Source organism: Ascaphus truei, chromosome 13, assembly GCF_040206685.1.
Source record: "Ascaphus truei isolate aAscTru1 chromosome 13, aAscTru1.hap1, whole genome shotgun sequence".
In the NCBI taxonomy this organism is placed as follows: Eukaryota; Metazoa; Chordata; class Amphibia; order Anura; family Ascaphidae; genus Ascaphus; species Ascaphus truei.
In genome coordinates this window covers 44,897,317-44,969,405 of record NC_134495.1, presented here as the reverse complement: position 1 = coordinate 44,969,405, position 72,089 = coordinate 44,897,317, and the positions used below count along the sequence as shown (strand labels likewise).

General features: G+C 47.1%; 1 protein-coding gene across 8 annotated transcripts; it reads left to right on the top strand.

Moving 5' to 3' along the window:
• The first annotated feature begins 26,646 nt into the window (after nt 1–26,646).
• LOC142465293 (uncharacterized) lies at nt 26,647–66,794 on the top strand. Of its 8 annotated transcripts, none has more exons than XM_075569318.1 (7): nt 26,670–26,782; nt 29,069–29,120; nt 31,123–31,336; nt 37,920–38,153; nt 38,807–38,977; nt 39,207–39,285; nt 64,991–66,794. In XM_075569318.1, exons 4-7 carry the CDS (start codon nt 38,076–38,078, stop codon nt 65,974–65,976), a joined length of 1,314 nt encoding a protein of 437 aa, XP_075425433.1. In that variant the 5' UTR covers nt 26,670–26,782; nt 29,069–29,120; nt 31,123–31,336; nt 37,920–38,075; the 3' UTR covers nt 65,977–66,794. The 8 variants fall into 8 exon arrangements, with proteins under 8 accessions (XP_075425434.1, XP_075425438.1, XP_075425433.1 ...); XM_075569320.1 differs by having other exon boundaries at nt 26,693–26,879; XM_075569319.1 differs by lacking the exon at nt 29,069–29,120 and having other exon boundaries at nt 26,647–26,782.
• Nucleotides 66,795–72,089: the final 5,295 nt, after the last annotated feature.

Genomic DNA, 72,089 nt, shown 5'->3' with positions numbered 1-72,089 from the left:
GATTCCCTGCCGCAGTACTCCTCGTGGACCTGTGTGGGTGCACAGAAAAATCAAGTTCAGGCCCAGATCTGGTAAGAACTAGAAAAGTCCATGAAGCAAGCTGGTATAAAACCCACCCAGTCTGATAGTTCTTTGCTTGTCAACTTTCTGTTTACAGGTTAGGAATCAGGTTGTTCTTTGTTCCCTAATGCTGCTCCTTTCCTATTAATTTTCATCCTGCTTCTAGTTCTGCAGATCTTGTTTGTTGTCTTGTATTCCCTTTGCACTATTTTCCCCCTGTTTATTATTTGCTGCTTGCTACTATTGCTTTTTGCATGTAGCACTGCAAGGGGCCAATGTTATCTTCCTCCAGGAAACACACTTTAGCAACAAATCAAAGCCCAAATTCCTAGATAAACAATTTTACAACTTCTTTCTTGCTTGAGCCCAGACCAAAAACCATCATACTCCATAATAACACCACCTTCAAACTAGATATAATAGCTGACAGGGAAGGGTGCTTTTTGATCCTTTTTGGCAAAATAGGAGGCACCACCTTCACCCTACCAAGTGTTTATGCTCGTAATACGGAAAGGGTACATTGAATAAAAAAAACTTTTTCAATAAGCTAGGGAAGGTCAGGTAGGGTTGAGTGATCATGGGGGAGACTTTAACGCACTGTAGCTCTTGACCGTAATCTCAACTGAACAAACTCAGTGTCCAGAGCTAAACAGGGCCAAATGATCCCAGGGGATGTCAGAGAATTTATAGAGGAATATAGCCAGGACAGATTATTAGACACAAGAAGAAACAAACAACCCCAGGAGCATGCTTATATCTTGTTCTGTGCAGCCCACGGCTCCTATTCATGTATAGGCTACCTATTCGTAGATACAGATACTATCAGCATGATTGCAGATGCACAGATTCACCCCATTACATGGTCAGATCAAGGCATGATCACACTAGATCTCGTAAAGATATTATCACAAGGCAGATCCCCTCATCTGAATTTTGTATGTATTGGGGGTGTGGGTGTATTTTTTATATGTATTGGGGGGCTGGTTGTATTTTTTTATATATGTATCGGGGGAGGTTGCATCTTTTACTATTGTGTACAGTATTTTTGGAGAAGCCACCAGGCAACCCTACCACTGAGATATCACTGACCACCTTATGGGAGGCACACAAGGCACTAATAAGTATACAGTAGCTACAGTAGCCACAGAAAAAAGACCAGACTTCAGAAGATACGCGGTCTCACAAACAGGAAATGTAAGAATAACATATTTACAGGAAAATAAACACAAATTAGGGAATGGTGATGCATTTAGGGCAGCAATTGACCAGGTCAGGGGGGAGTTCAACTTGTGCCTAATGAACAGAGTGGAAAAGATGATGTGATGGACAGACCAGAAATGTTATCAGATGAGAAATAAAGCGGACGTCCTTAAAGAAAAAAAAGTTCTAACCAGTCCCAGAGTGCCATCCAGTGATTTTCAACCAGGGTTCCTGGGAACGCTTGGGTTCCCCGGGTGTAACGGGGACTTATGACTGTCGGAGAGAAAGTGCCTATAAAGCCAGCAGTGTGCTGGTTAATTGCACACAGGAAATCAACCAGACTCCACCTGACTAATTAGGACTTTTATAAAAAGCCTGGTCTGAGAAACAGGAAGAAGATTCCTTAGCTCACAAGAGAGCTGACATAAGGAAAAGGAGGGCTGTGTTCTGCGAGCAAGACAAAAGGGGACCAGACCTCTATGCCTGGACCCTCAAGCAGACAAGTACCTGGACACCACTGACCTGAAGGGCCACCTGCGTGAAGGTACCCCTGAGACTTTGGGGTGATACGTAGGTAAAGGGCTTTCCCTCCTTCCCCTCCCCTCCCCCCCCCCCCCCAGCCTTGCAGAGAGGGACTGGGGAAGTAAGTTAGCCCTTACACAGGGATAGGTGTTTACCTCTGCACGTGTCTCTTACATATGGTGTCAGAAGTTGGGATGAGAGGTGGCCCCTGAAGTTAAAAGGGACCCCGGAGACTGCCTGTGAAATTTTTGCACTTTTGCTGCATAGTTCCTGCAACAGTCTGAGCAACAAAACATGTGCAGCAGTGACCAGAATTAAAGGGCTGCACAATCAGGCAGGAAAACTACACTGTACTGGAGAAAGCCACAATGCCACAGTTTGACTGGGAGGACTGTGACAGACAGTGACCAACACAAGGTACTGATGCTGTGACCAGAGTCTACCCCACCACTTGTGAAGAAAAAAAACCCATGAGATTTTAAAATGGACGCCAGCTGAAGTCAAATACAGATACTGCAAGAATGGGGAAGAAATGTGTTCCTGGTGTAAAGAGCCCAGCCACACAGGGCAGTATCCCTTCAGGCCTTATTCAGATGATGAGGATGGCCCCTACGTGGCCCAGAAAAAGGCATCAGCCAGAGGAATGTTTTTTTCAACGAGCCAAGGAACTGCAGCAGTAAGCAATGTGCTGTGGTCACAAGAGGTTTTACTTAGCAAGTGCACATCCTGTATCACTGATGAGAAAGAATGTGTGCAAAGCACTGCTGATGTTTCAAAATATACCAAAGTAAAGAAGAAAAATATAAAGTCTACAGAGACGCCTGTGAGAGCTACAAACTCTGCAAGCAAAGTCTGCCCACCTGTGGGACAACCAGCTGGGGTTCTAGCGAATATAGTGAAAACAGCAGCAATAGCGCCTCCCGAGGTCAGGAAGAAAAATACACCTGATAGCCCCAAAATGGAGGACTAGATGTGGCGTCCCTGTAATGAACCCCACCTAACGGAAGAGTGGCCCTTCCGGTGCTATGAGGATACGAATAAGGATGAAGATATCTCTTATGGGGAACCCGAAATGAGTCACAACCACAAAACACCCCAAAAATGGTGGCGGTGCCTAAACTCGGTACGCACCAAACAAACAGGTCTCTATGACCCCGAATATTCCTGACAGCTAACACAACTGCAAGAAAAGCCTGTCAGATACAGTGAAGCTGCTGAAGTTTCAAATAAAGACGGAGACCCCAGTATCCCTGATGGGACGGAGTCGTACAAAACAAAAAGGTGGAAAAAGAAAAGCGGTTCTTCACTTACCGTGGAAGGAACAGACACGTCCTCAGGTCCCGCGGCGAAAAAGGGGGGCTAGATGCCCTACAGCCTAGAGAAAATGGAGTATTGATCACGCGGATGACAGAATATCCAGAGGGCCCAAGGCAGTAATCGTGTAACCCAAAGAAGTGTCTGTCCGGTGCTAACAGTGAGGAACCCTCAACAAACCATATCAGGGAAGGGGAGCCAGAACCAGTGAGTGACGTCCCTTGACCAGCCCCGAAGATGCACTTCAAGCTGCCAGGCATAACCGTGATCTGCTCCATGAAGAATTGAATATGGAGAGAGAAAATAATGCTGAGCTACAGAAGATCTGCTCGCAATTTACTCTGCGGCCAAGACCGAATTGGAGGATCTAAGGACAGATCTAGATACTGCGAACACTATTATTACTGCCATGGATAAAAAGCAGAGCAAGTCTGACCAAATGATTGTTAGTCTGAAACAGAAGTACAGCTGAACCCCGTTTAGCCCTCTTTCCTACTGCTCTAGAGTGACTACTGGTACTGCACACACCTGTTGGCTCAGGGAGATCTGGGCCTCCGCTAACTGGGAGCCAGGGGTAGCAATTTAATATATGCAGCGCCTCCACTTACCCAGGATCCCCAATGAGTGAGATTCCCCTAGGCAAGAAACATAGCAACACACATCAGATTGTAACTGTTTACTACTAAACCTTGATAGCACCTTATATTAGGGGTATAGGCATAACACACTTATAACACATGATATATCATTAACCAACGACTTGTCTTATAATGCCTGTGGCTCGGCCACTATCATAAGGAGAAATGTCACTGTCCCGTCACCGCGTGCCCCCACACGTGTCCAAATAACTAAGGATATGTATATAGTCTCAGTCCTTTGGCCACTCCACATAGTGTCCCCAAAGAGTGTTCCCTAAGGCAGGATCAGCGCCTGTTGACTGGTGTTGGTGCACTTAGTAAATACCTTCCGGTCACTGGGGTGACCGGCAACAACTTCAAAAAGGATCCGCCGATCCAGCGCAGCCTCTCACGATTGAACGATGCACAGCAACCTGGTCCCAGATGACTGGCATTAATCTTGCTCCGCAACACTTAGTCCCTACCTTCTATATAGTAAGGGCAATCGTCGCTATCAATACAGGGCGTACCTGCAGCACCACAAGCTATGGTGACTCAGGGAATACACTTGGGCCTGAGGGGTATATCTAGCCTGCGCAGGTGTGTCACGGACCCCCTGCGCCCACACTATCTCTCCCCTTGCTCCTCCAGTGCCCTCTGCCTAGCGTGGTCTCTCCCCCACGCTTCCCTTTCCTGCCTCCCGCGAATCCTGCACTCCTATTCGCTCCCTGGCATCAGCTGACTTCGCTAAGGCTCCTGGGGGTTGTAGTTACTGGCTGAGCCTCTTCCTTATTGGCCAGCCTTTCGCGCGCTTTGCACTGCGCATGCGCGACCTCTTTCCGCTCTGACAGTCGCTCCTGACTATTGCGCAACAACATGGCGGCGCCCTATGCTGTCGGGCCACTGCGCACCTTCCAAACACTCCCTCTAGAGACACGCTGCAGCGAAGGTGAAGCAACTAAGACATCCCTACATTCTCCCCCTCGCAGAATCCAACGTCCCCTCTTGGAAATGTAAGAATAACATATTTACACAATACATTTTCATACCTGTGAACTACACCTTATCCTGTATACTCTACATGAGGTTATACATTTCACTGTACATGCCAATTACAGATCTCACTTTCTGGTGAGCCCACTGCTGAGCCAATAATGGGGTGCCCCAAATTGATCGTATGCCATCCTCATTGGAGGTTGACCAGTTCTTTGGCTTCTGCGAAGGTGCTCTTCTGTTACTCCCTCTGGAGAGTAACAAGTCTCACTTGGCAAGTCAAACTCTGCCCTTGAGGGGCTCAAAATGTCTATACAGTCTTTTTGGGGCACAAAGCATGGGCTCTGCGGATCTAATGGCTGGCTCACTGGAGTCAGCGTGTCTGGCATTGGACCAAGGGGCCCTTTACCCGTAGCTCCTTCGGGAGATGCCAGGCCCCTTTGAGAGGTTCCTTCCATAGGATCCTCAGAGGTGGCATTTATTACAGTCTCTGGGCCATCCTCTGTACTATCTAGCTCTCCATCGAGCGACACAACGAGTATTTCCAATTCATTGTCCCCTACTTGAGCTATTGGGAGGAGATGGTTTCTATGCCATACCTTTACCCGGCCTTCGGAATCTTTGATGCGGTATACCGGGAGGCCAGGCATATGTGATTCCACTTCATACACACCATCTCTCCATCGGTCGGCCAATTTGTGCTTTCCGGGGACACCCAAATTGCGAAGGAGAACCGCATCCCCTGGGCGGATTTCTTTATGTCGTACTTTATGATCATAACGCCTTTTGTTACTCGCATTCAGCTGCGACGCTGCCTTCTCGGCCAGTTTGTTGCCTGCTGCAAGCTGTCTTGTAATCTCTGCACATACCAAAAATGCGTCCTATTGGATACCCCATCGGTAGATATCCGCAGTCGCACATCCACGGGCAGCCGAGCTTCTTGTCCAAACATTAGGAAGTACGGAGTATAACCTGTAGACTCATGTCGCGTACAGTTGTAAGCATGCACTAACGTTTCTACGTGCTTACTCCACTCTGTCTTCTGTAGGCCCTTCAGGGTGCCCAACATGTCGAGTAGGGTGCGATTGAAACGTTCGGGCATAGCGTCCCCTTCCGGATGGTACGGGGTAGTTCGGGACTTGGTAATGTTCAGCAACTTCAGCAGTTCTCGAATGAGGTTACTCTTGAAGTCCCTTCCTTGGTCAGAATGCAATCGATTCGGCAGTCCATAATGAATTAAGTATTTCTCCCACAGCACTTTGGCCACGGTCACCGCCCGTTGGTATTTGGTAGGGAAAGCTTGAGCGTATCTTGTATAGTGGTCTGTAATAACCAGTACGTTCCCGATGCCCCGAGTGTCGGGTTCGATACACAAGAAATCCATACACACCAGATCCATGGGGCCTGAGCTTTGCAGATGGGCCATGGGCGCCGCCCGAGTGGGGAGTGTCTTCCTTTGTATACAACGAGTGCACTGTCTGCAATGTATCTCCACAGATTCTCTCATTTTTGGCCAATAGAATCGATCACGGAGTAGACCGAACGTTTTATCAATGACAAGACCATGATCGTCATGTAATGCCCGGAGTACCATGTTTTGTAGAATCTTGGGCAGGAACAACTGTCGCCTGTCGGGATGATTGTGGTACGGTATAACCCGGTACAATAAACAGTTGTCCAGTTCAAATTTCCCGAGCTCTTTCATTAATAGGGCCACTAGTTCTCGGGGAGCTCGTTTAAGTATGGAGGGATTCTGTTGTTGCAAGGCTTGACGAACTAGTTCACCACTGGATCTTGAATCTGATACTGCACCATCTCCTTCCAGGCAATAATCTTATCCTCAGTGATATTCATCCCCTCTGGATGTCGGTACGCTCTGGGAACTGCTCGGGACTGACACCCTAGTGAATCTGCTATTCTTAACTCCGAGAATGCTACTTGATCATCAACCACGGCAGCTAGAGAACACAGTGCACGTACACCAGGCCCCAGGATTTCCTCCCACACTTCCTCGTCGGTAGTAGGGTGGAGCCCAGGTCTTCGAGACAGAGCATCTGCCCCTATGTTGGTAGGCCCTGGTTTGTACCTGAGATTGAACCGATAGTTTGCCAGTGCCGCTAGCCAACAGTGACCGGTCGCATCAAATTTAGCAGAAGTATTGATGTAGGTCATCGGATTGTTATCAGTCCTGACTTCGAACTGAACGCCATACAGGTAGTCATGTAGCTTATCCACTACAGCCCACTTGAGGGCTAGGAACTCCAATTTGTGGACTGGGTAGTTCTGTTAACTTGGGGTCAAACTTCGACTAGCATACGCCACCGGTCGGAGTCCGGTGTCATGTTTCTGATGCAACACTGCCCCCAAGCCATTGAAGCTTGCATCCACGTGCAGGACATATTCTCGGTCAGGACCTGCATAGGCCAACACCGGGGCTTGTGTTAGATTGGTCTTCAATCCTAAGAACGTCTGTTCAAATGCAGGGGTCCATTTGTCCCCAAAGGGTGCTTGAGCGGAGGTAGCTTTCCTCCCGGTGTCTTCAGGGTAAATTTTTAAAAGATTGTTAAGGACTTTGGCTTTACTTGAGTAACCTTCCACGAATCTTCGGTAGTACCCGCAAAACCTCAGAAAGGACCGTAATTCCTGGACGTTATTGGGTCTTGGCCAATTCACCACAGCCTCTATCTTCCCTGGATCCATAGATATCCCCTCCGCCAATACAATATGGCCCACATACATCACGGACGGGTGGCAGAACCTGCATTTGTCCATAGACAGCTTAAGTCCCTCATTGCGGAGTCAAACCAGTACCTTTAACAGCCGTTCCTCATGCTCCTCCAGTGTCTTCCTGAACACTATGATGTCGCCCAGGTACACCAGACATTCCCACGGATTCATATCCCCCAGGGTCTTCTCCATCAACCGCTGGAAGGTGGCTGGCGCACCACATATCCCTTGGGGCATACGCGTGAACTGGTAGAAACCTAACGGGCAGATGAAAGCTATTTTCTCTTGATCTTCCAAGTCCATGGGTACCTGGTAGTACCCAGACCTCAAGTCCAGTACGCTGAAACACTTACTCCCGGACAGGGCGTTCAGGAGGTCCTCGATTCGCAGAAGGGTGTACTGATCAGGTACAGTACGATTGTTCAATGTCCTATAGTCCATGCATAGATGTACAGTTCCATTCTTCTTGCGTACTACTATGATTGGCGAGGCGTACGGACTTCGTGATCCTTGAACAATACCGGCCTCCTCCATTTCGGTTAACAGCCTCCTCACATCTTCCACATCTCAGGGTGCGATGCGTCGGGACCGTTCGCGGAACGGCGTTGTGTCATTCAGTCGGGTGGTATGGCGGGTACTGCGACTGCACCCCACATCCATATCACTTATGGAAAACACTTCCTGTCGGGTTTCCAGCTTGGTCTGCAGTCTTCCCTTCCATTCCTCCGTCAAAGGTGAATCTCCGAAATCAAACACCAACTTCGGGGTCGCTGCATGAACGGTGGCAACCAGGTGTCTACCTTTTGCCTTCCTCTCAGGGGTCACCGGATAGATTCGGCCTAACTGCTGCCGGTGATCAATGAGCATGGGGTAAGGGGAAAGATTTCTCACGTATACCCGAGTTCGGTGCGGAATTTTACCTGCCCACTTCTTTACCGAGGCCAACACCTTGTAGCCGAATCCCTGGTCATCAAGTACCGTGCTTTCCAAAGAAAATAGTCGATCCTCCTGATGTCTTGCAGGATAGTGACACGCTGCGGCCTTCATTCTTCCTTCTCCTCGAGGAATCTCTGTCAGCCCACGCTCCAGATTATACAGCATCCCATGCTCTTCTTCGGTCGCAATCCTACCGCAAGCCTCTTGTAATGCTGGGCATGCAGCTAGAGCCAGCAACGGTAGCTCACCCGCTTCCTGCAAGTACATACGAATCACCGCTTGTACAATGTCCGTATTGGTCCCCATGATTATAGGGGCGATGGGATGGTCCTGAGGTTCCGGGCACACTAGCGCTTCCACCTCCATGGGGTGATGCTTTCCGGTGTTCAACTGTGGAATATCCAGGTGTACTCTCACCACTCCATCAATAGGGTAGTCTTCATGGCTTAGCCCTCTCAACCTCAGGGAGTCTGCGGGCAGTAGCGGCAGCCGATGCAGGTGATGATTGTAGAAGGGTCGATACACTATGGTTACTTGGGACCCAGTATCCATTAGAGCGGAGGCATAGATACCTTCAATAACCACCTTGAAGATGGCCGCCGGCCCAATGCAGCTACTCATCGGGGATTGGCCCGGTGCTTCACTGGCTTGAGGAGTACACAACATGGACTTGGCCGATCGGGGCGCCGTTCTGCATTTGCCAGGGCATTGCGACGAGATATGACCCATCCTGCCGCAGCCGTAGCACTGGATGTTACTTCTTAGGGGGCTACTCCGGAAGGCCGGAGAAGATCGTCCAGAGGTGGGGCTACCACCGACGGCTTCGGGTTCCTCTGGCTCTTCTTTGTCTGGGATCCCATCCCCAGCTATGGCCTCGGAATTCTTGGCTTCCTTGGAAGACACCCCCATCTTTTTGCCCGGTCAGGTCTCGGCCAAGCAACACAATCTCATGTGCCTGTACTCGATCCATCAGGTCATCAAACGACAGGGCTTGTCCCGGCACCAGGCACCCGCTGACTCTTACGGACACCGGATGTAGCGGAAGGAGTCCCCTCATTAGTTGCGTTGTTCGCAGTCCATCTGCGTCCGCCTTTTGTACCACCTTCCTCCTCACCAGGGTCCATAGATCCAAGTGTAGACGTCTAAGAAAATAAGACACCATCTCCCCTTCTTTCTGAGTCAGGGCGTGGAACTTGGCCATCAGTGCAAACGCATCCACCGGGATCCCATAGGCTTTGGTGAGGGCGTAAACGATGCCGTGTGTGTCTGCATCAGGGTGGTCATCCCGGTAACAGTGCACCATGTGGGAAGCTGGTGGTCGCAGGCATTCGATTATGCACTGCCTCCATACAGCATCAGTGCAGGACCATTCAGGGAGTACTTGTTCAGCATGATCCAACCATTCTTCAAAGCCGACATCTCCCAGAGGGGTTGGTTTGTCTCCAGAAAACACCTTTAGCTTCCGATACTGATGCGACTGTGTGGATTGATGTATGGCCTCTGCTAGCACAGGGAGGGACACATTATCAGGCGTGATGTTCCCGGCAGGGGCATATGCATCAAGTCGAGACATACTGCTTATACTTAGTGCAGGCCGAATGGTGGAGGGGGTGAAAGATGCGCCTAGGCCCATTGCTGCGGGCCACCAGGGGTTCAGACTGCTCTCAGGGGTACCGAAGGGATTGGCCGTTGCAGTGCTAGCTGGGCCAGGGAACTCCATTTGTGGCGTGGACGCAGCCAGGGGTTTGGCTACACCCACTTGTACAAGCGAGCAATGGATGCCTGGAGCTTCAGGTAGGATTAGTATGGAGGGAATGGCTTCGGGGCATATGTCCCGGTCTGTGGCGAATAATATTTTACGCCAGTTCAGTTCCCTGTCATAATAATGGTCTACCACTCGGGCAGTGGCCAGGAATGGAAGCTTCCTTACTTGATTAGTCACAGTGCCCATGGAAGTGGCGGCAGGGACATCTCCAATGGCAATGGCGCAGGCCAGTGGGATCTGGTGTCGTTGGGCCCACTTACGCACCTCGGGCTGTGATGGCACAAACATGGCGGAACTGAGAAGAACAATTGAGAAAAAAAATATAAAGGGCACCCCAGGTCTGAATCTCAGCAGCGCCTCCAAATGTAGCCCTCTTTCCTACTTCTCTAGAGTGACTACTGGTACTGCACGCACCTGTTGGCTCAGGGAGATCTGGGCCTCCGCTAACTGGGAGACTGGGGTAGCAATATAATATTGGCAGCGCCTCCACTTACCCAGGATCCCCAATGAGTGAGATTCCCCTAGGCAAGAAACATAGCAACACACATCAGATTGTAACTGTTTACTACTAAACCTTGATAGCACCTTATCTTAGGGGTATAGGCATAACACACTTATAACACATGATATATCATTAACCAACGACTTGTCTTATAATGCCTATGGCTTGGCCACTATCATAAGGAGAAATGTCACTGTCCCGTCACTGCGTGCCCCCACACCGTGTCCATATAACTAAGGATATGTATATAGGCTCAGTCCTTTGGCCACTCCACTTAGTGTCCCCAAAGAGTGTTCCCTAAGGCAGGATCAGCGCCTGTTGACTGGTGTTGGTGCACTTAGTAAATACCTTCCGGTCACTGGGGTGACCGGCAACAACTTCAAAAAGGATCCGCCGATCCAGCGCAGCCTCTCACGATTGAACGATGCACAGCAACCTGGTCCCAGATGACTGGCATTAATCTTGCTCCGCAACACTTAGTCCCTACCTTCTATATAGTAAGGGCAATCGTCGCTATCAATACAGGGCGTACCTGCAGCACCACAAGCTATGGTGACTCAGGGAATACACTTGGGCCTGAGGGGTATATCTAGCCTGCGCAGGTGTGTCACGGACCCCCTGCGCCCACACTACCTCTCCCCTTGCTCCTCCGGTGCCCTCTGCCTAGCGTGGTCTCTCCCCCATGCTTCCCTTTCCTGCCTCCCACGAATCCTGCACTCCTATTTGCTCCCTGGCGTCAGGTGACTTCGCTAAGGCTCCTGGGGATTGTAGTTACTGGCTGAGCCTCTTCCTTATTGGCCAGCCGTTCGCGCGCTTTGTACTGCGCATGCGTGACCACTCTCCACTCTGAAAGTCGCTCCTGACTATTGCGCAACAACATGGCGGTGCCCTATGCTATCGGGCCACTGCGGCACCTTCCAAACACTCCCTCTAGAGACATGCTGCAGCGAAGGTGAAGCAACTAAGACATCCCTACACCCGTTATAATGCGGTGCTCGGAGGCCACAGAATGAGACCGTGTTATAACCGGGATCGCAATTAAAAAAAAGAAATGGCTGCCGTGATCAGGGGTTCCCTGTCCGCCGGAGGGGGATGCTGGATAACTCTCCCAGCTCTCCCTGCACCCCCATGCAGGACTTTCAGGAGAGCAGCAGCTGATCTGTGTGCTGTGCAGGAGAAGCTGGTGAGTCTGCGAGGGGGGTGGGAGAGGGGCTTGTATCTCACGCAGTCTGGAGAAGCCGGAATGTCAGCTGTCTATGTGCATCCCCCGGCCCGTAACCAGCTCCCCTGTCTCCTCCCCCCCGGCGGAGGTACGGTGTGTGTGTGTGTGTGTGTTAACATTACTTGGCCAATTGAAAGGAACTAAAGGGACCCACACAGAGGAGCACAATTTGACATCATCATCATTTGTGCAACAGGTAACTCCTCCCTAACTCCTTTTGGCATTCTCCAAAAAACAAGCTGATGCACATGCCACAAAAACTGGAGCAAAGCCCTTAACATTGGTGCTTCCAGCATTTCTATGTTGTATAAATGAAAACACACTGTAAATGATTGCCCACCAACTTCAAAATGGGCTCTATTTTATTTCATGTGATCAGAGCTTTTTTCATTATCCTGTGTTTCTTAGCTGGTTCTGAAACACTGTTTGATAGAATAGGTGTCAATCAAATCCAAACCATACAGTGTAGAGTCCAATTAAAGTCCTTAGATGAACAGATGATGAAGAGATATACTGACGACTCTCATCATAGACCGTGCAATATGTAAAAGAGAGAGAAAAAGAAACAAATTATGGTCAACAAATGCTGTTGACATAAAAACAGGACCAATTAACAACACATAACAGACAAGACAAACAAACACAACCACACTAGCAAGGCTAAAAATTAATACAAAGCTATTTATTAACACAACTAATGCTGGGTTCTGGAGGATGACTCATAGACACCAAAATCCAGAGGGGTAAAAATGAAACCCTACTCACAAGACCCTGGATGGGCAAAAGCAGTTCAGACTGAAATCGCACTGATGTTCTCCAAAGATGGCGACTGGAGCTCTCTCACAGGCGTCCCCACGTGATAGGGGTGAAAGGTGAATCACACGAACTGCGGGACTTCCGGCGGATATGATGTCACGCCCCGCGATGCTCCCAATGCGATGTGATGCGATGCTCCCAATGCGAGTGTTCCTCTCTCACATGTAAAGCATGAGGAACTGAAGGCTAACCTGAACAACACCAGAGCTTAGCTGGAGGCCAAGCTTAGAGGCCAGGTGACTCGGTACAAGAGGGAGCACAAGAAGGTCCAGAAACTGAGGCAAGCAGCTGTGACCCTAGCGAAGAAATTCATAGTGGTCCACAATTTAATGAAGGAGACGTGGATGCAAGCTCAGAGAAAGCACAGTGAAGAGATAAAGACCCTGAAAGGAAAATTGCAGGATGCACTCAAGAAACAGGGATCTCTCGCTGATGAGTTGAACTTGCAGCAAAGCCTAAAAGTGGAGGAGCTAAAGCTGGCAGCTAAACACACTTTCCAGCAACTTGCAGCTCTGCAGACACAGATTGCTGAGCTCAAGATGCAGCTCGCCAAAAAGGAAGAGAGTGAAGGTGTCCGTTCATCAAGGGGCCAACCTGGCACTGCGCTCTGAGGCCAAGATGGCCGAGGCCCGTAAATTGCTAGACCACATGGACAATGAGAGGGCCCGGCAGCAGCTGGAGCTGGACAATGTCCGGGAGGAGCAACAGCAGCTGCAGATCAGATATAGAGAAAAGGAAACATATTTAAGCCTTGCTCTGAGTCAACTGGGAGATGTGGAATCGCAACTCAATTCCAAAGAAGCTGAACTGGACTGGCAACTACATTGAGTGGAAAAAGAGGTGCAGAAGGGCAGCTTCAGGAGCTGAAAATTCAAATAGCTATTCTTGAATGCTCTTTAAGTGATACCATGAAATGGCACAAGTCTAGGATAGTAGAAATAGATTACGGACATCAGACATAATTCAAAAGTAGGTAGAATAGATGTCCCAAAGGGTCCAAAAAACGGAGTACAGAAGTAGCAAAAAGTGGGGCCACAAACCAGAAAAATGTTAAAAAAAAAATGTATTTACTGACAAGTGAGGGGTACAGGGTAACTCTGACGTGTTTCGGGAACAAGTCTCTTTGACAAAGGGACTTGTTCCCGAAACGCATCAGAGTTACCCTGTACCCCTCACTTGTCAGTAAATAAACTATTATTTAACATTTTTCTGGTTTGTGGCCCCACTTTTTGCTACTGCTGTGCTCCGTTTTTTGGACCCTTTGGGACATCTATTCTACCTACTTTGCTGGCGTGAGGCACGCACCACCCAGGGACAAGCTGCTGTATTGTGAGTACTTACCTGTTCACTCCATAATGTCATGTTATTCGTGCAGGTTGTTTTATTGGGAGGGTAGGCATGACCATTATGGTATATATATAGGTCTGTCACCACCTCATAGACACTATTGCATTGCTTTACTGACTGGAGTTTAAGATACACAGGTTTCAAGCAAGTCTCACATAGCTCTTATTATAGCTGATCCCTAATGGGTGATTTAAAAGTGAACATTCACACACTGATGTTATGGTGTAATTGAGCCCTGATTCTGGGACTGGTTCCCTCAAACCCTACATAATTCAAAAGTAAGCTGACAGAGGCTTTGCAAGACCTGAGCAAGAGTTACAAGGAATGGACATTTAGTGCTAAATTGGAGTCCACGGAAAAGATGACGAGCGAAAGCTATTTGCATAAAAGCTCTGCAACCATCCTCATACTGTTTGCCTACAGAGACACAATTGCCTGAAGCAGAGGAAATATCATGACCACGTGGTCAGTAGAAAGACTGTACTTGGAAAAAGTTCTCCTCGAGAAGCTGAGGAGTGCTGATCTCAAGCACCTTCTTGAGGAGACACTAATAACCTGGAGAAAGGACTCTAATCAAAGCACGACTGAGGGTTCTCGTACTCCATCCACTCTCATTCGAGCCGCAGAGATATCTCGAGGGAGAGTGGGAGGATGGGATTTGACCGTGGTAAGCCCGAGCTTCCCACAAACAGGGGAGGTATGTAACAGGGACTTATCACTGTTGGAGAGAAACTACCTCTAAATCCAGCAGTGTCTTAGTTACAGTGGCAGCCGAGCTGAGTCTAAAGCGTCCGCCACCGCAATGTGGGGAAATGTGCGGGAAAAACGTTGGCTTGTTTGGGGTTTTCCCTGGCGCGTGCCACGCGTCACTGTGGCGCTGGTCACACGTGCCAGGGTTCCCCGGCATCCCCAAAAGCTGCTGAGGAAGCAGGGGGAAGGGGGAAGGGGGAAGCTGTGCAAAGCTGCACGAAGCAGGAGCAGCCAGGGGGAGCAGCCAGGGGTTCGGGGAAGGGGAAGGGAAGCATTTTAATTTTGCACGTGGGGAGGGGAAGATGCGGCTGGCGCTCAGCCAAGTTTGGCGCTAGCCGGGCGCCAGCCGAAGAAAGCCCCCGCTATTACGGGCAAATGTAAGACTCAGCTCGGTCGCAGCAGTAATTGCACACAGGCAATCAACCAGACTCCATCTGGCTGATTAAGACTTTTAGAAAAAGCCTGGTCTGAGAAAGAGGAAGGAGATTCCTTAGCTCACAAGCTCACTTAGCTGACATAAGGAAATGGAGGGCTGTGTTCTGAGTGCAAAACAAAAGGGGACCCGACCTCTATGCCTAGACCCTCAAGCAGGTAGTTACCTGGACACCACTGACCTGAAGGGCCACCTGAGTTAAGATACCACTGAGACTTTGGGGTGACAAGTGGGTAAGGGGCTTTCTTTCCCCCAGCCTTGCAGAGAGGGAAAGGGGAAGTAAGTTAGTCCTTACACAGGGATAGGTGTTTATTGTTTTATGTATATTTTTGTTTGCGCTATTGTTTGAGGGAACAGGCAATAAACTCATATTAATTTCACCTTAAAAGGTCTCCACGAAGCCGCAGCTCCTGATGCGTCTAGTCCACCTCGGAGAGGGCTCCAGCCGAAGTGTGTCCCTGTAATAGTCTATTGAGGTACTGTTGGTCTTATCACACACTGCAGGCTGCGAACAACGCACGGCTCCTTTCACCAACGCAGCAACACTCCCTATCTAATACTGAGGGAAGCATCCCTATCTGGGATCTTCCCTAGAGCAGCCACAAACTTAGAAGGGCTAAGAGCCTCTGGGGCCTGGGGGAATATCTGTCCTTGTCTGAGAGCCACTGGCACCCGGACACTATCTTCCCACAGTCAGACACTCCAATACCACTACCACTCCACTACCTTCCTCCAACAGTCAGACATTCCAACTGCCAGTCACTCTAACTGCCAGAACTCTAACTGCCTCCACGTGCGCTCCTTCTCAGAAAACTGTGTCTATGTCCTGCAGTAGATTTGGGGAGCCTGTTGGCTCTGGCTTCCCATGTGATCTGCAGCCCCTAAAGCTGCTGGAAACTGTAGTCCCCTTGCAGAGCTTCTCTAATGGCCTCTGCATCTTGGCTGTATTGTGCATGCGCAGGGCCCCCACTGCGCATGCACGAAAGGCAAGATGGCCACCATCTGTGTTCCCGGATCTGCGGCAGACCCTAACAGGCCTGCAACCCGCCCGCAGTGCACCGGAGCGGCTCCCGTTGCGGCCACAGCCCCCCCAGCAGCGCTACCGGCACTTGGGAAGCTTCTACAGCGGTCCCCTGCCCCCTCGGGACCCAGAGGTGAGTGGACATGACTATATTCTCCCCCTGGTGGAGACTCCAACGGTCCCCGCTTGGGAAAAACTTATACACATAGAGTTATGTAATGAAAATACATTATATATCATACAACTTAAAACCACACCAATGACTCTAAACAATATTGTAGTGCTCATTGAACATTGCTATTATCGAAGCCAGCTTGCTCTGAGCAAGCTGCTGAGACTCATAATGGGGTGCCCCAAACGAATCATATGCCACTCTAGTGGGAGGGTGTCTCACTCGATGACTCCCGCGAGTCTCTTCTTCCGCATCTCACTCTTGAGGCCCTTACCTTTCATTGCATCAGTCTCTGAAATGTCTTTTAGAGGAATGAAGCTCTGCCTTCGTGGGTCAAGGGGACCGCTTGTTGAAGCCATTGGAGCGGGTACATGCAGCACAGACCCATTACCCAGTGCTCCTTCAGGAGGTGCCCACCAGTCTCCATTTGAACTAGTGGACGTTCCTTCTGCAGGATCCTGAAAGGGTTCAACTATTGGATCTGAGTGCTCCTCAGACCCTTCTGACTCACTGGCCGATACTACTGTCTCTGGTTCAGGGTCACTTTCTCCCACTTGTGGGATGGGCAGCAAGTGATTTCTGTGCCAAACCTTTACTGTGCCATCCGCGTCTCGTATGCTGTAGACAGGGAGGCCTGGCACATGGGATTGTACTTCGAAAGGCCCGTCGCTTCAGCGGTCGGCCATCTTGTGTTTGCCGGGGATCCCTAGGTTGCGTAGGAGTACAGCGTCTCTGGGCCGAATTTCCCGATAGCGGACCTTGTGGTCACATCTTTGCTTATTGCACGTATTCAGCTGGCCTGAGGCCTTTTCCGCCAACTGATATGCGCGGTGCAGGCTGTCCTGGAGACGCTTCACATGTCTGTAGTCAGCCATATTGACCCTATAGCACTCTTCTTTGAGCACTGGATGGATCCGGAGAGAGGAAAAGGGTAGTTCGCCCGCCTCTTGTAGATAAGCCAGAATCACTGCACCACATCGGCATTGATCCCCAATATGATTGGAGAACTTGGATGTTCCCGGGGCTCGGGACATATCAGAGCCTCCACTGCCATGGGGTGGGTCTTGTTGGTGTTCAATTGCGCTATGTTCAACCATACTTGCACTTCACCGTCAATGGGATAGTCTTCATTGCTATGACCCCACAACTTCATCTTCTCCGCCGACTGCCTGGGCAGATGTTTCATATGCTGGTCATAGAATGGTCGGTAGATAATAGTCACTTATGATCCATTGTCCAGCAAGGCTGAGGATTATATACCTTCCACTAGGACTCTTATAATCGCTGCTGTTCCCACTCGACTGTAGGTGTCTGGCTGGGGTGCTTCATCAGGGCTGGGCGCTTGGGCGCTCTCCAATGATGTGGAGGGTGTTTCTGGTGGCTGCACCGTGGAGGCCACGGCCCTTGAAGTGGATGTCCTTTGCTTCAGAGTCCTTAGAGAAATGACCATGTTGGCCACAGATGTAGCAGTAGTTATTTCGGTTCGCACCGGCGCTTGTGGTAGGGGTCACTCCCCGGGGCATCCTGGATGAGGCAGGCACCCTTAAGGGGGGATTGTCCTCTGCACTTTCTGCCTCTGGGGTTGATGCCACTTTGTTCTCTTCTTTGCGGAACTCGTTTGAAGAACTAGGAGCGTACTCCACTGGATATTTGTATCCCATTTTCATCTATAATACAGGCTTTAGTAAACCCCAGTATCTGTTGCAGTGTGTCGCGCAGGTCAGGCAAGGACAGGGACACTGGCACCTGGCTTACAGAAAACACGTGGCGGGGAGAAGCTCAACGTCGTGGGGCCCACGCGTGGCGCTCTTGTGGGATGGTAGGGACATGTTTCTTTCTGGATCTGACTTATCTTAATTTAGATTGGGCACCCCAGGTCTGAATCTCAGCAGCGCCCCCAAATGTAGCCCCCTTTACCCATGACGAAGGGAACTAGGCATTATGAATACCTCTCTGGTGTACAGGAGATCAAATACTCCACCACTGGGAGCCTGGGGTGATCACGTTCTATCAGTATACAGCGCCTCCACCTGAGAAGGATCCTAGCACTGCAGGATAACCCCTCTTCAGGAACTAAAGTAGTCAATGAATAAAGATACACACACACAGATATGACTACTTATCTTTACTAACACATATCAATAGAAAAATAACAATACAGTCCCACATACAGTATAATAATAATAACCACATAGGGTGAGTGTCCCCCAAAGTACATAGGGTGCTTGGCACCAATACCCCTTGTGTTCTCCCCTAATGAGAGTCAGTCCAACCCAAGTGTAGGGAGTAGCGCTACACCTGTGGACAGGTGGTGCACTTTACCTCCCCGGGCACTCCAGTACACAGGTACCACTGAATAACACAAGAGACCCGTCTGATCCCACGACGAAGGTCTCCATGAGGCTGCAGCTCCTGATGCATCCAGTCAACCTCTGAGGGTCTCCAGCTGGAGTGTGTCCCTGTTATAGTCTATTGAGGTACCGTTGGTCTTATCCCAAACTGCAGGCTGCGCACAAACACCTGCTCCTTTCACCAGCGCAGCAACACTCTTTATCTAATACTGAGGGAAGCATCCCAATCTGGGGTCTTCCCTAGAGCAGCCACAAACTTAGAAGGGCTAGGAGCCTATCTGGGGCCTGGGGGAATATCTGTCCTATTCCGGGAGCCACTGGCACCCGGACACTACCTTCCCCTTCTGTCACCTGGCTCCAACTGTCAGACACTCCAACTGACAGTCATTCTAACTGCCAGAACTCTAACTGCCTCTGCACACTCCTTCGTGACAAGCTGTGTCTATCTCCTGCAGTAGATTCGGGGATCCCTATTGGCTCTGGCTTCCCGTGTGATCTACAGCCCCTAAAGCTGCTGGGAACTGTAGTCCCCTTGCAGAGCTTCTCCAATGGCCCCTTCAACTTGGCTGTATAACGCATGCACAGGGACCCCACTGCGCAGGCGTGAAAGGCAAAATGGCTGCCTCCTGTGTTCCTGGATCAAGACAGAGCTTTATCGGCACCCGACGGCCCTGCAACCCACCCTTTGACAAAGAGCACTCATGCTTGGAACACGTCAGAGGTTCCTCTCAAGACTCCTGTTTGTTACCATGTTGCAGATCAACCAATAAATCAGCATTTTTACCAAACGATCGCTGTGCACCACCTCAACCTTCCCCCTGGGATTCCATTTCCTGTGATTCACTTCAGGCTGAGAGCATGCAGAATTCAGGCTTCCAGACCAACGAGGTCATGAGTACATCATTCATTACAATTTTTATTGACTGTTATTCATTACTACAAGTCGAGCTATAGAGGGTTATGATCGTTAGCTATCAAGGAGGTCTGGGTTCCCTGATCGCACGGGCCCCGCAGACAACCCTCAAGTAATGATCCTATGTGCATACACCCCTAACATTGGAGCAATCATGAGTCTTTGACTTATACTCACACGTGAACCCGAACTAAACCATCAATATATTATCAATATTTTTCTGCATACACATAAGTGTCTTTTGTGCATCCTATATATACATTACAGAGAGAACAGGAACAGGGGGACGGTGCACAGCCGAAAGAAACTTTCCCAGGCAAGGTAAGTGCAGTAAAAATTTCTATTTATTGGCACATAAGGGTTAAAAAACACTCTAATGCGTTTCACGCAGGAGGCGCTTTAGTCTAGAGACTATAGTCTCTTTGATAAAGCGCCTCCTGCGTGAAACGCGTTAGTGTTTTTTAACCCTTATGTGCCCCCTGAGGATTAAAATGCAATTAGCTAGGGAACACCATAGTTTCCTTATTTATAAATTATTCTCTCTCTCTCTCTCTCTTTCTCTCTCTCTCTCTCTCTCTCTCTCTTTCCCTCTCTCTCGCTCTCTCGCTCTCTCTTTCCCTCTCTCTCTCTCCTTCCCTCCCTCTCTCTCTCTTTCCCTCCCTCTCTCTCATACCCCCTCACAACAAAATTTGATATACAATGTATCTACACCCACACCTGTTTTATTCCCATGCCTCCCCAATCCTGTATTGCTCCCAATGTTACACATTGCAATTAGCACTCAGACAGCTGCTGTATCAGATCGCAACAAGTAAAGTATGTCAGTATGTGACAGTTTCCCCCCATATTTCCCCCCCACTCTGTCCTCCCCTCACCGTAAAATGTACCAGGACGGGAAAATATTTGCACCAAAATCATTGTTGTACTAGCTGATACACCCGGCGTTGCCAGAGATGTAATGTTCTGGCTCCCCCATCCTCCTTCTCAACTCCCTTCCCACCCTCTTCACAGCTGTTCAGAGCTGCGCCCCCCTCCCCCAACTGTTCACAGATCCGATTCCCCCCCCCATTCAATGCTTTGTTTCCCCCCTCCCCCGTTCACAGCTCTGTCTCCCCCCCCCCTCCCCTGTTCACAGCTCCGTGCCCCCGTGTGTTTGGCAGCTGAGCTGACTGAGGGGGGAAGTGTGTGTCAGTCAGTGAGTGTGTGTCAGTCAGTCAGTGAGTTTGTGTCAGTCAGTGAGTGTGTGTCAGTCAGTCAGTGAGAGTGTGTCAGTCAGTCAGTGAGTGTGTCAGTCAGTCAGTGAGTGTGTCAGTCAGTCAGTGAGTGTGTCAGTCAGTCAGTGAGTGTGTGTCAGTCAGTCAGTGAGTGTGTCAGTCAGTCAGTGAGTGTGTGTCAGTCAGTCAGTGAGTGTGTCAGTCAGACAGTGAGTGTGTGTCAGTCAGTCAGTGAGTGTGTGTCAGTCAGTGAGTGTGTGTCAGTCAGTGAGTGTGTGTCAGTCAGTCAGTGAGTGTGTCAGTCAGTCAGTGAGTGTGTGTCAGTCAGTCAGTGAGTGTCTCAGTCAGTCAGTGAGTGTGTGTCAGTCAGTCAGTGAGTGTGTGTCAGTCAGTCAGTGAGTGTGTCAGTCAGTCAGTGAGTGTGTGTCAGTCAGTCAGTGAGTGTGTCAGTCAGTCAGTGAGTGTGTGTCAGTCAGTCAGTGTGTGTCAGTCAGTGAGTGTATGTCAGTCAGTCAGTCAGTGTGTCAGTCAGTATGTATTTATGTGTGGGCTTCCCCCCCTTCTCGCCTGACTCCCTCCCCACCCCCCTTTTCCTGATTTCCTCTCCCCCCCTCTCTCCTGACTCCCTCTCTTCCCCCCTCTCTCCTGACTCCCTCTCCCCCCCCTCTTTTCTGACTCCCTCCTCCCCCCCCCCCCTGCTGACTGGCGGTGGCGCGCTAGTGTCGGCGGCGAGTGGACAGGTGAGGCGCTGCTGAGAGGGGGGGGGGTGGTGGTGGGGCAGAGGCGGCTGCAGTGGTGTTGTCCTTCCCACTCCCCCCGCATCTGTGTCAGCAGCGGGTGGGGAGGAGGTGAGGCGCTGCTGAGAGAGGATGGGGGGTGGTGGGGCAGAGATGGCTGTCGGCGGCGGTGTTGTCCTTCCCCCCTGCACGGAGCTGCCCCCCACAGGATCTATGTCGGCAGCAGGTGGGGAGGAGGTGAGGCACTACTGAGAGAGGGTGGGGGGTGGTGTGGGGTGGGGCAGAGGCAGCTGTCGGTGGAAGTGGTGTTGTCCTTCCCCCCCGCGAGGAGCTGTGTCGGCGGCGGGTGGGGAGGTGATGCACTGCTGACAGAGGGGGGGAGGGGGTGGTGGGGATGGTGGCTGTGGTGTGTTTGTTGGCGGGTGTGAGCGGAGGAGGCTGCTCACGGTGTGCGGTGATGGTCAGAGGCGCACGTGGTCACGGTGTGAGGAGGCTGTGAGTGTGCGTGTGTGTCTCTTCTCCCTGCCTGGCTCCTCCCTGCCTGGCCCCTCCCTGGCTGGCCTGCAGGCCAATGAGCTGTCGAGCAGAAATACACACACAAACATTATTTCAGTCTTATAGATATAGATATGAGGATAAAAGCAGCAATCCGACTGCATCCGAGGCTGCGCTGGTTTGGACCCCGCCCTCATCCCCCCCGTCCCCCCGTGCCCTGTCTTCACTGCCGAGTCAATGGACATTGATTGGCTGCTGAAATTGACGTCACGCTGCTGCAGCCGTAGATCACAGATTGAAAAGACTCCCGCGACCGCAGCAGTGTCGACGCTGTACTTTGCAGCCAATGGTAGTTTCAATACTGAACACTACCATTGGCCGCCAGGCATCTGTGACGACTGCTCGCGCATGTCGTGTAGTGTGCTGTGAGAGCGGGGCCTAAGCGGCCTATTCTAGTAGCTTCGATAAGTGAGTTACCAACAGTTTTGGGCACTTGTCCAGAGAGAGTTTGCATGTGTAGCTATTCAGAAAGCTCACATAACATGCCAAACTTTCTCGGGACCTGCTTCCCCGATCGCTAGCTCTCCCACTCAGACAAACCATCAGGAGCTCAAAAAATGCTCAAACTCAAATTTTTTTAGAAATTGAACTATTCAGGTAGCTCCGAGATTCACATCGCGGCTGCAGCTCGCACAGATGGGATCCGCGATGTGACTGAAGAAAAATGTTTTTTTTCACTACATCGGATTGAAGCCGGGGGTCTCCGGAGCTGAGACGCATTAATATCAGCCCGGAGACCCCCTGCTTCCATCCTATGTAATAAAAATACATTTACAGGCAGCTTCAACTCCTTAGCGGCTAACCGCTAAGGCAATGAAGGGGTTAAATACCAGTGCCCGGTTTGTTGAGGGTAGAGGTGGTATTTGGCCCGGGTTGGGTTTTTAGGCGCTTCCGGGAGGGTTGTGGGAGGGGTTAACCCCTTCATTACTAGCGCTAAGGTAATGAAGTGACAATCAATGGGTTTATTGGCAAATGCTTGTTTTTCTTGAATTGTAATGTATTTTATTTGGCGTTTTGTTTGTTTTTTCAGTTGCCCATTCATTGCCATTGTGGCATTCCATATTGTGGGCATGATTTACCACAGTCACAATCATTGGATTTATTGGCACGTGTAATGTACAGTATTGTACTGTTATGTCAATGTTATTTGATTGTGTATTTCTTTTGTAACATGCTGTTCACCATTCTTGGATACGAGTGCGTTAACAACAAGATTAATTCGACATAATACTTTTAACCCTTACAAATCCTCGTTGGTCAGTGCTGTATATTGTATACACTCCCCCCACCTATCCAGATAGCTACCTCCCCGCCAGGGTTTTTAGATCTCACATTATTCATTGTAAATAGTCCTTTTCACATAGTTATTGATGCGATTGATTATGAGGTAATTAAAGTATCTTTTTAATATAAGGAGGGACCCATGTAGGGATTTTTAATATAGGGAGGGACCTCCACTTTTCTTATGACCTATCAGGAAGGCCCAATGAGGGAATATTAGTATCCCTGGATGAATACAAATCCACTATACAGGTTTCAATGAGTGCATGCAACGAGGGGTTCTTTTTGTTGACCCCGTTCTGTGGATCAATTTTCTGCATATTAATCATTCATACACCTTTTTTTTCAACTTAATTTTATTTGCAGTTTTCAATGGGACACAGAAAATAAAAAGGGAACATTCAGGACCACGACCTGCAGTTTTCACATACATTTACATTTGAACAGTGATGATGGGTCCAATTAACTACTAATAACATGTTTAAATAATTAATAGACCAGACATATACATAGGAAAGGAGGGGAGTGGAGGAGCACCTTCCTTATCAGCTTTTTAGGTTGGTAACTTGTCAATTTTCCTGTACCTATTATCTATGTAGCCATGCATAATAATGGACTGCAGACATCTTCCCTGTTGGCAGTAAATCCTGGTCAGTACAGGAATGCCAGCAGTAGTTATGGAGGTTTTCCCTCACACCCTGGTGAGGTGCCCTATGTATGGACGGGGAGTGGCTGCATGCTCTGAGTCCCTGGATAGTGACATCAGAGATGTGCCTGCCCCCTGAGGTATATAGGGCACAACACTGTCATAGTTAGGTTGCTAAAAGTTGTTGCTAAAGTGTTTGGCTCCTGTGAAAGGGATTGCAGGATAGCTTTGTGACACTAGTGCTGTAACTAGCGTGCACGAATATCTCAATCAAGCCTGTGTAAAGGCCACACTGTGTCCAGGGACCTCGCACAGGGGTGATCATCCCACGGGGAGAGGGGATCCCACTCCAATTAGGAGGGCAGTACCTGGCAAAGGGACAGCACGGAGAAATGTGCGGCTAGAGCTGACAGCTGCATGGGGCAGTCTACTTCATCGAGTACATCAATAAAGATGCCCTGTTCAAAGATACCCCCACTGTGTGAGTGTGAGATTACTCTACAGTGGCAGTCACCACCCAGAAGGAGTTCCTCACCAGGACCATCTCCCTGCGGAAGCATAGATCCTGATGAGGTGGAGGCGCTGCACATGATATAGGTAGGACTCGAACCCACTACCTCAGATACCTGTCCTGATGATATCCCCTACTACCATCCAGCGGGAGACTCAGGAGTCCTGTTACCTTCAGGTGCACCACCATACACCATCACGTAATGGGGACCGGTTAGACCACACAGGCCAATGTGAGATTGGGTGGGTCGAGCAGGAGGGAGCACCCGTTACATCTATAAGAAATATTCCTTGTTCCAGGCCTTGCCCGAACAACCTCAGCGGGAACTATTTAATCCCTCCTATATAAAGGCCAGTTCTCTGTTGTCTCTCTGCCCCCCTTTCTCCGGCGAACCAGGGATCCCAGATCTGGGAAAGCTGATGGCAGTTCTCTCTCGGGAATGCAGTGAGCTTTTCCATAGCAGAAATAAGCCATATCCTACGTTTTAGCCACAGCTAGAGAGGGAGTGTCCTGTTTTTTCCAGGACACCTTTTTTGATCACAAAAAGCCCATTTAAAAATATTTTATCATTTTAATTACACACCAGGTGTATCACCATGTTGTCCTTAGTTCCTTGGTATATAATTAATGGACGTTTTCATCTTTTGTGCCACAAATAATTTTTTGCTGGTCCCCTAAATAATCTATATATAGATGTTTTATATATTGCTTTTCCATTGTATTATGTTCTTTATGTTAACATTTATATAGTTGTTTTTGATTCCATTCATTGGTAACTGTTCTTTGTCTGTTTGTTGTTAGTCACTATGACAACGGATTGGGCTAGTGTGTATATAAGTATGGACACGTGTTACCACCGTCATAGCCCCTAAACATGTCGGGTCATGTCTTTGGGATAATCCATTTAGCTCCAACTGCTGCATTTAACGTCTCCCCCATGTTCATGGAGCTGCAGGGTGCCTGTGCCTCACTCTGCTCATCTTACAGGCTGCCTGCTGAGGTTATCTAGCCATGCCATGCCTCCCTCCTGTGCTGAGTGCCTCCCCCATATTCCTGGAGCTGCGCTGGCTCGCTGTCAGTGTGCCTCACTCTGCTCAGGCTGCCTGCTGGGGTTATTGTATCCAGCCATGTCAGCCCTCCCTGCTGTGCTGAGCGCCTCCCCCATGCTCCTGGAGCTGCGCTGGCTCGCTGTCAGTGTGCCTCACTCTGCTCAGACTGCCTGCTGGGGTTATTGTATCCAGCCATGTCAGCCCTCCCTGCTGTGCTGAGCGCCTCCCCTAAGTTCATGGAGCTGAGCTGACCTGCCATGTGTCTGTGTGTCTCACTCTGCTCAGGTCCTGTTCTGTTCTGACTGACAGATTAAATCTGTCAGTGGTGATATTGGATACCGAGGCTTGAGCCTCATTACTCCAAGTTCTCTTGTTGAGTGTATTGTCGCACGCTTTAGAAAGCTTCTTGATCTGTGTTACTTGCCACAGTTGAGTTGGTTTCACAGGGTCAGCGCTGTGTTGGGTACTCTGCTCAGGCTGCCTGCTGGGGTTATTTAGCCATGCCTGCCCTCCCTGCTGTGCTGAGCGCCTCCCCCATGTTCCTGGGGCTGGCTTGCTGTCAGTGTGCCTCACTCTGCTCAGGCTGCCTGCTGGGGTTATTTAGCCATGCCTGCCCTCCCTGCTGTGCTGAGCGCCTCCCCCATGTTACTGGGGCTGGCTTGCTGTCAGTGTGCCTCACTCTGCTCAGGCTGCCTGCTGGGGTTATTTAGAATTGCCAGCCCTCCCTGCTGTGCTGAGCGCCTCCCCCATGTTACTGGGGCTGGCTTGCTGTCAGTGTGCCTCACTCTGCTCAGGCTGCCTGCTGGGGTTATTTAGAATTGCCAGCCCTCCCTGCTGTGCTGAGCGCCTCCCCCATGTTACTGGGGCTGGCTTGCTGTCAGTGTGCCTCACTCTGCTCAGGCTGCCTGCTGGGGTTATTTAGCCATGCCTGCCCTCCCTGCTGTGCTGAGCGCCTCCCCCATGTTCCTGGGGCTGGCTTGCTGCCAGCGTGTTTGTCCTGTGTGTGCCTGGACTTTGGTCCATCACACAGGCTGGTTTGTGGCTGCAGCTAGTGCTGCGCAGCGCCCAGTGCCCTGCCCTTGTTGCTGCCATACTGGCTGTCCTTGGATAAGGACCTTTTTGGACAAGGTGAAGTATATCACTCTCCTCCCCAGCTGGGGTCCAGCTGTGAGCGCACCTCCTCACACCAGTGTGATGCTGATTGTATTTACTGCGATTGACACTTGTGAGTGAGATTGTGACCTCTATCTCCAGCCATAGCGTGTGAATGGGGGGGGGGGGGGCTGAGACTCCGGGGGTGTCTCCCATCTATGGGATATACTTTGTTAAACACCTCTTAGACGTTTTATTTCATGGACTTTTATTTTGTTTATGTTTTGATGTTTGTGATTTTTTTTTTGATGTATGTCAGTCAACTGATGTAATCAATCTTTGGAGCCAGGCAATGAGGGTTACATATACTGTAAATAACATATTCCACTTAATATAAATAAAAACACTTGTGTAATATGGATCTTAACAGCCATGTATTGTATGTCTTTATTTATTTAGCGCCAAAAGTGTACTCAGCGCTTCACAAAGAATACAGTACAGGGAATTATAATAATACAATAAGTGCAGCAAAATCAGACAATAGGAAAGGAAATCCCTGCCCCGAAGAGCTTACAATCTAAGAGGTTTAGTGGGAAACTTACAGAGACAGCATGTGGGGGAATAAGTGCTGTATATGGCAGTGCTTGGCCACAATGGGTGGTAGGAGTGACTGAGTGTGGGACAATAGCCATGAGTGCAGGCTATTGGGATGCTTGATTTGTGGGGCAAGTTTTAAGGTGTCAGTATTAGGCAGGCTGCATGGGTGATATCAGGTACACCTGTCTGTGTCACCCTGCAGTGGGAGGGACAGATGTGAGGGGCTGGGGGTCCTGTCTGTGTCACCCTGCAGTGGGAGGGACAGATTTGAGGGGCTAGGGGACCTGTCTGTGTCACCCTGCAGTGGGAGGGACAGATTTGAGGGGCTGGGGGAGCTGTCTGTGTCACCCTGCAGTGGGAGGGATTGTGTGTCCTGTCTGTGTCACCCTGCAGTGGGAGGGACAGATGTGAAGGGCTGGGGGTCCTGTCTGTGTCACCCTGCAGTGGGAGGGACAGGGGTTGGGGGTCCTGTCTGTGTCACCCTGCAGTGGGAGGGACAGATGTGAGGGGCTGGGGGTCCTGTCTGTGTCACCCTGCAGTGTGAGGGGCTGGGGGCCCTGTCTGTGTCACCCTGCAGTGGGAGGGACAGGGGTTGGGGGTCCTGTCTGTGTCACCCTGCAGTGGGAGGGACAGATGTGAGGGGCTGGGGGTCCTGTCTGTGTCACCCTGCAGTGGGAGGGACAGATGTGAGGGGCTGGGGGCCCTGTCTGTGTCACCCTGCAGTGTGAGGGGCTGGGGGCCCTGTCTGTCACCCTGCAGTGGGAGGGACAGATGTGAGGGGCTGGGGGCCCTGTCTGTGTCACCCTGCAGTGTGAGGGGCTGGGGGCCCTGTCTGTGTCACCCTGCAGTGGGAGGGACAGGGGTTGGGGGTCCTGTCTGTGTCACCCTGCAGTGGGAGGGACAGATGTGAGGGGCTGGGGGTCCTGTCTGTGTCACCCTGCAGTGGGAGGGACAGATGTGAGGGGCTGGGGGTCCTGTCTGTGTCACCCTGCAGTGGGAGGGACACATGTAAGGGGCTGGGGAACCCGTCTGTGTCACCCTGCAGTGGGAGGGACACATGTGAGGGGCTGGGGGTCCTGTCTGTGTCAACCCTGCAGTGGGAGGGATTGTGTGTCCTGTCTGTGTCACCCTGTAGTGGGAGGGACAGATGTGAGGGGCTGGGGTCCTGTCTGTGTCACCCTGCAGTGGGAGGGACAGATGTGAGGGGCCGGGGACCTGTCTGTGTCACCCTGCAGTGGGAGGGACAGCTGTGAGGGAATGTGGGGCCCTGTCTGTGTCACCCTGCAGTGGGAGGGACAGATGTGCGGGGCTGGGGGTCCTGTCTGTGTCACCCTGCAGTGGGAAGGAAAGATGTGAGGGGCCGGGGGTCCTGTCTGTGTCACCCTGCAGTGGGAGGGACAGATGTGAGGGGCCGGGGGTCCTGTCTGTGTCACCCTGCAGTGGGAGGGACAGATGTGAGGGGCCGGGGGTCCTGTCTGTGTCACCCTGCAGTGGGAGGGACAGATGTGAGGGGCTGGGGGACCTGTCTGTGTCACCCTGCAGTGGGAGGGACAGATGTGAGGGGCTGGGGGACCTGTCTGTGTCACCCTGCAGTGGGAGGGACAAATGTGAGGGGCCGGGGGACCCGACTTTGCAAAATACCTGAGAAACTTTGAAATAGAAAAAGTAAACAAATAAAAAAAAAGTGTAAAAGAGGTGATCACTGTAATATTTTTTTTATCTCAGAGACACTGGATAGAGAATTACTGGGAATATGAATGAGAAACTGATTATGAATGTGAGTAATATCTGTGATTAGAAATATATTCATTATATTGTACTTATTTTTTTTTTTTTTACACATTTTTCACTTTATATATTTTTTTTAGAAATATATTTACTTTATATTATTTCATTGTTTTCAAAATCACTGATATAAATCTGCAGGATAAATATGTGTGAAAATCACGTGACTGCAGCCAGAGCCCCCCCCCCCAGCTTCTTCCTTCCCTGCTATCCCCCCCACCTCCTCCTCTGCACACACGGGGATTGGCTGCTGCCGGTCATGTGATCGCTCCCTTCCTGGTCGGGCAGCTGTACGCCTGCTTTGCCAACATTATATTTTCACATAGATAAACTACAAGTCCCAGAATCCACTGCGTAAAAGCCACGACATCAAGATGGAATAAGCCAATCAGTGCACAGCTTTGGTAAACACACCCATTCCCGTCCCACAAATGGCTGCTGCAAGGATGTGATGTTCTTTGTCATCTTTCACATTATATACAGACACAGGTAATGTAATACACAGGCACACTGTAACACTGACACACACAGCTATTGTAATACACAGACACACTGTAACACTGACACACACAGCTATTGTAATACACAGGCACACTGTAACACTGACACACACAGCTATTGTAATACACAGTCACACTGTAACACTGACACACACAGCTATTGTAATACACAGTCACACTGTAACACTGACACACACAGCTATTGTAATACACAGGCACACTGACACACACAGCTATTGTAATACACAGGCACACTGTAACACTGACACACACAGCTATTGTAATACACAGGCACACTGACACACACAGCTATTGTAATACACAGGCACACTGACACACACAGCTATTGTAATACACAGGCACACTGTAACACTGACATACACAGCTATTGTAATACACAGACACACTGTAACACTGACATACACAGCTATTGTAATACACAGACACTGTAACACTGACACACACAGCTATTGTAATACACAGGCACACTAACACTGACACACACAGCTATTGTAATACACAGGCATACTGTAACACTGACACACAGCTATTGCAATACACACACACACACTGTAACACTGACACACAGCTATTGTAATACACAGACACAGTGTAACATTGACACACACAGCTATTGTAATACACAGACACACTGTAACATTGACACACACAGCTATTGTAATACACAGACACACACTGTAACATTGACACACACAGCTATTGTAATACACAGACACACACTGTAACACTGCCACACAGCTATTGTAATACACAGACACACTGTAACACTGACACACAGCTATTGTAATACACACACTGTAACACTGACACACACAGCTATTGTAATTCACAGACACACAGTAACACTGACACACACAGCTATTGTAATACACAGGCACATTGTAAAACTGACACACACAGCTATTGTAATACACAGACACTGTAACACTGACACACAGCTATTGTAATACACAGACACACTGTAACACTGATATACAGCAGCTATTGTAATACACACAGCTATTATAATACATATTTTAACGTGAAAACTAATAACAATTGGGTCAGAGACATCCCTTTTGTTCTAGACATTAGATGATGATGAGCAAGCAAATACATTGAAAGCTAAATGTATTTGAAAAAATATGATGAATAATTAATTGGTAATGCAATTGTAGAAGCAAAACTTATAAATAACCATGCTCTGGTTAATCAGAATTTAACAATTCCAAAAAATAATCATTTCTATCAAGACTATTGTATTCCTCTTGTCACTGAATATAATACAGCAGGACCACTTCTTAATACAATGTTAAAGAAATACTGGGGAAACTACAACGAGATCCTATTTTAAAATCTATTTTATCCAAACATCCAGCAGTTGTTTTCACTCGGGGAAATCTGCTGATCAAACCAAATGGCTTTTTCTAAATGCTGAAAATGTAAAGATGTGGATTTGGGTCAGAAAATAAACTGGATACTTTGACTCTGCAGCCCGAGAGGTACAGAGGAGAAAATAGCGCGCCAGATGCTCTAGGCGAAAGCGAGACTGGAGTAGGGGAGAAGCGGCAGAAAATATAAGCTGAAGCAGACACCACCTACGGTCCACGACGCCACCCACGGAGACTCTCCAGACTCCCCACAAGCTCAGACTCGCTACCTCGTGGACTACACAAATTGATGAACATCTGTGGGAAGCTGAAACATTGTAAGTGCCTCTAATTACTCTGTTTCTACCACTTTAGCTTCAAAGTAGATTACACAAGGAGGCTCCTGTCCCTTGAAATATCGTCTTGCTTCTTCCAAATGTGCTCCACCGCATCTTCATTCAAAAGGTTCCCATCCATCTACCGGCCAAGGTGGACATAGTCTGTGACTTCTTCTAGTTCCATTTATTTTAATCTTTGCAGACTTGACACATTTGTTGAACACCACTTTGGTCTGGCTGAGATTCGTACGGAGGCCACCTTCTTGCTTCCCTCAGCGAGTTCTCCAATTTATTGCTCTAGGTCTTCTGAATTTGTGATCAGAACATAGAAGTCGATAGGAACCGGGGCTTGAAAGGTTAATTGTATCCTTGTAATCAATTAAAGCATCCCATGCGGCAACTTCAGTGAGTGCTAAGGAGTTAATCAGCATCCCATAGCCATGGTTAAGGAACTAGAACCTAGTGCTAACTAGCACATATTTATAGGACACGCTGTGTCCCATTCAAAGCTAATGTAAAGCATGTATTGCAATAACTCACTCAGTAGGGTCCATGGTTTCCTCCATGAAGTACAGGATGCAGGTTTCCAGCAGCGTGCTGATTCTGCCCATGAAATGGACAAGCAAAAAATAGAAACGGGGCAGAGCACTGCCAACAAAATACGAAACGCGTAGGTGCGTTGTGTTGCTATTTAGATGTCTGTATGATCCGTTTAATAATTTATTTAATATTTTTCTATATTGGCCTCCTCCAATTTTGTTGGCAGTGCTCTGCCCCCGTTTCTATCTTTTTAATTTGTGGCAAAACAACGTTACCTGATAATCATAGGGGACTCAAATATTTACCGTTGATTTTGATTCCTTTTTCTTCCCAATCTAATGTTTTGAACAATTCTACAAGTGTTGCAGAGAAAAGCTTGGGCGACCTCGTGTCTCCCTGTCGCACTCCGTTGCTGCTCCTTATGTTTTGTGTATCTTCATGTAGGCTGCGGCCAGGCAGGGAACGGGCTCGCTGGCGCTTGTGTGCTGGGCCAGGCGATTCGTGGCCGGCTAGATGCGCGCTCGCCTGGGGGCAAGGCCACGACGTCACGGAGCTGGTCCGTCCTTATTGGGCGAACCGCTCACGCTGGACACACACATTGCTTCAATGTGTTTCATTGTGGCCAGCGTGAGCCCGCCCGCCCAGCTCCACCCTGGCCGAGGCCTAATGGTTGATGTGGCATTCTCGTACCTGTTCTTTATGATATCATTGTACCCTTCAACATTTTGTCATTGAATCTAGGACGGCTGCGGCGTAGTCAGAATCAAATGCTTTTCTTGTACGACTTGGATGTGGTCCATTGTGTTGTATCTACTGTGACGCTTGGCGCTTCGAGAGACAAACAAAATTGACTTTGAAGCGCGCTCAGCAGCAGTCAATGCACACACAGTCACACAAACACACACACAAATACCCCCGATCCATGCCGCCCCTGTGCTCATGCTTGGAGAGTTGGTGATGTCACCGCTCTCAGCGGTAGCGTGGAGGCAGCTTAATTTTGCAAGTGCAAGCTGTTGAAATAAGTACAGCAAGAACCCGGGCATACGGCGGGTTCCGTTCTATCAGCGATAGCTACAAAACGCGTAGGATAATACGTTTCTAGTATTACGATTTTTAGCCCATTATTCTTGGTGACTGAACCATTGAGCCTGCGACCTTAGCTGTGCTAATATCACTTTAACGAGATCGAGACTCTGTTCCTGTTGGATTGACCCACACATCACGTGTGCGGAAGAGACTTTCATCTTTGGCGCTGTGACGTCATCCGACGGCGACACGACCCTGCAGTGTGCGCGCACGCATGCCGGTTCCCGGAGAGGAGTACTCCCTTGATGAGATCGAGACCACCGGACGGATGGGGTTCCAGTAGTACCTTCCACAGAGAACGTGAGGCTGATCTTACGAGTCAATTCAACTGTGATTGCCAGTGACCCCTGTTACATTCTGCAGTGTGGTAACCTGTTGTGCTATATGCACTCAATGCGTTTGTTCTCTTAACCTGATGTACGCCTAAAACTCACCTTTTATACAAATCAAATTATAATTTTGGTATACTTCACTATGCGGTTTTGCGCTGTTTTTTGTCTCCATTCTGTTCTAGTGTTGTTGGCGTGCTAAGCCACCCTGACCCATTACAGCTGCAGCCGTTATATTGTTTGCACGGTCATTGTATGTATAATCACTTCAAGGTTGAGGGTATTATGGTTCCAATTCACTACTCACTGTTAGTAGATACATATTGTATATTGGTTTAATTAGCTGCGCACTTTTTTCCCTTTCTATGTCCCGTGTGCGCAGTGTGAGTGCACTCTTTGGTGTTTTTAGTTATGCCAGTTTATAAAAGTTAGGACTGTCTACACTATTGTCGGCATTTTCCATGAGATCTACTGGTGCTCACTGATCCACATAGATTTCCTTGAGCCGGAGAGGCGATCCCTAGCTTCATTCGATTGCCGCACTAAAACTACTTTGATACCACGCTGTTTTGAAAGTGGGGAAATGTGAGTATATAAGACTACCTGCATTTGAAAAGTCTGATGGGAACGTATCGCACTGTTTGTCTCTTTATTCTTCCTTTTCTGGCCGTGAAACTGCGCTCCCCTCATTGCAAAGAATCACCCACATTGTAAGATCTCTTGGAGCAGTTATATAATAGGGGTTTGAGCTGCTTTACAATTTAAATTCCCACACTTTATTTTGTTTGTCACTTTTTTTATTTTATTTATCACCGTGCGTTTTTTGACAAGTCACATGACGAAGCCTGTGATTATAGTGGGCGAGCGGTGGAACGCATGACGTCACGCGCGCCTGTCGCTCACGCAAAACCTGCACCGAGGTCCGGGGAGGCGTGGCCGTGACGTCACGTGAGCGGTTCGCCCTCATTGGCTGAACCAAGCAGCCAATGAGGGCGATTGGCTGAACCGACCCAGCCGTCGCGAGACAAACACAAAATTGTTTGTCTTCTCGATAATCGTGGTCACGCTTCATCGCTAGTGCAGTTGTGCCATGCTTTCCAGAACATTAAGGGCTGAGTAAGAGATACTGTCCATTGACAATAGATTAGGATAGGCATAGAGGAGATAGTTACTCATAAGGGAGACCGAGAGATAATTATATACGGGGACACAGACGGTACGGTCCCTCTGATCATTCTATAAAGCCAGCCACAGAAATGTGCACACAGGTAGACACATGTAACATATGCATTATTTGGATTATACTAGGGGGTAATTGTCACGGGGGACCAGGTACTTACACATTTAAAACCGGGATCATATCACTGAGGAAAGCCAATAAGTAAAATAAATTGTAATTTATTCCATATGTAACGATGTTTCTGAACCGGCCTGACCCACCCAATCTCACATTGGCCCCTGTGGTCTAACCGGTCCCCATTACAGTGTGGTAGTGTCTGGTGGTGCACCTGTTGGCAACAGGACTCCTGATTCTCCCGCATGATGGTGTGTGGGGAGGACCCGTCCAGACAGGCAGCTGAGGTAGTGTGCTGAGTCCTACCTAGTTCCAGTGCAGCCCCTCCACCTCATCAGGGTCCCTGCGTCCGCATGGGGATGGTCCTGTTGAGGAACTCCTTCGTGGTGCTCCTCTCTGTACATTCACTCCACACATGTACACGAGAGGGTTTGTGAGTGAGAACATCTTTATTGCCTGAGTGGGCTAGCTGCCCCTCGCAGTAGATTTTCTAGCCACTCATATTCAGTCAGTGCTTCCCTTTAAAAGGTGTAGTTCTCCTTAAATAGGGATTCCTTATCCCCGCAGGGATCTCTGCCCTGTGCCAGGTCCCTGGACACAGTCTTCTCTTCAGTTACTATAACATAACCATCTGCTAGAACTTGCACTTAAACCAGACTGAATAGAACTCCCAAGACTACTAGAACTGGACTAACTTTTAGACACAGTGCTGTGCCTTATGTACACTCTGGAAGCTGACACACCTCTGACATCACTAACCATGGAGTCAGAGCATGTGACCACTCCCATCCATACACAGGGCACCCCACCAAGGTGTGAGGTGAGGGCAAACCTCCATAATTACTGCTGGCATGCCCACAACTTACCAGGCCTTACTGTCAGCAGGAGAGATGACTGTAGCCATTTTACATGACCGCTACACATAGAAACAAGCAAACACACATTGAATTACAATAGGCAGAAGAAAATCCAATTACTGGGGTTCTGGGGTTGACAAACTGACTTTCCTAGTTGAAATAAAGTATTTAAAACAGTCCAGTGCTGAAGTGGGGACTTAGAAAATATTCTGGTTTAAAAAGTCCTACAGCCTTTTTCCTTGCAATCTCCGCAAGGCGCCTCTGGGTCCGGCCCGACCCGTTCTTGCCCTTATGGCAAATTGGACTTCTGGAATCACTTGGGAACACACAATCACATAGGAACACATTGAACACAAAAGAGAGAACAGAGAGTTCTGGGATGGCGACTAGCTGTCTTTTACACTTTGGGACAGGCAGTCCCACAGCTTGTCCTCCAACCCATGGCGTGGGAATTCTCCTGCCTGCCAAACCCCGATTACCGGTATTTTAAAGCCGGGTGGGCACCTTTTTTTCATTCTGCAAGGGGTGTGGGCTAACCTGGCCCCTCTGCCTCTTTGCATACTGAGCCCACCCGCTGACAAGGCTCCACAGAGTCTGGGCTCTGGCAAATGGTGGCCGGATAGCCCTGTGTTAGCCCAGGATGCGGGTACTCAAGCAGAACTGCAGTACCCCTCCTGTTCTAACACCTTGGCATCCCTGAGGATTTCAAGTCAGGACTCCGCACAGACCCAGAGGCAGCAAGCCTGGTAGCCATCTGGTCGCTCGGAATCCATGACTTGGAAATCCCACAGTTCATTCACAGGTTATCAGTACATATACCTATTAACTATAACCCTTTAATAAAATATACTTAGTCCTGTCTTCTGTGTGATAATATATAAGTCTCTGTTCTGGTGTCAGGGATGGAGTGAGTGTATATATTTCCTATACTCACTAGCCTCATACTTCGCACACCTTAGAACTGACATTAAAAACTTTTACACACAAGAATGCACTCTCGGCTTTATCAAATAGCTGGAGTACCCCCAGGGTACCTGGGCATGTATCTGGGGTAACCCTCCTTATGCTAGGGACCTCTTGACTGTTTCAGTTACCCCTTTCCTCCCTGTGCCTCCTTTTACCTTTTCTGGTCTGTGCTGAAGCAGGACCTCCTAGTGGTGAGTCGCAAGAACGCTTTTCATGGTAGGGTTTTGACCGGAGCACTGCGCTTCAATGTCGCCGGGAATCTAACCTGAATCCTGGGTACATTTTTGGGGTCTCCAGTAACTTTGGAACCCCACTAAATAGACGCAATCTGAAAGAAGTTTCTCCGTCAAACCTACCCTGAAACTCACAGCCTAGAAATCTCCTGGTCCCAGCACCCCAGGAAAGGCGAAACACAGACAAATCTTTATAATCATAATTTGCACAGTCACCGTAATACATGCACAATACACGGGTCCAAGAGCTGACACTCTAGGACTCCCAAAACACAGTTCAGGGGCAACCAAGTGAACCTTTATTATAAAGCCTGGTTACCCCCTCACCGTCACAGTAATATCATTTGACATCTGTGAGGCACGACCCAGGGAACTGTGTGTTTGCAATTACGTTGATGGTAACTCAGCCCGCTGCCACTGAATATTGCCTACATATCAATATGGATTCTGTTTGCAGTGCCTATTAGGAAGTTATCCTCCTCCGTTTGGGGACCTCTATCTTGACACCTGCAATATTGTGGACCCTGATGTATATCCACAGCTCTATTAGAGAGATACTACTGTGATATTGTTGGAGATTTGTCTGTCTGAGATGTGTTTAGCATTAGGTGCCATTTTTGTTTTATAGTTCTAGTAATCGTTCTTTAATACTGTGAATCCCATTAAATATAATTTTTACTATATCATTTTATCCCATATATTTAGAGATGGGGTCATCGAGCGCTTTGTAGGATCTTGTTTGTTTTTGTATATTATTTTTATCCCATTTGAGCACCCTCCCCATAGTACTTGTTAGACTGAGCGCGGGGATTAGTTTGTTTTTTTACATATATGCACACACTTATACTGAGGTAGGACTATGTTTTCATTTAGCAGCCCACAGTGCTGGTACTTTTTATTTGTTCTGTTAAACATTCTTGCTAGAAAATGGGATTTGGTATATAATTAAATGTAAAAATATTGTGTGTGTGTACTGTATATGAGTTTTCTATAACTTTTCCCCAAAGTTTAAGAGGTTTAGAAATGTAAAGGTGACATGTTATGTGTCCCTGTCACTGCAGGGTGACACAGACAGGACCCACAAGTCCCTCACATCTGTCCCTCCTACTGCAGGGTGACACTGACAGGAAGGACCCCCCAGTCCCTCACATCTGTCCCTCCCACTGCAGGGTGACACTGACAGGAAGGACCCCCAAGTCCCTCACATCTGTCTCTCCCACTGCAGGGTGACACTGACAAGAGTGCCACATTTATTTGTACCCTTTTCTGTCACTGCAGGGTCACATACGAGTATACATCCCTCTCTCATGATGCGTAGAATGTTACGGTGAAGGAAGTACAATATATATCAGTAACTGCAGAGGTCACCACGCGGTGAAACACTTCCACAGGAACCAGAGCCCATTCTTGGTGCATCTGACTAACTCACTGACGATGAACATGGACAAGAAGCAGATGACTGAGATGATCTTGGATCACACCCTGGAGATTATCTACCTGCTGACTGGAGAGGTGAGGGCTGCTGGAGAAAGTTATAATGACACCACTCTTATCTCCCTCACTACAACAGGGACCTGCAGAGCGTTAATATGGGAGGTATTTGAGAAGCAAGATCCAGGGACACATGTAATTAGAGAGAGCAAGAACCCAAGGGCAGGCAAGCTGTTTTGTCATATGGAGAGCACAGGACCACATAAGGACATGATTGGGCAGCAGCAGGGCACAGAGTCAGATTTGGTCAGAGAAAGATGTAGGATTGACTCAGTGATTGAATGTACTTGGATCCAGGAAGATGCATGTTTGTGCACAGGGAGATCCTGGGTCCACTACATGATATATAGATGTTTTGTGTCTGCTATATTATTTTATAATATCCACAGTGTCAGAAGTCCTGTAATGATTACATATACTTTTTAATGTTATGTTTGTATAATCCATGGTCTTTGTTCATATAGGCACAGGTGAGTCAGTGAGTTTGGTGCAGCCATGTCAGTGATACAATAGATAGAATTGGTGGGGACGGCACTGAATAGATTGAGTATAGAGCTGTTAACAAGAGACGCGTCCCTCTTACTGCAAAACAACACATCTGCAGGAACATGAGACATAGCAACCGTGTCTCTTGCTCTGCACAGTGATATTTATTACTGTCTCTCAATATCTAGGATTATATTGTTGTGAAGAACCATGGTGAGAATGTCACTGACAGCAGCAGTCCCTGTGCGCCAGAAAGATTCTGCAGGACCAAGATACACGATAGAAACAATGACAATAAGCTGACGTCTGAGAAGATCCTGGAACACACCCACAACATCATTTACCTGCTGACTGGAGAGGTGAGGGCTGCTGGGCAGCGTTAGATATTATCATCCTTCTGTCTTAATTCAGCCTTTTCTTGAGCAAACTTTGTTCTACTGTATGTATCTGTATTTCCCTCTCTGCCTTCCTCACCTGGCTTTCCATAAGGAAAAGATTATTACAGGACCAATGATTATGTTTGGATACAGATTGGGGGATTCTCTGTGTTTTCTGTGTGATGATGTTGCTGTGTATTTCTCCATGGAGGAGTGGGAGTATTTAGAAGGACACAAGGAGCGTTACAAGGACGTGATGATGGAGAATGACCAGAACCTCAGCTCACTGGGTAAGAGGAGGTTTTCTGTTATTCTAATATAGATGTCAGTCATGTTTAGATCCAGCAAACAGGAGCTCAGATTACACTTTGTGTTTTTGTTGTGAGTTTTATGTAAGAAACAAGTCACGGAGCCGGTCAAGGGCTTTTCATCTCTGTCACTCAGGACAGGATATTTTAGAACAGAGGTGTCACGGTAGAAGAGAACTTTTAACACCAAAATACCCGGATCCTTTGAGCAATCAAGAGTTAAATTGTGATTTAGTTACATAATGAACATACACAGCTTGGTTTACAATTACAATGAAAATACACTTACTTTGGAACTGGGATACAAAACTAATCTTTCCTAGTTGCAAAACAAACGGCAAAATAATCCAGGCAGCTTTTTCTTCAAGTAGCCTCTTCCTGCTGGAGTCTTGTATTGTATTGTATTGTATGTCTTTATTTATATAGCGCCATTAATGTACATAGCGCTTCACAGCAGTAATACACGTGGTAATCAAATAAATAACAGATAATATAAATAACAGATCATGGGAATAAGCACTTTAGACAAGAAAGTAACATTAAGGAAGAGGAGTCCCTGCCCCGAGGAGCTTACAGTCTAATTGGTAACTGGACACTTAGTATCTGAGAAACGTACGGTAGATAACTTACTCAGAGCTTGGAATTCTTGGACCACACATTGAATTTTAGGTGAATCTGTTACACATGATGACTACTTCCTGATGAGCTGCACAGGTTCTTATAGGGTTAGCATTCCTATACTTAACTAGTGTAGCCTCTCTCTCCATGGGAATATTTCCGTCCCCCTATCATGATGTTGCCAATACTTTGCAAACCTGGCAGAGAGTGCTTCTCATTCTGCTCTGGGCACGTGCGAACTTTGCCGCTTAGCATATGAGACCCTGCCCCTCTTACCTGGTGCCGCTCAGTATGGGCATGGTGACAACTTGCCAGGATGGCTTATTGAAGTTCTCTTCCTTTAACCCCCCATGCTAACAAATGGTTTAACACTTCCATATCCTGGATTGCCTTTGAAGCTTAGAGGGCGGAGTAGCCACTCTGTCTCCCATGCAAATTAATTTTTACCCCTACTGATCACTGTAACTTAAACATATAACTCTCGCCATCTTATACCTGGTGAGAGATGTACTGAACCCCACACTGGGTTTTTGGCATATACCGGGGACCTTTGAATGTAATTCAATTCCCCTGCCTGGTCTTACTATTCTGGTCTGTGTTGACGCAGGGAGATTTGACGGTGAGCTGCAAACTGCTTTCTAGGGAGGATTTTATCCGGTGGTCTGTGTTCCTCATGTCCTCAGGAATCTGGGGGGTGGGGGGGAATCCTGATTACATGTTTCGGGGTAACCCGCAACACTGGCCCCCTTCTACCCAAACACAACCTGACATTTTACCGTAAAATCCAACCCTCTACTCCTCGCGACAAAATAAATAAATAATCGGCATTTCCATGCTCCTTCCCAGGCCTATGCTGTATATCAAGAGAACGGCTGGAGGGCCATATACCACCAGGTCAACCTCGAGTTTGTGTCCTTCATGGTGTTTAACCATTTCAAGGGTGCATGTTCAGTGACCAGGGTGAAGTGTACCCCGGGGACATAATGTCTCAAGGCCTCAATTGCCCATTTTACAGTGAGGCACTTTTTCTCAAATTACAGAATACCTCACTTTCCTTGGGAACAGCTTCCGGCTGATGAACAGTATGGGGTGTTCACCACCATCAAATTGCTGGGACAGAACTGCTCCCAGTCCTACCTCGGAGGGCTCCTTAAATTTGGACTCCGAAGAGCGGGGCCCTCTGACAGGCACTTCTTTAATGTATCAAAGGCGCTTTGGCACCCCAAGACCATCTAACTTGGGTCGGGGCACTCTTTTTTTGTTAAATCTGTTAGAGGTGCTGTAATCTCTTAAAAATTTGATATAAACCGCCTTTAATACCCTGCTAACCCCAAAAGGGAGCAGATCTGCTTCTGTCTGTGGGGTTGGGACTTCATTTATGGCGGCCACCTTGCTGGCGAGTGGCCTTACTATCCCTCCCCCAACGGCATAGCCCAAGTATTTTGTAGTGGCTTTTCCCAGGGCACATTTTTTTGGATTGGCAGTGAGCCCTGCTTCGCTTAAGAACGTTAGGACTGCCCTTAACCTTTTTATAGGGGACTGCCAGTGCCTACTATAGATGACAATGTCATCCAAGTAGGCAGTGGCATATGCCCTATGGGGTCGTAGTACTTTGTCCATTAATCTTTGGAATGTGGCTGGATCCCCATGTAACCCAAACGGCATAGTGACGAATTGGTATAAACTGAGAGGGGTGGCAAAGGCAGTTTTGCACTTGGATTCCTCTGCTAAAGGTATCTGTCAAAATCCTTTCGTGAGATCTAGGGTGGAGATATACTCTGCTTAACCAAGGGAGTCAAGCAATTCATCCACCCTTGGCATTGGGTATGCATCGAATCTGGATACGGCATTTACCTTTCGGAGGTCCAATCAAAACCTCACCTTCCCATCTGGTTTAGGGACTGATGGAGCGGCCTTGTCGGTATGGTCAGAAAAGAGCTTACACATCACTTTCTTGCAATGAAAAGTGCTTTATTTCCCTTACCAGGGAAGCAGGTTGTTGTTGCACAGAGACTAAAGCAATGAAAGTAAATGGCATCAGTCTGCAACAAAAACAATCGTCCTTAGTTCCAGGTACACAACAGGGAGTTCAGGCACTCCCCACAGCCAGGCTCTCCCCACAGCCAGGCTCTCCCCACAGCCAGGCTCTCCCCACAGCCAGGCTCTCCCCACAGCCAGGCTCTCCCCACAGCCAGGCTATCCCCACAGCCAGGCTCTCCGAACAGCCAGGCTCTCCCCTCAGCCAGGCTCTCCCCTCAGCCAGGCTCTCTGCAACCTGTTTCCTCACAAGTTGAGAGCAAAATGACGGCCTGGAAGAAGTCTACTGTCTTCCTTTTAAACCTCCCCTTTCCAATCAGGTAGCAAACCTGCCAGCTAGGTTGTGGTTCATTTGGTCTGCTAAAGTGAGAGAGATTTTTAACCTCTTGTATACTCCCTCACATACCTACCCCCTCAGAGTGATGCTCCTCGCACACTCGCTTTTTGAAACAACTCCCCCCCCCCCCCTTCCTGGGACAAAAAAAATCTGCATTCGCGTGTAACTTCCCAGCCCTATGTTGTACTCGGAAGGAGAAGGGTTAAAGGGAGAGGTACCAGCGCATGACTCTAGGGTTAGTGTCCTTCATTCTATGAAGCCATTTTAGGGGAGCATGGTCTGTGACCAGGCTGAATGTGGTACCCAGGGGATACCTGAGCGCTGATAATGCCCACTTCACCACTAAACACTCTCTATTATAGAGTAGGCTTGTTCTCTTTTTTAGAGCTTCCTACTAAGGTATCGGACCGGACACTCTTCCCCATCTACCTCCTGAGACAAGACGGCACCTAAACCTACTTCTGAGACATCTGTCTGCAGAATGAAGAGCTTCTCAAAGTCCGGACTCTGTAAAACTGTCTCTAAACAGAGTATCCTTTTCACTCCCTGAAACGCCTCCTCACATTGTACTGTCCACTGGACTTTATTGGGTGCCACATTTCTTATTAGATTGGTGAGGGGACCAAGGACTGTGCAAAAATTTGGTACGAATTTCCTATAATACCCTGCTGAGCCCAGGAAAGCTCTTACCTGCTTTTTTTGTTGTTGGTACTGGACAACCCATCAACGCTTGCACCTTGCTGCAGACCGGCTTTGTCCATTACCAAGTTCAGCTCAACCCAGTTATAACGCAATCCATTACAACGCAAATCCGCTTATAACGCAATGCAAGCATGGCTCCCAATTTTCATATTTATTAATACTTTGCAACACGATTATTGGTATCTTAAATACTTTATTGGACAATGCATACAATTGTACATTATTTCTAACGCGATCCGCTTATAACGCAATGTGATTCTTTGGACCCCTAGCACAGCGTTATAAGGGGATTGAGCTGTTTGTAGCCTAAGTACTTTGTTTCACTTCTTCCTATTGAGCATTTTGCTGGATTGGCAGTCAGGCCTGCCTTTCTAAGGGACCTTAGTACTGCCGACACTTTAGCCAAATGTGTTTCCCAATCTGTGGAATAAATGACTACATCATCAAGGTAGGTTGCTGCATATTTGTTATGGGGTAACAATATCTGATACATTAACCTCTGGAAGGTAGCGGGAGCCCCATGCAATCCAAACGACATGGTCTGAAAGTGGAACAGACCACAAGGAGTGGCAAAAGCAGTCTCTTCCTGTGACTTTTCTGTTAAAGGGATCTGCCAATATCCCTTGGTCAGATCCAACGTCATAATATACTTGGCTTTCCCCAGCCTCTCCAACAATTCATCCACTCTGGGCATGGGGTACGTATCGAATTTAGAAACCGCATTTACTTTTCTAAATTCTATACAGAACCGTGTAGACCCATCCGGCTTAGGGACTAAGATGATGGGGCTACACCACTCACTAGTGACCTTTCTATCACCCCCAATTTGAGCATGTTTTCTAGTTCTGTTTCTACTACTCCTTAATTTTTCAGGAATTCGGTAAGGTCTGTTTCACTTTCTTACCTGGTTCCTTTTCGACATGGTGTGCAATCAGATGTGTTCTCTCCATTGCCAGGGAAAACACATCAAAACTTTGTTCCACCATCTTTTGTGCCTGTACTTTCTGTTTCAAGGCCAAATTCTCCCTACAGTTGGACACTCTCCTTTTTCCTGCCAGTGTCTACTTGTGGTCTCAAGTCTAACTCCTTCTCTCCTATTGAGAAACTCTCTTGAGCTTTCCAGGGCTTCAAAAGATTTATATATTTTTTCTTTGCTTTTCCCTGGCTGCAATATTTTGTAGTCTATGGGTCCTACTTTTCGTGCTACCTCAAAGGGTTCTTGCCATTTTGCCAACAACTTTGACTCTGTAGTCGGAAGCAGAAGCAAAACCCTATCCCCTGGCTGAAATTCTCTTGTGCGAGCTCCTCTATTATAATTCCTTTCTTGTGTTATTTGTGCCTCTCATATATTTTCCTGGGCAAAGACCCCTAGACTTTCTAACCTTGCTCTTAGTTTTAATACTGTACGGCATTATTTACCCTTGGTATTTGTTCTTCCCACATTTCTTTTACCAAATCCAGGATTCCTCTTGGTTTTCTTCCATAAAGTAACTCAAAGTTTGAAAACCGTGTGGAAGACTGGGGGACTTCCCGAATGTCAAAGAGAACAGGTGGAAGCAGTTCATCCCAATGCCGTGTCTCAGTGGATATAAATTTCCTAAACATTAAGCGTCTTATTAAACTGTTCGACTAGTCCATCTGTTTGCGGATGATAAACAGAGGCCCAATTTTAACAGAACAGAGACGTCCTTGATGAGCCTGGACATAGCGTTTGTTCCCTGGTCTGTTAAAATTTCAGTAGGAAACCCCACTTTGGAGAAGTGGTTTAATTAGTTTAGTCACTAAAACCTTAGCGGATGTTGTTCTCAATAGAATAGGTTCTGGGTACCTTGTAGCATAATCTATTATGACTAGTATATACTGGTACCCTGCAGCACTTTTTTTCCAGGGGACCCACAATATCCACACCTATCTTTCAAAATGGATCTCTACTATTGGGATAGGCACCAAAGGGACCTTGGTGTTCCCCCTTTGGGGCAACCATCTGACACACAGGACATGAGTCACAGAAGTCCCTTACCGCTCTATAAATTCCTGGCCAATAGAACCGTGCCATGAGGTGGATTCAGGTTTTCTCCCTTCTCAGATCTGAACAAGGAAGAGTATAAGCTAAACGTAATACCTCTTTTCTATAGGGTCTTGGCACTAACCGTTGCATTTGTATCTTTTGAGTTTGCTTCTCTTTCTCAACTCTGTATAAGAGATCGTTATGCAACTCAAAATGAGGAAAAATACTGACCCCCTGTGGGTTTATTACTTTCTTGTCTACCACTTGGTCATACACCCGGCTTAAGAAATCGTAATTATTTTTTTGTTCTACCAGAAAATTTAAATTCCCCCGACAACATCTCGGCCTCCAATGAGGGAGGGTTATCTACTCCCAGCCCATTGTCCTGTTGGGGAACACATTTCAGACTAGTTTGGGGTGCCTCTAACTCTTGGGTGGTACCAACTCTTACAACATGGGGGGGACCTTCTTTTTTTTTTTTTTTTCATTCCTGCGCTGCTTTTTGGATTTTCGGAGGTGGAACCTGGAAGGAAACAGCGCTGGGTCAGTAAAAGGGAACAATTCCCTCAGTGTTATCTCTGTATTTCTCATCGCCTGGGGCCTAAGGGACAAAACAGAATTTGTGAATAATTCTTCAAAGAACCTCCAATCCCAACCTAAGATCACTGGGTATGGGAGTTCTTTGGCGACTCCCACTAACAAACCCTCTGAGCGGCCTCCCACTGTTAGTTTTTACTCCTTGACATCCCCATGTATACATTCAGTGTGTACCTGGGCCGACCCTTTAAATGTATCCAAGGCAACCAGTTCCTGCTGTACCAGTGTCTGACTACAGCCAGAATCCACCAACCCCTGCACCTTAATTCCTTCTACTTCCAAAGATATGAGGAATTTAGTTCTGGCAGGGTCTGTCGCCTCCCCCAGGGTCAAGTAGGCGTGAGAATATATACAGTCCATGTGTTCAAAAGGTAGCAAAAAACTGTCTTTTTTTTCCTCCGCAATATTACCAAGATATGCCGTTTTCTCAGCTGCTCGACTGCAAAAACTCTGACACAAACCCTTAGTCTCTCCCGTCTTGACAACTGTAACCTGCTGCTGTCCGGCCTTATTACCTCTCACCTTTCTCCCCTACAATCTGTCCTAAATGGTGCTGCCAGAATCGCTCTACTCTTTCTGAAATCTGTCTTAGCGTCTCCCCTGCTGAAATCCCTCTCCTGGCTTCCTATCAAATCCTGTATCACACACTCAATTCTCCTTTTCACTTTTAAAGCTTTACACTCTTCTGTTCCTCCTTACATCTCAGCTCTAATTTCTCGCTATACACCATCCCGACTCTTGCGTTCTGCTCAAGGATGTCTTCTCTCTACCCCTCTTGTATCTAAGCCCTCTCCCGCCTTAAACCTTTCTCACTGATTGCCCACACCTTTGGAATGCCCTTCCCCTCAATATCCGACTAGAACCCTCTCTATCCACCTTTAAGACCCACCTTAAAACAAACTTGCTTAAGGAAGCATATGAGTAGCTCCATGGCCGATAATTAAACGCCTCATACATTAATTTTGGCCCCTTGCAGACGCACTTACCAGAACGCCCTCCTACTGTCTCTGTACGTTCTCCCTACCAACAAATTAGATTGTAAGCTATTCGAAGCAGGGACTCCTTTTCTTAAATGTTTCTTTTATGTCTGAAGCACTTGTCCCCTTTATGTATTATTTATATGATTGTGATGTGTATTACTGTTGTGAAGTGCTATGTATATTAATGGCGCTATATGAATAAAGACATACATACGTCGGGACATGTGACCCGGTTCACCAAAGACAAATCACACTATGGGATCTGTGGCAGACACCAAACCCTTCTTGCTTCCGGAGTCTCTTTTAGGCCCCCATGGGACACACCCCGGTAGGGCCTGGTTGGCGTGTACTATGTCCCATATTGAAGGCAACCAGAGCCCTCCATTTGGCCAGAGCCTCTGCCTGGTGGAGGAAAATTGCCTTTTCCAAATGTACTGGATTTCTTTAAGGGCCACCCTTTTTCCCCCTAGGACCATGGGCACGGGACTGTTCTGCAGCCAAAAAGTTCCCCATTAGTTTGGAGGCTTCAAGGAGGGTCTAGGCTGAATGGTGACAACCCCACTCCCTTCCGCCTAGGGGCAAAACCCGCAAAAACTGTTCTAGGGCGACAAACTCTGTGACCTAAATGGAGCTCCGGCTCTCTGGTTTTAGCCAGCGCCAGCAGTAGTCCTGTATACGTTGGGGTCACATACCTGGGGAATACCGCTCTTTTCGGAAGCGTTATCGATAGGTGTCCTCTGTTATCCCCATTCGATCCACGATTGCCACCTTGACTTGGGCGTAGTCGAGTGCTGCGGTATTGTCAAGGGCGCGATATGCTGCCCGTGCTTCTCCTGTTAACTGCGGGGCCAGGTGGTTGGTCCAGTCCTCGGGCTAATATGAAAAAAATGCGACTCGCTCAAACGTGATAAGGTAAGCCTCTGTCTTATCATCAGGTCCCATTTTCAGCAGCCTAACGGCAGGTCTCTGATCTCCAGTGCCCAGGCGTTTGTTGCAGCTCCCATCTGCTGTACCAGCTGCTGGTGGGCGTGTCTGGTGAGCTGTTAGCTGTAGGAAAAACTGCTGCTTTGGGGCCGGGTTTTCAGCCTCTCGCTGCTGTTGGGCGGCAAGTTGCTGCAGTATCTGGAACTGCTGTTGCTGTGCAGACCAGTTTTCAGCCTCATGCTGCTGCTGGGCAGCCTCGTTTTCAGCCTCTCGTTGCGGTTGGGTGGCCTGTTGCTGCAGTATCTGGAATTGTTGTTGCTGTGCAGGCTGTTCAGCCCGTTGTGCGGCCTGGTTTTCCACCAGATACTCTATCAATTTTTCCATCTCAATTTTGATAACGTGTGGTGTGTTCTATATACTGACCAGAGGAGGCGCTCATCCCATTTCGGACACCATATGTGATGGAGTGGCCTTGTCGGTATGGTCAGAAAAGAGCTTACACACCACTTTCTTGCAATGCTTTATTTTCCTTACCAGGGAAGCAGGCTGTAGTTGCACAGAGAATAATGCAATGTAAGTAAATGGCATCAGTCTGCAACAAAAACAATAGTCCTTAGTTCCAGGTACACAACAGGAAGTTCAGGCTCTCCCCTCAGCCAGGCTCTCTGCAACCTGTTTCCTCACAGGTTGAAAGCAAAATGACAGCCTGGAAGAAATCTGCTGTCTTCCTTTTAAACCTCCCCTTTTCATGCAGCTAGCATACCTGCCAGCGAGGGTGTGGTTCTTTTGGTCTGCTAAAGTGAGTTTTTTAACCTCTTGTATACTCCCTCACAGGGACCAACACTATAGGGCTACACCATTCGCTGTGGGACTCATTGATCACGCCCAATTCCAACAGGTCTATTATCTCCCTGTCTACAAGGTCTTTTCAGCCTTCTGGTAATCTGTAGGGGCGGGACTGTACTTTTACACCAGGATTGAGACCTTTGTCAAAGGCCCCAGGGCTGAAACGCGTCAGATGATCCATCAGATGTTTGTTGAATAAACCTTTGAAGTCACAATCCACGCTGTACTCCGCTTTGTTCGTTGGCTGTGCTCCGCTTTATCTCCCGCTATTGCTGGAGGACCGTGCCTGTTACTTATGCAGGATTGCACGCCGAGTTGCTGCCTTACACGGAGGGGAGACGCGCCAATCAGCTGACCACTTCCGAAAACGCCGCCCACACGCTGGAGACGGCGACTTCATCGAATACACCAGGAGCTCAGCCGGCGTAGAGCCTACCTCACAGCCTCTACCGATCATCGGGGAGAACACCGCCGGTCAGGTGACCGCCCCACTTGACTTCCAGTCATAACGGGGTTGGCGGTGCAACGATTACTCCTGGGCTGTAGACGATCGGACTCTTGCGCTATCGCTCCTCCACAAACCGTGAGTTACACATGCAACAATTGGTGCCCTGAGCTGGGCCAGTTGCTTGTCTGAAACTTCTTATATCACACACGTGTAAACTTCATTGGCAGTGACTATCATATTCAGCTCTGAGGCACCTAAGAGGATTATCTTTATCCTGTTCTATCTTGCCTCTGAAGGAAGTCAGGAAGAGCCAGATCTGGAAAAATTCCCCATATCTGTCAGTTCCCCATCCTGGTCATTTCCCGACCATGACTTGCAGTCTATTAGGCTGATTAAGGTTACCTCGAGACCGAGCCTTTCTTAACCAGTCGTCTTTTTCCGCACGTCTCTGTTTACGCGTCTTCAGGACGCGGTGTCTATGGGGAAAAAAATCTCTGAAGGAAAAGGGAACAAGTGCCCGGGTTTCTTCGGTACCGGAGAAGTATGCTCCGTACTGTATGAGCAACGGCCAACAATGTTCCGAAGTAAGGCCAGTCTCGGCCAAGTAGAACAGGGGCAGGTAACCAGGCAGCATCTCCTACTAACAGTCTAGTCTCTCGATCATTGATGCGGAGGAGGATGTTCGCCGTCGGGTATTTTTGTATCTCCATGGATACATTCGATATTCCATAGAGAGTCATAGGATAGTTGGTTGTTTAAAATTAGGCCCTCTAGGATCAGGTGTTTTTCCAGATCCCGATTCCACCAGGGCATTTATGGTTTTCCCCTCCACCGACGCTGGGACCAACCACGGATCGTGGTCCCCTCAGACGCCATGGCAGTGGTTCTGCTATAGGAACATCTTCTCCTGAGTCAGCAAACGTGGTCATTAGCCGGGCCTCTCAACAGGGATCGGCATTCGGACCTAGCCACTGTGGGATGGGATCCTCCCTTCTGTTTGGTGGTGGAATTCTCTCCACCGGTTGGGTGATGGGAGTCCAGGCTCTCGGGGAATACTATAGTGAAAAAAAAGAAACTAAACTACAAACCAAGCGCTCAACCTATTGTGAATATAATGTGTGCAATAAATTATAGTGAACAACAAATAATAAATGATCATTTTAAAATTGTGACAATTATTGTATCCAAACTGTGTAAGGATACCACTAGACACAATAGTCCATAAACCACCAGATTAGGGGAGGGTATAGGAATGGGCTGCCTAGGACTACAAACACGCTATTCCATATAGCTATAAACAAATGTTAGTACAGAGAGTGCGCCAAGGACTTTGCTATCAAGTGCGTAAACCTGATATGTTAGTCCTGTTTTTGGAGAAATGGTTGGTGAATGTCCACAGTCTGTCCTCCTGTTTTCCTTCCGATATCCAGATATCTGTAATCACAGAGAACAGGAGACCATTGCGCAGTATCCTATGTATATCGAAACCTCATCCACACAGCTGCTAGGTACTTACATCTAGATGGATAGAGGCAGGCCTTGAAAGGTATCTTTAAACCGGAGGTCTGTGTCTCTCGCAGGGTTGTCTTTGGTTCCCCAATTGCAATACTCCCGCTCCACAGATGGCAGATCCGCCCAATGGTACACAAAAGATAACATGCCAGATAGTGTGGTACAGTACAATTTAATAAAACAATAAAAAGATCAACAGTATATGCACTCACATGCTAGATGATCTTACTGCACGATTTACAATGTGCCGTCCGCAAGCATGAGGGGCTTAACCGTGGTGTAGAGGCTGGATCCCGCGTGTATCTCTTCCTCGCGGCCGCAATTCAGAGCGCCGGGTCCACCTCAGATGACGTCACCGCCCACAGCAACCTCCTCAGCTGGTACTGACATGTAGCAATGCGTGCAACTAGGCTCCACCCTACGCACGTTTCGTGACTCCTGACGTCACTTCCTCAGTGGTAATGGAGCTTTGGTGCTATGGAGTGCTATTTAAGCAAACCTGACTGGCCCGAACTTAACCCTGATAGGATAATTACTCCTGGAGGGGTGTCTGGCTGATTAACTAGAGTGCTAATGTTAACATTGCAAGCTTCTATCCTTCATAGCAGCTGTATCACAGAATGACTATAATGAGATTATTATAACATAACATATCATGAAATACAATCTTCACACATTACTGTATATAGTAAAACAAAAGCATAGATAATACAATTAAAACAACTAATACATTTAAAATAAATATAATAAAACATCAGTGTACCTAAGACCATTATAATATTTAATAATTAATTACATAAAATCTACTATAATAAACTCTATTTAAAATCGATAGAACTACAAAGAGTACCTATAAAGTGTATATAGGACTAAACGAACAGAGGATCTCGGAATAAACTCACCATCCTTAGATGTCTTTAATGTAGAGAATTCAAATCGAATATAACAGGTGCTATATTTCCAATTAAGTCTTTCATAAATTGTAAGAGTTCCTTTACGGTCTACCTGTTAGAATGCCCCTGTGGGCTACAATATGTAGGGCGAACAGGTAGACCACTAAAGAGATGCTTTGCGGAGCACGTCTACAATATAAAAAGGGGTCTCGAGACACACAGTGTCTCGAATCACTTTAAAGTAAAACATAATCAAAACCCAGAGGGATTGGTCTGTAAGGGTATAGATTGTCCCAAACAAAATTGGAGAGGGGGAGATAAAATCAATTTAATATCCCGGCGAGAAAGCTATTGGATATATACCCTTAAAACATTAACTCCAAACGGTCTAAACATCGAGTTTGACCTGGCATCCTTTCTGAGGGATAGTTGATTGGATATCAAACATAAAACAAAAATTTCTCAGCCAATCTCATAAATCCTCTCCGAGTCCTCTGTTCGTTTAGTCCTATATACACTTTATAGGTACTCTTTGTAGTTCTATCGATATTAAATAGAGTTTATTATAGTAGATTTTATGTAATTAATTATAATGGTATTAGGTACACTGATGTTTTATTATATTTATTTTAAATGTATTAGTTGTTTTAATTGTATTATCTGTGCTTTTTGTTTTACTATATACAGTAATGTGTGAAGATTGTATTTCATGATATGTTATGTTATAATCATCTCATTATAGTCATTCTGTGATACAGCTGCTATGAAGGATAGAAGCTTGCAATGTTAACATTAGCACTCTAGTTAATCAGCCAGACACCCCTCCAGGAGTAATTATCCTATCAGGGTTAAGTTCGGGCCAGTCAGGTTTGCTTAAATGGCACTCCATAGCACCAAAGCTCCATTACCCCTGAGGAAGTGACGTCAGGAGTCACGAAACGCGCGTAGGGTGGAGCCTAGTTGCACGCATTGCTACGTGTCAGTACCAGCTGAGGAGGTTGCTGTGGGCGGTGACGTCATCTGAGGTGGACCCGGCGCTCTGAATTGCGGCCGCGAGGAAGAGATACACGCGGGATCCAGCCTCTACACACCACGGTTAAGCCCCTCATGCTTGCGGACGGCACATTGTAAATCGTGCAGTAAGATCATCTAGCATGTGAGTGCATATACTGTTGATCTTTTTATTGTTTTATTAAATTGTACTGTACCACACTATCTGGCATGTTATCTTTTGTGTACCATTGGGCGGATCTGCCATCTGTGGAGCGGGAGTATTGCAATTGGGGAACCAAAGACAACCCTGCGAGAGACACAGACCTCCGGTTTAAAGATACCTTTCAAGGCCTGCCTCTATCCATCTAGATGTAAGTACCTAGCAGCTGTGTGGATGAGGTTTCGATATACATAGGATACTGCGCAATGGTCTCCTGTTCCCTGTGATTACAGATATCTGGATATCGGAAGGAAAACAGGAGGACAGACTGTGGACATTCACCAACCATTTCTCCAAAAACAGGACTAACATCTCGGGGAATACTGTTTGTGGCGTCCTCCCTTTGGTGATCCAATGGCCTCAGATCTGGGATGGGTGTCTCTGTGAGAGTTTGTACTAGGGCCCCTCCAGGATGGAAAAGGGTCATACGATTGGGTTGACTGGACATCCCAAGCTGGCGGGTGGTAGACCCCTCTATTCTCTGCTCCCCTGCCTCTTGCATCACCGAAAGCAGCTGGTGTTTGCGCAGACTAATCCCAGCTACCCTCTTGGCTGTCGTCTCCGAGAAAGTTTTCCATCAAGCGGACCGCTTAATTTAAGGAAGTTACAGCATGCCTTTTACCCAGGAGCAGGATGAGGGGGCCAGTATCTGTATGAACTGCTCGAGCACAAACTATTCAAGGATCTCTGCCTTGGTATGCTTCTCTGGCTGTATCCACCTGGTACATAAGTCTACTAAGCGGTGGGCTATGACCCGGGGTCGGTCTGTTTGTGTATTTGACCATCCGGAACCGCTGTCGGTAGGTCTCTGGGGTGAGGCCTAGGCGATCCAGAATAGCAGCCTTTAGTTGCTGATAGTCCATGGCCTCGTCTGCCGGAAAAGCCTGGAACGCTGCCTGAGCTTCTCCTATGGAGGATTGGAGCCAGAGTCGTTACCCAGCGATCAACTGTCCAGCCATGGGCTGTGGCTACCCTTTCAAAAGTGCTGAGGAATGCCTCTGGGTCTTCTGTTGGCTTCATTTTAAGCAGCATCACCGGTGGGTTATTTGGAATCTCTGGTCTGACTGAAGCTGGACCTAGAGCCAGCATTTGGAGGAGCTTTTGTGTTTGCTGAGCGTGCATCTCACCTCGCTGGGCTTGTCGCTCAGCTTGCCGGACCTGCATCTCATCTCGCTGGGCTTGTCGCTCAGCTTGCCGGACCTGCATCTCATCTCGCTGGGCTTGCTGATGCAGTAACTGAGAAAAAAAAAATTCCTACATTTTTGTTTTAATGTGTGGCCCGTCGGATACAGGGGCCGTCCGATCCCACTTCTGACACCACCTGTGGCTGGACGCCCTGTAGGCGAGGTCAGACAATAGTCCACACGTGCAGTTTCAGGTTAAAGCAAATGTTGAGTGGTTTTATTTCTTCACAGCATAACTAAACATTTGGGCAAAACAAAAATGTATAAAAAAAACACCTACTTCCCATACGGAGGACTTGCTAAACACTTCAAGCCCTATTTATCGGTCTGGTTGGCTTTATCCAGTTCCCAACCCCTAAATATGCACCACAATAGTCATGGAACTATATCAAAGTTCTTACTGTGTCTTTGTGTGGGATTCTCTGTCCCTTAGATAGAGGGTAGGAAATCCATATGGATAGCAGCTTGTACAGGACAGCTCTGTAGTCTGAGTCAGCCACCTTCTACAGGCACTAGTTTCCTTATCAAGCTGGTTCAGAATAGATACACAGGACAGACCAAGGAAAATAGATACATACAACACAAATAAGCATACACCCACAGGATAATAGATACACGCACACACAAAGTGGAGAACAGATGCCCACCGGACAGACACACACACACACACACACTGAAGAATAGATAGAAAAGGGCTGGCAGACATCAACTCATACACACCCATGAGAACAGCTACACATTGGATAGATGGATGCACAAACAGTTGAACAGATACACACAGGACAGACACAAAAAGATACACACACAGGACAAACAGACATACACCACAGGACAGATATACACTGGACAGAAAGACACACAGGACAGATTGAGAGAGACACAGGTGAATAGACACACACGCACACACACAGTAAGATACAGTATACACAGTGGAGAACTGATCCACACAAGAAAGAAAGACACACCATATTAGAATAGATATATACATAGGACAGACACAACACGGGAGAACAGATGCAGATAGACACACACACACAGGAGATCAGAGACACAGACACTGGGGCACACATGAGAATGGACACACACGAGAACGGATGCACATACACACACAGGAGAACAGAGACACACACACCACAAGAGAACAGATACACAAAGGACCGACAGGCACCACTGGAGAACATAGATACACACACACACACACAAGAACAGGTGCACACATAGTGAAGAACAAATACACATAGGACAAACTGATATATACCACAGGACAGACACAAACGGGTGCACACAGGATAGAGCGCAGGAGAACAAATACAAAAATACACACAGGATCACAATGGCACACACATACACACACACACACACACACAAAAACTGATACATATAGGACAAACAGACATACCACAGGTCAGATACACACACAGGACATACACACAGTACAGACAGTCACACATCCCAGTAGAACGTGTGTGTGTGTGTGTGTGTGTGTGTGTGTGTGTGTGTGTGTGTGTGTGTGTGTGTGTGTGTGTGTGTGTGTGTGTGTGTGTGTGTGTGTGTGTGTGTGTGTGTATATGTATGTATGTGTATATGTATATATACATGTACATATACATATATATACACACACGAACAGAAGCACAAGAACACACAGATGGTGGAGATCAGATATACATGGGACAAACCGACACATTGCACAGGTCACAAACACACACCACAGAAAAGATGAGAATGGACACATACACACACTAGGAATACAGACACACGCATACCACATTAGAACAGATACAACACACAGGCCGAACAGATACAACACACAGGACAGACAGACACCACAGGAGAACAGAGAGACACACACACACCACAGGAGAACAGAGACACACACCCCACAGGAGGACACACACACCACAGGAGAACAGACACACACACACACACCACAGGAGAACAGACACACCACAGGAGGACAGATACACACACACACACACACACACAGTCACTGACTCAGTAGGCTGGAATGGAGGATATGTGTACCTTCCAGCACTCAACCAGTTAACCTGGGGGGAGGATGATATGTGACAGATGAGAATTGCATGCACCTGCAGCCTAATTAAGCAGGATTCCTGAGAGACTGCAGGTTCAAAAGACACAGGAAGCTGGCAGACTGGGAGACCGTTTTCCCTCAGAGAAGGGGGGGAGACAGAGGGGCTCCCCAGTTACCGGAAGCTGGTTAAAGAAGCTGGTAGAAAGTGAGAGACACTGCCGAGAGGGCTGTGCTGAAGAAGTGACATCTGGTTACAGAGGAACTACAGGAGTTTCTCTGAGCTCACGTAGAGCCGAGTTCCCCTGAGGAAAAAAAAGGAGGAGACATTGTGCTGAAGCAGGGACATCTTCTCCCCAAGAACTAAAGATAAGCAAAACCCTTTCTATTATAGGCAAAGACTGTTACTTTATTGCCTATGCCAGGGCATGTTTTAGCTGGGAATCAGTATAGTTGGCCAGCGGTCTGTAGAGAGGGCTGAAGAAAAGTCAGTTAGTTTCCCTAACGGGAATAGGATTTGATTTTATTATTTGGTTTTCTTAAAGGGACGGTGGGCCTGTTGTATGATCCCTGTAAATAAACCCCTGCATAGAAAATAGTGTTTCCGACCTTAAATTGGGACAAAAGAGACCTGCAACGTGGTGTGGGCATCACAATATGGTGGAGAATGCGGGCAGTCCATAAGGCACCGAGCAGCGGAAACTGTGGGTTTAAAGATAAATGCGGGGTTTTTAAATGGTCGCCTAACTGAAGTGAAAAGCAAGCAAAGTCTGTCCTACTGTGTAGGATCAGTTGTGCTTACAGCATACACAGAGAATGTGTGAAGTATGGATGCAATAGCACACCGAGGTCAGTAAATGAAGATATGTTAAGACACTGAACTCATGCAGAGAAATTTTTATTTTGCTGAAATTAGTGAATTTGCAGCTAGCAAGTGCTGTGTATAAAGTTTGCCTCGTCAGGTACAAAAGAAAGTGAAAATGGATTTCTGCAAAGATGTTGCCCTAAGAATAACCAAGACGGTTCAAACATTGTAAAGCAAGTCCAACGTGTAAAGTCTGCCCTGTCGGGTGTGGGGGAAAAAAAAATGATGATGGTAACTCATACCCGCAGATAAATTTAGCATGCTGGGCCTGTCAGGAAGTAGGTCACATGGAAGATGTGTATCCCCAAATTTTCAAAGTCAAACAGCTGCAAAAGCAAGCAACGCATTGTAAGCGCAAGCAAGATATGGACGCTGATACCAGTGAGTGTGTGCCCAGTACTACTGATGTCTCTGGAGCTAATAAAGCAAAGAGAAGAAGAAAAAGAAAAGTATTTCTCAAGTCACAGAGGAAGTGACCGAACCACTTGAACCTGCGATGTCAGAAAGGCGCCGAGATGTGCTGCAGACCAGAGCGATGGGCAGAATCATCATGGGAATGGTGGCAAAGAAAAAGGAGGAGCAAAGGGAAGCTGAATCCTTGATCCAGGATAAAGAGGCCTTAATTTCTGCACTCCAAACTACACATCGTGATTGTGAAGTCTTGAAGGAGCAATTGAATAGGGAGCGAGAAGCGAACGCCGAGGCACAAAGGTGTATACTCCCAGCTATACAAGAATACGAAGCTTTGAAGAAAACAGAGCGTCTCTTATGGAGTGAGTTGGAGGTGGTGAAGACTAGTCTGGAAAAGGCCATCTCAATTGCTACCATGGAGAAAAGTAGAACAAGTCTGACAAACTGATTGGTAACCTCAAACAGAAATATAAGGAGGCTCTACAAGAGGGCCACAGTCTAAACACAGAGCTGGGTGTGTTGCAGGAAACCCATGAGAATGCCCTGAGTGATTTAGAGACTGTAAAGAAAGAGAATGCAAGTCTGAAAGAAGAAAATTCAGATTTGTCTGACCAGGCTAGTGAAGGAAAGGAGAAGCTTCACCAAGCAGAAAAAATTAAGGAACAATTGTCCCTGGAAAATTTTGAAGTACAGGCAGCACTGCAGAGCCAGCTTCAAGAGCTGGGTGTGCACCTACAGGAGGCCTAGGAGATGCAGTGGGTCCTGCAAGAATAAAGTGTCCAGGCGGCTAACCAAGTACAAGTGCTACAGGAACGACTGAGTACCCAGTGTGTCCCCACAGAGCAGTATGAGGAGCTGAATGCCACGCTGCGTGTCACCAGAGCATCACTGGAGGCGGAGCTTGGATGTCAGGTGACTATATGAGAGGGAGCTCGAAAAGGTCCAGAAACTGGAGCAAGAGCTGGAGAAGCAGAGAGGCTGTTCCATCCCCATGAGTCTGTACACCAAGGAGAAAGAGGCCTGGAAAACAGAAGCGGCAGCGACCCTGGTGATGAAATCTGCAGAGCTCCAAAATATGAAGGATGCGCAGATGCAAACTCAGAGCAAGCTCCGGGAAGAGGTGAAAGCCCCGAGAGGGGACTTGCAGGATCAAATTGAAGAGCTGCAGATGCAGGTTGCTGAGCGCAATATACAGCTCGCCGAGAGGGAGGAGGTATCCATCCGTCAGGTGGCCTGCCTGACATTGCGTTGTTAAACCGAGATGGCCGATATCCACAAGCGGCTGGACCACATGGTCAATGAAGGGGCCCAGCTGCAGCTGGACAAGGTCAGGGAGGAGCACCAGCAGGTGCAGGTCAAGAGTAGAGAAAAGGAAACAGAGTTAAATCTTGCTCTGAATCAGCTGACAGATGTGGAATCGCGACAACTTCAAAGAAGCTGAACTAGCAGCTGCACGGAGTGAAAAAAGACATACAGAAGGGCAGCTTCAAGACCTGAGGAAGGACCGTGAGTCTGAGTGTGCTGGCCGCAAGATGCCAGAGAACAAAAGTGCGACCTGGTGGAGGAACTCAAGACTCTGGAGACTGAGCGGGACGCTACTTTGGACTTGACTTCTGCCCAGCAGGAGGTTTTTCAGCTGAAGTTGGAGGGAAAGGTATTGGCCCAGCCCAAGCGTCTGTATCCCACAGAAACATGCCCTTGAAGACAACGGTACCGTGAGAGCTGGGGACACTGCTCAGTAAAACAACAAGATTACAAAGTTTGAACCGCCTGAGCAAGTGAGGTGCTCCAAGAGGCGTGACTGCAATACCTTTGCAGTACTACAGTCTACTTTCCACAAGGCACAGAATGGGAAGGCCAAGTGGCGATGGAGTAATACAGTAAGATTGTCCAGCGACACTCCCAATGGAGTAAGTTAAGAAGTCGAGACAGTCCCAAGCCTACGAGTCGGCCAACTGTAATAGAGAGGCGCCATGGGGTGCACATAGGGTTAATAAGAATCCCGCACAAGTTGAAGTACTGAAGATAAAGTGAGAAATCCAACACTGAAGGTACGCTAATGGAGAAAGGTCCAAAAGCCATCACCGCTAAAGCAGAGTTTCTGTCTTCACAAGAGAAGGCCAAACAGTCACTGGCGAGTGAACGCAATGGGCTCTACTACAGGGTAAGGGAAACTCTGAACACAAGAGTAAGAAGACAGATGCATCTTCAGGATTTGCAGATCAAGGTTACAGAGTGGCATAGAGTCCTGGCAGAGAGAGCTGATAGACGGCAGGATGCTCGGGAACCTTTGCAAAAGGGGACACAACAAAGGCAGAGCTTCAACCCTAGACTCAGGCCGCACAAGATAAAAAAGTAGCGAAGGACCAGTCTGCAGGCCCAGAAGGCCTGGTAATTGTCCCGAAGGGAAAAGTTTTCAACTGGGAAAAGACGGAAAGAGAGGACGTCTTCGGTGTGGGTGCACGATAATCATGCACTGGTCGCTCAAACAAGTAGGAATGAGCTGGGGGGGGAGGAGGATATGTGACAGAGGAGAACTGTATGCACCTGCAGCCTAATTAAGCAGGATTCCTGAGAGACTGCAGGTTCAAAAGACACAGGAAGCTGGCAGACTGGGAGATTGTTTTCCCTCAGAGAAGGGGGGAGACAGAGGGGCTCCCCAGCTACCGGAAGCTGGTAGAAAGTGAGAGACACTACCCAGAGAGCTGTGCTGGAGCAGTGACTACAGGAGTTTCTCTGAGCTCACATGGGGCCGAGTTTCCCTGAGAAGAAAATGAGACATTGTGCTGAAGCAGGGACATCTTCTCCCCAAGAACTAAAGATAAGCAAAACCCTTTCTATTATAGGCAAAGACTGTTACTTTATTGCCTATGCCAGGGCATGTTTTAGCTGGGAACCAGCATAGTTGACCAGCGGTCTTTCGAGAGGGCTGAAGAAAAGTCAGTTAGTTTCCCTAACGGGAATAGGATTTTATTTTATTATTTGGTTTTCTTAAAGGGACGGTGGGCCTCTGTATGATTTAATCCCTGTAAATATACCCCTGCATAGAAAATACAGTGTTTCCGGCCTTAAATTGGGACAAAAGAGACCTGCAACGTGGTGTGGGCATTACTATATATATATATATATATAGTGAATAAATGAGAACAAGGCACTCCGTCAGGTAGATATAGGTGGGTGCTAATCCTATATAAATCAAATAGGCTATACGATACCGTGTAAGCAGATATCAGAGGCAGCACTCCAGTAGATAGTCAAAAAAAAGGTATTTAATGTGACATATAAACCAACGTTTCGGTCCTCCTGTGTGGAGGACCGAAACGTTGGTTTATATGTCACATTAAATACCTTTTTTTTGACTATCTACTGGAGTGCTGCCTCTGATATCTGCTTACACGGTATCGTATAGCCTATTTGATTTATATAGGATTAGCACCCACCTATATCTACCTGACGGAGTGCCTTGTTCTCATTTATTCACTATATATATATATATATATATATATAGTAATGCCCACACCACGTTGCAGGTCTCTTATATATATATAAGAAAAGGGGGAAGAGAGAGCGCACACCCATAGCGTAAAATTGTAAAATTTAATGAGGGGAAGGGAGGGAGGGGAATAAGAATTGCACTTACATAGGTACAATATAAAAAAGCATTCTGTGATATATAATCACCACCATCCGGTTTAGAACTGCAGCCTCATGGTCTGTGCAGTCCCAGGGTGACTATTAGTCATTAACATCTTTTGTGAGTCTGAATTATTGTCTGAGTGCTACTTTAGAGGTTTCTTTTTCTTCTGTGTTTATATATATATATATATATATAACAACACAAAAATTAAGTAGCGCTAAAGAGGATGTGAAATAACCCTAATAAATGATAAATTATAATAACATATTTAAAATATTAAAATAAATTAAAATTACCACAATTTAACCTAATAATATCTACAAACCATAACGTGATAGTGAAAAAAAAGGAAAATCCAAATTGAATGTTCCACTCAAACAAAAAATCTAGAGAGAAATATAGTCCCAATAGAAGATCCAGGGAGCGTCTTTGCAGCTTTAAGGGGAGTGGTATAGCCAACCACTTTTGGAATCTATGAACAAAAAACAAACAAAAGCGCAAGCTCCCTAGCACGTAACTGAGTAGAAAATAAGGTACATTTATTTAAAAAATCAGCAACCCATAAGAATGTGCACTTACAGGATTTTAAACAGAACCATTCGTGGGAGAGAAATCTCTATTGTGGTCATCTGCGGTGGTAGGGTGAGTCCCAGGTTTGCAGAGTGGATGTAAACAGCCCAGGTTCACCATGAATTGGCAGCAAGATATAAAGGCATCCAATGCCTGCACGTAGAGCGTAGAGCTTTGACGTCATCGCGTTTGTGTTGGTGTATTTGGAGTCCCTGGCTTCCCTGCGCTCCGGCTGGCGGTAATTTCAAGTGTTAGCAATCATTGTATGAGGGACCAAAAGACGTGCAGGCATTGGATGCCTTTATATCTTGCTGCCAATTCATGGTGAACCTGGGCTGTTTACATCCACTCTGCAAACCTGGGACTCACCCTACCACCGCAGATGACCACAATAGAGATTTCTCTCCCACGAATGGTTCTGTTTAAAATCCTGTAAGTGCACATTCTTATGGGTTGCTGATTTTTTAAATAAATGTACCTTATTTTTTACTCAGTTACGTGCTATGGAGCTTGCGCTTTTGTTTGTTTTTTGTTCATATATATAAATATATATATATATATATATATACACACACACACACACACAGCCACAGCTCAACCCCGTTATAGCGTGATTGGCTACAGCACGGATCTGCTTATAAAGTGGTGTGAGCGTGGCTCCCGTTTAAAAAAAAAAATTGGGGGGTAAGGGGGGCAGACATTCAGGATTTGCTGAGAGGAATGTTTGGCTACACACACACAGGTCATTTGTTTTGTCTGGGCCATTAAGGGTCAAAGGTCACTTGTAATTCAGAAATCATTAGTCAGTGGCTGTTCTTTGCTGGGTTCCCATGGCTTACTAGTCACCCATGGCAACCTGGGCAAGACATGCTGTGCTGTCACTGGCTTGGCAGGGAGCCTACTTTTCTTTACTTCCAGTTTGCATTGATAACTAATGGAGCAACTGCTCTCAGAATTACAATGTAAATATGTACACACAAATGCATTTTCACATGCGTTAAGAAAAATAGCTGGCAACCGTGGAAAATCTGACAGCAAGTGTACAGCGATTTTTCCAGGGTTTTAAGTGCAAGTGGGGATCTGTACTGTCATAAGTGCAACTTTCTAAACACATTTTAAAGTAGGGGCTACGATGAGTTAGATAAACATTGTCTGATCAGACATCATTTAAAGATTACAATAAAATGGTTTCATTTAGCAGCACATTCTAGCCGGGAATTCTTCACTGCCTCTGTGTAATTTTGAGCAGCATTAGGCAGTAATGAGTTTAAGCTTATTGGAAGTCGTGGATAGCCGAGTCAAATCACTCACTTCAGTTTTTGTTGAGACCTAACGTGCCCCAAACCTACACCTTGCCTTGAAAAAATCATCAATTACAAGAATGACCGGCCCCAGGGAGTCAATGTAGGGAGCTCAATTTTGGAAGTCATCTTGCACAAGAAAAAAAGCTGGCATTCACTGACAATCACTTCAACATTCAACACACACACACACCTCTGTTTCTCTCCCCTCCGGGAGATCCACTGCATTGCTGCCGTGTGGTGCTGAGGCATACTTCTAGGTTCAGGACAGCTTAGCTGATCTGCTGTGTAGTGGAGATCAGGACAGGCTTAGATTCTTCTCACTGGTGCGTAGCGCCTGCAGCAATAGTGGGCTCCAAGGAGTCGGAGGTCAGCCCCCACTATTGCACTCTTTCTCCCCCTGCCCAAGGACTGATACTCAGACAGGGGTATATTCTGAACAGGATCTTTATTGTATGGCATACACTGCAGATCTTCTTACAGCGATGCATACCTCTGGATGGTGCTTTGCCCCTGGTAGTATAGGGCAACACTGTGACTGAGTCTGATGTTCCCTCAGTCCAAAGACTGAGGGCGAGCACGCTCATCCTGCCATAGGAGAGACTGACCGCTCTTTGCTTCCTCTCTCTTCCAGAGCAGAAGCAGGACTACAACTAAATTTGGTAGTCCCCTAATTAGGATAGAAGGGGCGGGCTCATTGTCTATACCTATTCCTGATAGGCTTACACAGGCCATGAGTCACAACCTTACTCCTGTCCATCATAGAGGAGCATGGGTGGGGGCACAAACCCATAGAATTAACCCCTTACAGCCTGCATCTAGCAGGACTTGCATAACAGGGTGGGGAAAGACAGGTAGAATATACGTACCCTGTTACACATAAATACATATACACACACCTCTCCCTCCCCGCCCTCCCTCCCTCCCTGTACCTCCGCTGGAGGGGGAGGAGAGAAGGGAGCTGGTTCCTGCCCGGCTTCTCCTGACTCCGTGAGATCCTCAACCCCGCTCCCCCCCCCCCTCGCAGAATCACAGCTTCTCTGCACAGCACACAGATCAGCTGCTGCAGATGCTGGGTAGTGCTGCCGCTGTGATGCCGAGTTCAGGGAGAGCTATCCCAGCTCTCCCCCTCCGGCGGATGCGAACCCCTGATCGCGGCAGCCATTTTTGTTTTTTCAAATAGTGATCCCGATTTTATAACGCGGTCTCATTCTGTGCCCCCCGAGCACCGCATTATAACAGGGTTCAGCTGTATATATATATATATCTTGACACCAACTCCCCAGGCTTATTATTATCATCATTTATTTATAACACGCCAACATATTCTGTAGCGCTGCTGAACAATAGGGTTGGAGGACAAAAACAATAAAATAATAAACATACATTGTTACAGTATGTAAGGAGCACCCAAGAAGCTTATAATTTATAAGGTAGGGTAGCTGGAAACAAAAGGTACAGGGGGATAAGATGGTTGCTGTGTGTTGTTTGGCTGCTTGAAGGAGCTGGCGTTGGAGAAGTAAGTGGGATTATGCAGAGGTACAGATGTGAAGATTGAAATGCTTCAATATGCATCTGAAATATTTTATCCAAGACCAATAACAGAGCAGCTGCAACAGCAGCAAATGGCTGACACACTTTGGCAGCCACCACAGACTGCTGCCTTCAGTGAGATTCAAGTGTTATGTCCAAGATAGTCTGAGGTAGAGTGAAGGTATAGATGCTCCTGACGCTACCTCCTGAGTTACTGCATTACTAGGCTGTAGCCAATCATAGAGGAGGAAACTTCAAGCCCTCTAACAACTTCCTTGCTTTCTCCCTGCTTATCTTTTTTTATTCTCTCTCGGCTCCCCAGGGTGTGTTAAACCCTGCTGAGAAACACTGCTTTAGAGGATCCCAATAACTCTTTCTGGGTTTCTCTAATCTGTCCCACAATGTCACCAGAGTACTCCTGGAGTTGTTTCACATACCAGATATGGGTACCTTTTACCACAATGTCACATCTAAGGGAATAAGATGATACTGTAAAGGAGAGATTGAAATACTCTTACCCATTTATATCAGGATATAAACAAACAAAATAATATAAATATGATTTCAAATCACAGTAGGTTACTGAAAAGTTTAGCTCCAATGGCATTTACAGCACACACATGCAATGTCAGGGATTCTCTCGCAATATGTATTCTTGTCTGATTCCCACCACAATGAGTCTGGACATCCATTCTGTTTGGCATTTACTTAGTTCCTGGTATTGGATGTGGGCTCCCGGGTGCCATTTCCGAGGGTCAGTTATAAATCGGTGACATTTTTCTGCCAACTTAACCCACTGTGTTCCTGGAAGCACTAGACCATTTCAGTTACCAAAACCTATTTCAATAGTTGCAGAAAATATCGATTTAAAAACTTAAATTAACCCGAGTTACTTTAAATTGACACAGTACTGCTTTAGCTTACTGTACATTTCATTTAGGATGTGATTTATAGTAATTGAAATGTTCAACCAGTAATGTTAGATTATGTTTATGCTATTAATTAACTTCTTTTGACACAGTGCTTTTATTTCCCACAGATAAATCCATGAGCAGAAGTACACCTGCAGGGTGGCACACTCCTCTTTGCTCACCAGATTCTTTAAATGAAGATACCAGTCTTGTTAAAGGTGATCAAGGAGCAAATTACTTGAGGCAAAATAAACCAATTAAGAGACCGAGGAAAGCTGTGAGAATTATGGCTAACGAATCGGGCTCATGTGAAGAAGGAACTCCCACAGCTTCTCACATTTATACTGCCAGAGAAGATACAGATATTGAGTATGCATCTACTGATATTAAGAATTGGGACAAAGGAGACACTAAAAACTTGTCAGTAATGAAGTATGAGTGCAGTGAATGTGGTAAAAACTTTAACGATGAATCGGCTTGTATAATTCACCAAAGAACACACGCTACAGAAAGGCTGTATAAGTGCACTGAATGTCAGAAATGCTTTACTAGTAACTCCGCTCTTGTTAAACATCAGACAACTCATGAGGGAGTGAAGTTGTTTCCTTGTTCGGAATGTGAGAAACACTTCTCTTGTAAACCATTTCTTTTTAGGCATCAGAGAATTCACAGAGCAGAGAAACAATTTTCGTGCTCTAAATGTGGGAAATGTTTTTCCAATAACTCACAACTTGTTAAACATCAAAAATCTCACACAGGAGAGAGACCATTTGCTTGCTCTGAATGTTGGAAAAGTTTTTCCCGTAAGTCATATCTTGTTAAACATCAGATAATTCACACAGAAGAGAAACCATTTGTTTGCTCTGAATGTGGGCAATGTTTTTCCCGTAAGTCATATCTTGTAACACATGAGAGAATTCACACTGGAGAGAAACCATTTGTTTGCGCTGAATGTGGGAAATGTTTTTCTCAGAGCTCAACGCTTTTTACACATCAGCGAATTCACACGGGAGAGAAGCCATTTGTTTGCTCTGAATGTGGGAAATATTTTTCCCAGAACTCAAATCTTGTTAAACATCAGATTTCACACACGAAAGAGACTACTTGCTCTTAATGTATGAAATGTTTTACCCACAGTTCAGAGTTTGTTAAACCTCAGAGACACCACAGAGAAAAATGTATAGCATTAAAAATTGTACTTTTGGAGTGATGTATTTTTGCTCTCAAAGTTCAAGACATTAAGGTCCTTTATGTGATGGAAAATGCCCTTAAATAAAGGTTATGCCTAGCCTGCGCTCTCTGCCTATCAGGTACCTTCATTTTGGAGTGAAGTAGAAGTAAACATTTATTTACAATAGGGTATAGCTTTTTTGTAGACTGTATATCCTTCCTCCAGTCACATACACCAAAGGCCCCCTGCAGTGTTTCCTCTGTCCTGTACCTGGTCGCTGCATGTCCCCTGATAAGGTCTTTTGATGCTTTCTCAGAAAAAGTGGCACCCTTGGTTAGGGAATCATTAATCCCTTCCGGTCTTGATTCCCTCTTATTTTCACATTTCTGTTGTGTGCGAGCAAGCCCTGTGTGTGACTGAAGATCATCAACCACCCCAAATGTCCCAGTTGGTCCAAAAAGCCTATAGGGAACAATGGGGCATAAAATCTTTAAAAGCAAAACTGCAAGGAGGGGAATTTTAGACACATGGGAAAGCCATTCACTTGTTCTGTTGTCTTTCCTTGGACATGCTGGACCATGCAGTAGCCCCCTACCACTGCACCCAGCTTTATATCCCCACGGACTGTAACTTCTCTAATACTGTAAGTTGTATTAACTTTTACTTCCCTCCCATATACAATTCTGCAGCAAGCAGCAATAAAATATGTTATCCATGTGTGTACTGTACCGCTCTTTATTAAATCTATTGTCATGACTGAATGTTGGCCCATGTGGTTCTTAGTACTTGGTTATTCTGTTGTATACTGTATTGTGTGGTATTTGCTAGTTTGCTTACTGGGAATCCTGTGACTTTGGCAGTGACTTGAGTCCCATTGTCCCAATGAAGCCGCGGAAGGATAGTATAGATCAGAGGTGCGCAAACTGGGGGGCGCAGCCAGCAGGGGCGATTTTGCAGAGAAGCAGAGAGAAAGGCAGTCTGTAGCTGCAATTTCTCCTGCAGCCATTAGGTGGCGCTGTTCTGCACAGCTCATGCAGCAACAGGCTTTGACTTCCTGAATGCCGCGTGATGAGGTGTGTGTGAGTGTCAAAGACAGACATGGAGAGGTGGGAGACATATTGGGGGGGAGGGGGAGAGAGACATTGAGAGGTTGGAGACATATTGAGGGGGGAGGAGAGGTAGGAGACATTGGGGGAAGGAGGGAGAGACATGGAGAGGTGGGAGACATTGGGGGGAGGGGGGAGAGACATGGAGATGTGGGAGACATGGGGGGGAGATATATTGGGGGGAGGGAGACGGAGACATATTTGGGGGAGGGGGAGAGACACTGGGGGGAAGGTGAGAGAGAAAGACACAATGGCAAGAGAGTGTGAGTGTGAGAGAGAGTGATTGAGAGTGTGTGTTTTGGCACGGGAGGAGGTACTTCCCTTTTCAGACCAATGAGCTGCACACCCACTGGTAGCAGGGCCTACCAGCACCTGGAAGAGCCGGAGCAGGCCTCCGCCTCATGATCACCTATCCCAGGAAGCTCCAGCAGGACCAAGAAGAGATCAACGGAGCGCGCGCGCCCTCTACCCCCCTTCCCCAGCTAAACGGAGAGATGAAGGTCAGGCAGAGATGGCAGAATTGAGGGACTTCGAAGGAGAATGAGTTTTGGGGGGCTGAGGGTTATTCTTTAGGTCAGGAGGGTCACTTGGGAGTATTGATCAGCAGGGGAGATTCGTCAGTACCCCCCTTGAGTTTGGTTATGGGGATCCCTGGGCAACATTTAAAACGGGAATAAATAAATAATACATGAAACTGGTAGGTAGGAGTGGATGACACTGGGGAAAGCAAATGGAAGAAGGAAAAAAGGGAGGGGGGGGCGGGAGAGGGAAGGGAGGTAGCAAAGAGGTGGATGAATGGCCCCCCCCAAAAAAGGATTGCCTTTGTGCACCAGAAAAAAACATTACCAGATGCCAGCAAACAATAAAATAAACAGTGATCCAATACCAGTATACTGCCTGGCGTACGCCTGCAGCCCAAGCAATTTGTGAACTTGACTGCAGGAGATTGTAGACACGTGGCGGACGCGTCACAAAGCTGGTTCGCCCTCATTGGCTGAACCAGCTGACATCATGTGATTTTGATTACATCAGACAGGGGTGGCCCTGAGAAAGAAGAAAATTTAAAACAACTTACCGTAATTTTCTTTTCCTGGAACCATGGCAGTGGGCACCTTTTGGGTTAATCCCTCCTCAGTCTAGATAGGACAGGAAATTGACTTTTGCAAGTAGGCCATAAAAGGCCCCTCCCTCTACCTGCACCTTAGTCTTAGGATTCTTCCATAGCTGAAAAATATAACTGATAGGCATTAGACATACATAGGGAGGGTAACCATGTGCCCACTGCCATGGTTCCAGGAAAATAAAATTACGGTAAGTTGTTTTAAATTTTCTTCTTTCCTGATCACCCTGTCAGTGGGCACCTTTAGGACATACCCCAGCAGTGACAAATTAGGGAGGGATACATAAGAATAAATCACCAGTCAATGCCGTTATCAGTTGACCTTTATTAATTCCCTTTTACACTTTATTTCACTACAGATTGTAGAACTCTACGCCCAAAACTTGCGGCAGCTGATTGTACGTCTAGTCTGTAGTATTTCCAAAATGTATTGAACGAAGACCAGACTGCCGCTTTGCATATCTGCCTTGGTGTTGCCTGAACTTTGAATGCCCATGACGTAGACATGGCCCTTGTAGAATGAGCTTTAATGTTCAAAGGTTTATCTTGTCCTTTGGTCTCATAAGCTTTTTTAAAACATGCCACTATCCATTGGGAAATTGTTGTCTTAGATGTTGCTTGACCTTTCTTCGGTCCCTCTGGTATGATGAATAGTCTGTCCGATTTTCTCACATCTCGCATCCTTTCCATGTATACCTTTACACAAACTAGATGTTGTGAGATGTCTAATCTCTCCTCTTTCTTGTTCTTTGGATCTGGGCAGTGACAGGATCACGATTTCCTGATCCATATGGAACTGTGATACAACCTTTGGCAAGAATCGATGCACAGGTCTGAGAACTGCCTCGTCTTGGTGCACGACTAGGAATGGTTCCTTAGCTGATAGTGCCTGTAGTTCTCCCACTCTCCTTGCTGAGGTGATCGCGATCAAGAATGCCATCTTCCACGATAACCATCTCAACCCTATCTCTTGTATAGATTCGAAAGGAGGTGCTGTTAATACATCCAATACTAAAGACAGGTCCCATGTCAGCACCCAGTTTTTAATTTGAGGTCTTAGTCTTTTAACTGCCTGTAAAAAACTGATGATCTTTCCATTGACAGATTTCTCTCCAATAAGGCTGATAGTGCAGACACCTGTACTTTCAGAGAGCTGAGACTGAGATCTTTCTTAAATCCCTTTTGCAAGAACTCCACTATTGACACAATTCTTGGTGAGAATAAATTTTGTCTCTCTTTTGTGCACCAATCCCCTTTCTTGCCTGTAATAGGGTCTGGATTGTCTTGTCTGAACAACCTTTCAACCTCAATGTTTCCCGCTCAATCGCCATGCCGTCAAGGCCCATTGTTTGGAGTTCGGGTGGCATATTGGCCCCTGTTGCATTAGTTCTTTGTGGTCTGGTATGTGTCATGGTATATACACTGCCATATTTACCAGGTGTGTGAACCAAGGCCTTCTTGGCCAGAATGGTGCTACCAATATCACTTCCGCTTGGTCTTCCCTGATTTTCCTGATTGTTTTCGGAATTAGGGGAATTGGGGGAAACAGGTATGCCAACTTGAAATCCCATTTGAAGCTGAGAGCATCTGTGCTTTTTGCGCTTGGATGAAAAAGCCTTGTACAGTAGTTTTTTACCTTGCGGTTCTGATGTGTCACCATGAGATCTATGTCTGGCTGGCCCCATCGCTCTACCGGCTCCTGAAACACCTGTGGGTCTAATGCCCATTCTCCTGGGTGTATAATATTGCGACTTAGAAAGTCTGCTGTGACATTGTCCAATCCTGGGATGTGTACTGCTGTGATCGCTGATAAGTGGCCCTCTGCCCAAGAGAAGATTTCTTCTGTGAGGTTCATCAGCTTTCTGCTCCTTGTTCCCCTTTGTTTGGCTATATACTTTACAACCGACCGGTTGTCTGACTGTATCTTTATATTGCCATCTTTTATTTGGTCTTGGAACGCTTCCAGAGCCCTTTGTACTGCTTTTAGCTCCAGCAGATTTGATGGAAGGCGCTGTTCCTGGTTTGTCCAGGTTCCTTGCACCAGTGTTTCTCCCATTTGGGTTCCCCAACCTGCGTTGCTTGCATCTGTTGTAATTCTTTCCCATTGTACTGGGTGTAGTCTCCGTCCTTTCCCCAGATTTCAGGTATCTTCCCACCACTTTAATTCTTCTTTTGTGTGTGGGTGTAACAAGATTATTTGTCTTGTATCCTTGTGGTTCCCGTTCCATTGTTGTAAAAAATTGTTTTGTAACGATCTCATATGGAGCGTTGCCCATTTTATGACGCTTAGTGTTGAAGCGAATTTCCCTAGAAGCTTCATGCATTCCTCTGCTGAAATTCTGGTTGCTTTCCTGAGCTTCCTTGCTTGCAGTGCTATGTCTTGCCTCCTTGTGTCTGCCAACATCACCTCTCCTTTTGCCGTGTTGAATTCCACCCCCAGAAACTTTAGCAGTTGAGTGGGTGCTAGGTGACTCTTGTCTCTGTTTAATAATCAACCGTGTTGTTCCAAGAAGGTTATGACCATCTCCTGGTCTTGTTTTCATTTCTCCCAACTCTTTGACTTTACCAAGATGTCGTCCACGTATGGGTATATTTCTAGCCCTCTTTTTCTAATTTCTGCCACTAATGGGGCTAAAACTTTTGTAAATGTCCTTGGAGAGGTCGACAGACCGAATGGCAGTGCTGTGTACTGATAATGATGTTGGTTCACTGCGAACCTTAGGAATCTTTGGTGTTTCCTTGATACGGGCACGTGTAGATACGCGTCCCTTAAGTCTAGCGATACCATCCAGACTCCTGGTTGTACCTCCTGAATAATCAGGTTTAAAGACACCATCTTGAATTTTCTTATTTTCAAGAATGTATTTACATTTCTCAGGTCTAGGATTGCTCTGTAATCTCCTGAAGACTTTTGTACTAGGAATGTTCTGGAATAAATTCCACTTCCTCTGTCTTACTGAGGTACCTTCATTATTACTTCTGCTTGTAGTAACTTTTTTTAAACTGAATTCATTTGCCTGGTACTGTACACTTGTTGTTAGGCAAATATTTCTTCTTGGCATTTCTTTGAACTCTATGCTGTATCCCTGATGAATGGTTTCCAGTACCCACCATTTGTCCTGTATTGTTTGGGCCCATTGTAAACTTAGGGAAAGAGTAAGGGGAGGGGGAGGAAAGATAACCTTCGCTACAGCTCAACAGGTGAATGCTATTATCAGGGGAAATAACAGAAATATACCAGATAAAATAATCCCCTATCATGAGAGCACTCCAAGGACTAGATAAACCTTAATAGGTGACCAAGTGGTATGCATTTATAGATAGCCAGGGTAGTAGCTCAACAGAATCGGTAAAGTATTGTTATAAGGACGATTAAAAACGTAACTTTATTATGAGAAATACTCAATAAAATGGATCACAAACCTAAATAACAGAACAATGGTGCCTAATAAACGTGACTAGAGAGACACTGAATCAGTCATAAACAGACTGTTTCTCTGTCCAGCCACATAGACAGAAATCAACAGGAATGGTTTTTAATGGCTGTCAACAGGAATAGCTTTTGATGATTGCCGACAGTGCCACTTGAAGGAAGATCTGCTAAGACACTTGATCAGTCATTAACAGACTGTTCACTTGTCTAAATATATTATATATTGATTCTCTTTGATTAATCTGATATTTATATATATTACTTACCAGCAATCCGATGACTCTGATGATAGAGACACCAAGTTAGTCGCAAACAGACTACTACTCTGTCCAGTCATGTAAAATCATCTAAGTAATATCGGTGTAAATTACTTACCAGCAGTCCAATGAACTGCACA

Coding starts and splice junctions, on each gene's coding strand:
- LOC142465293 (XM_075569319.1), top strand. CDS start 38,076: ATGAACATGGACAAGAAGCAGATGACTGAGATGATCTTGGATCACACC. Junction 38,154..38,806: donor TCTACCTGCTGACTGGAGAG/GTGAGGGCTGCT, acceptor CTCAATATCTAG/GATTATATTGTTGTGAAGAA. Junction 39,286..64,990: donor CCAGAACCTCAGCTCACTGG/GTAAGAGGAGGT, acceptor TATTTCCCACAG/ATAAATCCATGAGCAGAAGT.